This window comes from Ricinus communis, chromosome 1 (genome assembly GCF_019578655.1).
Source record: "Ricinus communis isolate WT05 ecotype wild-type chromosome 1, ASM1957865v1, whole genome shotgun sequence".
NCBI classification, from domain to species: Eukaryota; Viridiplantae; Streptophyta; class Magnoliopsida; order Malpighiales; family Euphorbiaceae; genus Ricinus; species Ricinus communis.
Window position 1 is genome coordinate 9,358,684 of NC_063256.1, and position 69,726 is coordinate 9,428,409.

The following is a 69,726-nucleotide window of genomic DNA, read 5'->3' on the forward strand; positions in this document are numbered from 1 at the left end:
ATTCGGAACAAGGATTATTTGTATTTTGCAAACAGAGTGAGGATCAGCAGCATATGCCAACCAGATTTCACTATCAGTATATTGACAACAAAGAATAGTAATAATATTATATATAAAGAATAATTTATCTCTGAATTGTGGCAAGTTTCCCATAGTTCCTAGAGAATAGAATCCGAATCCAATGCACTTGCCTGAGAATTTGTTGTCCCTGCTCCTTACCATGCATGATTACTCCTATACGATTTACTTATTCTTTTGAAAAAAAGACAATTATAAGAACATTTGAACTTTAATTGGGATATTAATCATCTCCAACTGATTTAATTGCCATAGTTGAAATGTAAACAATTTTTTTTTATATCTACTCAACCTCATATGTTATTTTTAATAGAAAGATATATATAATATTATCACCAATAGGAGCGAGAAAAAATTAAATTATCAATAACAAGGAGGTAAACTATTATAAATGAAGTGTCTAGCAGAGAGTGTCATTAACAATCCTCATTAAGCCAATATGGTGCACCATCTAATCACATTGTTAAGCACCATCTAATCTTAAAAGAATTTGTCAAGGGGATAATTAAGCACATTGCTAGTGGACTTGTTGCTAGATAATATACCTATTCTATTCTTATATTCTAATACACCTCTGGTCTCTCCATTGCCCCCACTTATCCCTAATCTAACCAGTATCCTGGATTCCTAGATTCCATCAATTTGATTTATTCTTAGACAATGGGATTCTCACCTCTTCTGTGCCCCAAAAAGCATCATAAGAGCAATGGAGGTGTGCTTGATTTTTGTTATTTATATTCCAAAGGACAGTTTGATTCTAATTTTTATCTTTTATTTTTATTTTTTATACTACGAGAGAATCACATTATAATTAAACTATTAAATCACCTGCTTGATTACAATAACACCATTTTATATTTTTCGTGCTGAATGACATGAATTCATGCAAATAACCAGTGGGCAGCATGCATTGGACCATCATGATTCTTCCAAACTTTATTACTATTGTTTCATATATATATATATATATAATGTGGAACCAGAAACACAATATCGTTAACAAAAATGCTAAAGTGGGTAAGCATCTGGCAAGTCTCATTTCCAGCAACTACAAAAAATCAAAGAAAATGACCGGTAACAGAAAGCAAGAAGAAAAGATAACATACACAAATCAGAATTATACTAAAGGAGAGAAGAAATATGCTCACCACCTCAGCATATATTAAATGTCATCTCATGGCTCATTCTTTCTATATACTAATGCGGTGGGTCATCTTTCAACTTATATAAATAGTCTTAGTGAGCTCCAATTGGACTATGCATTAGAGCTGTTGTACTCATTCTACTATTTGGAGGTATGTGTTTAAATATGGTCTAATAATGTGTTCTCCATACAACACATTAGGACTTATATATTTTAATATTTATGTGGTTAATATCGATGGGTTCGCAATTTATATGTCATACAATCAATTAGACATGCTATTACGTTGAAATTTGGATGCCACTACCTGTAGTACCCATACTAGTATCAGCACAGTCTCGAGCATTTTGGCCTTTGCCCTTCCAATGCAGTTCTTGATGGGTTCATTAGGTCTTGACTATATTTTTTTTGCGTTTATTGGTTCTTCTTCATAGTTTGTTACCATCATAAGTTTTCTGTAAGTTTGGAAAATTTTATTGTCTTATAATACATCCTTGTTGCAGCTACCTATTTGGATATGGAAGCTGAACGGAGGGCCAATGAACTCAAATACGAGTGCTTGCTTTTTGGTATATGTTATAATAGATTTGTTTAAGCTAGTTATTTTGGTTATCTGAAAGATCTTGGAACTATACATAAAAAGAGGCAGCAAATTCTTATGGATTATTGTTTTTGTTTTCTTTTTATGCTTTCCAGATATGGATGATACTTTGTATCCCATGAGCTCAGGTCTCAACTTGGCTTGCCGCAAGAACATTGAAGGTTAGACCATAAACAGCAATCATGCTGGTAATGGCAATACTTACATCCGTATGCAATTTGGATTAGTTTAGTAATGGGATTGAGGTATTTTGATTGCAGAGTTCATGCTGCACCACTTGAATATTGAAGAAAGTGAAGTACCAAGGATGTGCCTGGAATTATACAGGGAGTATGGAACAACAATGGCCGGTCTGAAGGTCAAACATCATTCTGTGATTATTCAATTAAAATTCGTTCTGCTTTTTATTTCGTTTTATTTATTGTTGTTATTCTTATGGAATCTAACCTGTCTCAGTTCTGAAATTCAGGCAATTGGTTATGAATTCGATGACGATGAATTCCATGCTTTTGCTCATGGAAGATTGCCCTATGAAAAACTGAAGCCTGATCCTGTATTAAGAAACCTTCTGCTTTCCATGCCACAGAGAAAAATAGTATGTTACTTTCTAATTCCACGCTTTCAGTTAAAATAAAATGTAAGTGTTTAATCAAAGTATTATAGATAGTAGACAACATTTTTACAGAATCTGAAATAAAATTTTGGTGTTTTCAGATCTTTACTAATGCTGACAAGGCACATGCTGCTGAAGTTCTGCAAAGGCTGGGGTTGGAAGATTGTTTCGAAGGCATCATATGCTTTGAAACTCTTAATCCTCCTCTTGGAACTGCTAATTACATGGATGCATTAGATGATGATGAAGTTCTTGCAAGCGGTGAACCTCAGCACAGTGACCTTGATGATGCTGACACTAACTCCAAGCCTCGAATCCTATGTAAACCTTCTCTGGAGGCCATGGAAGCAGCTATTCGAATTGCAGATGTTGACCCCAAGAGAACAGTAAAGTTTTGAGACTTATTTAAACCCAATTAACGCTAAGCAGCATCTCTCTATTTAGTTTAAGCACTTAGGGAAAGAAATGATAGTGTTATTGTTTCTATTTTTTCCTCGTCAGATCTTCTTTGATGATAGTGTTAGAAACATTGCAAGTGGGAAAGCTGCAGGACTTCACACAGTAATTGTAAGCTACAACTTCTGCTTTCTCTCATAGCCAAAAGTATAAAATACCTAATAAATTCTTGATGCCTTAGAGAACAAAGAGCATGTAGTCAAACACAGGGCCACTTAACAAATAAACATACTAACGAACAAATTTTGGTCCTACATTAACATGGCTAGATGGTGATGGCAGGTTGGGAGCTCAGTCCTAGTACCAGGTGCAGACCATGTCTTGAGTAGCATCCACAATATCAAAGAAGCAATACCTGAAATATGGGAGGGCGAAGGAGAGCATCTGGAACAAGTTATCCCGTCTAGTGCTAGTGCAGTTGAAGCTCTTGTCCTTGCTTAGCTTTCTCCTTATTTCACAAACTTATGCATACAAAACAATCCTGGTACTAAAGGATCTGTAAACTAAAGGCCACAGGTGGAGGGAAAGATGATAGTATATTTAAAGCCATCATATTCAACCCGTAATAAATCTAACCATAAGAGTTAGAGCTCAGTGTAATGTATAAGGTCATGTAAAACCGTCTATAACATAATGCCAACCTTGGAGCTGGTGGTGCTAAAGACAAAGAAGATATTGTAACCATTTATGAATTAAAGAAAGACCTCCTTGAAATGATAGTTTACAAATTTTATGTCTGCATAACAGTAGTACATGCACTTCTATCATGAGTTTACAACGCAATGGTCTAATTTATCTCAGCTAAAATGGATAAAATTTCACATGCATGGTGTCCTACAAGAGGGTCGTAGATCTTTCAAAATTTGGGATGCATGATGTAGAAAAATTGTAGTCCAGTTAAGTGGAATATTTACACGCAGATAGATCAACCATCCAGTGGTAGCTCACCGCAATTGATAATCCTGCATGGTTTCCTAGGGTAATCTGACCTACTTGTCTCTACAGATTCAAGCTTCCGGACAACATCCATTCCATCAATGACCTGCCCAAACACAACATGCCGGTTGTCCAACCAAGGAGTCTACAATAGACAAATTAAGAGCATCAAGAAACTTCACTTAAAAAGCAATCAGCTTGACCTAATGAAGAATTTCATCTAGGTTTCAAATAGCATAATTCAAAATCAATGAAAGCATTAAACAATGATGTTATTTGGCCGTAGATATCCAGTAAAGGACAGGGTGAAATTTGATACATACTAAAACAAAATAACAAAAATGCAGCAGAGACGTCACCTTTACTGTACAAATGAAAAATTGGCTCCCATTGGTATTAGGACCTGCATTAGCCATGCTCAGTACTCCAGGTCCAACGTGCTTCACTGCAGATAATGGCTCCAATATATCAGTACAGTGCTAGGCATGAGAGAGGAAAACAATAACGTAGTGTGAACTCAACTAAAAGAACTTCATTACAGTTATTTAGACTCTAGCAATACTCACAATCAAAGCTCTCATCTTCAAAGCTAGAACCAAATATGCTAACTCCTCCAGTTCCCTGCAGTTAGTTAATACAAAGTTTTCTACTCAGTAAAATCAATCTTTTGCTTACACAGCAGCATGTCTCAGGCCAGAGAAAGAAATAGAGAGCTTACATCTCCTTCTGTGAAGTCTCCTCCCTGGATCATGAAATCTTTAATAATACGGTGGAAGGAGCAGCCTTTGTAACCATATCCTTTGTCACCTGCATGTGATAGATTGCAATTCACAAGATGATATAGCAAATACTAAGTCATGTTTGATAACATGGATAGGCTATTTGTCAGAAGCCTGCCTGTGCACAACGCGCGGAAGTTCTCAGCTGTTTTTGGGACAACATCTCCAAAAAGGCCCATCACAATTCTACCTGCAGGTTCACCTCCAATGTCAACATCAAAAAAGACCTTGGTTGTCACTTTTGCTTGTACCTCAAGGTCCTGATACAATAAGATTATAGAAGACAGTAAGACACAGAAGACGACCATGTGCACCAATACCAAATCGGCAGTATTTTATAGAAATTAGAATATTACCACTATATTCAATTCCAAAAACAGGAGATAGTGGCTGCAATTTCAATAGGTAATCCGAATAAAGAACTTAATTTAAAATCTAAAGAAAAGGGGAAAATAATTATTTGCTTGTTCATGTCAATACTAGATTCATTTGCATCTCTATTGAGGAAGCAAACATAGAACTTAGGATTGAAAGTGAAGTAACAATTAGTTTAAGCCTTTCTAATGTCGGGTCACCTGATAAGACTATGAGTTCCCTCTTAATTGTATGGCAAAATTCCGTTGCTAGTTTTAAAGATTTGAAATCTAGTTCAGTAGTTAACAAAAAGAAATAGCCATTTCCATATTCTACAGCAATATAAACTCTTTCAATTTTAACAACCAATTCAACTTAGCCTAGACATAAATCAAGTAAATTAAAATCTGCTTGTGACAGCACTTAAATATTACAATGAACAAAATGGCAAAAGCAATAAGATTGACAAAAGAAGTTACATTTGCCATAGCCTTGATGCATGCCATCCTCTGGTGCTTAACAGAAGGGGCTTTGGAAAGCTGTGTGATGGGAAAACTTAATGAATAGCGAGATCTTGATGTCAATGCTCTTCCAGCAAAGCTTAAAGTACCAGAAGCAGAACTTCTCATAGCTGATATCATACATGTCCTACTCAGATTTTTAACATCTTGACCATCAGTACCCTGCCATAAGCACACAATTTAATTTGTAAACATGAAATAGAGCATAAATTTTGGTTTGGAACAAATTGAGAAATAGGCGTATTATGTAGCAGGTCATAACAGAGAGAGAAGACTGACCTTGAAGACAAGGCGAGGAGCAGGCACCGTTTGCAGAGAGAATGTGGAGGCCATTTTTGCTGAGAAATTGAAAACTGCCTCCTCAACTATGTATTTGACCAACCTCTGTGTTTTAAAAGTTAAAGATAAGACTGGTGATGAAACCTGAAAGATATCAGGGAAAGAAAATGAGGAGAAATGAAGCAGGAAAAGGGCCTTTTATAGTGGGCATCGTTTTCTCCGATTAAACATCTTAAAATTATCCGCCACTTGGCCAACTCATTTCTTGGGCTCGACGCGTGGGCCTTTGGATAAATGCCCATATCATGCCTGATAGAATAATGGTCAAATTATATAGAGTAATTTTTTAAAAATATTCTAAAATTAATTAATAAAAGATCTTAATTTTACTCTGTGAATTATTTTTATGTGTAAACTTTAAAAAATATTATTTTTAAATTTTTTAAATATATAATGCGGTTATTTTATCTAAAAATAATAGAAGAAAAACAAAATCACAATTTTAAAAAAGTTGAAAAATCATATTTTTTTTATATTTCAACACAATAAAAATGAAAAGAGTTTATCATAAATTTTAAAAAATTAAAAAAAATATATGGATATCTTTTATATTTTTTTAATATAGATGGTATCTCACTTTTTCAAATATGGGGAGATAATAACCATTAGATATGAAATGTAAAATGGACTCTGCCTCGATTTTCTTAAATATTTTTTAGGTTGAAGTTTGATTAAATTGTTGACAGTTGAGGTTTTCTTTTATTTGAAATGAACCATTGGTGAAGCAAATGATAAGGCAAATCTAGGTTGAAAGGGGGTACAGTAAATAGAAAGACACATTTCAGCTTGTACAAGAAGATGGTGAGTTTTTAGATAAAAGAATGTAGATTCAAGTTAGAAAAATTCTTGTATTGACTTTATATATATATCATAACTAATAAAAAAAATGACATACATGTATATTTTATATTTTAATATTGAATAATTAATTTTTATATTAAAATCGAGATGATAATATGAAAAATTTACATAAACTTTCATTATGTCGCATAGGCATATGTCATGTTATAAGTGGCATAAAAGACTTTCTAAAATTTAATTGTTCGGTTAAATTGCATAGACCAAAGATTAAGAAAAAAAATTTAAAAGAAAAAAGAAAAAGAAAGAAGAAAAAGAATGTCTTAGAAAGAAAATAGAGATTTTATGTTAACATATCCAAATATTACCAAAGTCTTCAATGTCTAAGTGTTGTTGATAGTGAATTGTTTCTGTATAATATTACAAAGTATCATGTATACAATAATTAATAAGAGAATGATATGTATAAATAAATATTTTATATTTTGATATTAAATAATTGAAATATATTTTATTATTTAAAACTAATAAATATATGTCAATCATTTATTAGTTTACTGTATAAATGAAAATATATACTAAGTCTTCATAAATAAATCACGAAAGTATTATAAGTAGAAATGCTAAATGTATTGACATTTATCGAAATTATAGATCTTTATTTGAGCTCTGTATTCTCAAACCCAACATCTGTTTAGAGAAGTTTATCAATATCTTGACGAAAAGATTGAAGCTTCATTATTAATAGAAAAAACCCGCAAGCACCTCAATGAAAACATTATTGAATAACCTATCAGACCAGCTAATTATTAACGAAGCCTAGATGTAAGCTTTGTAAGGATGAAATTGTTGATCACAGAGGACCACAATCATACCTGGTATGATATATTGGGTTTCCAAATAAAACAATCATGGCAACAGCAATCGAAACTTTCACAAGCCTTGAGGAATTCTGCAGCAGTGAACCATAAAGATAAGTCTGTGTTGATAGCCATACCAATCTCATCCTCCTTTCTTTCACATAGTCGTCAAATGCTTCTCCAATTTTTTGCGACATTATATGGCTTGAACTTTTTAGCTGACCAACTTCTTGCATCTTTGCCGACAAACATCTAGCTAGTACAACTGCGTCTTCAATGGCTGCCGAGCCCCCTTGTCCAATGAATGGACCCATTATATGCATGGCATCTCCTGCTACCGTCGCAGTTCCTCGCCGGAACTTCCCTAGATATATTTCCCATGGTGTGCGATACCTCAGGTGTGTAAGAGACAGTGAAGTGACTTCACAATTCTTTACCATCTCTAGTCTTTCTGTTGGGAAGTCTTTGGTTGATTCTAATGAGAACTGCCTCATGAGCTCTGGATCTTTGGGGATATTTGTATCTGTTAAATACACAAAATTGAGATGAGTCAATATTGAATTTCTTCTTGTAGATGATGTGATTAAGGTCAAGATTAATGTATGTACCCTTGGGAAAGAAGTTCTGAATTATGAACCAGAAGACCAGATTATCATCAACAGGGACTCTTCCACACAGAACGTTGCCTTTAACCATTCGAATCAATTCAGGAGCCAATCCATGACCATTCGGATAATGTGTAAATCCTCTCACAGCACATAAAGAGAATAACTTTTTCGGCTTTAGCTCAAGAAAATCCGAAACAACTGAGTTTGCTCCATCACATCCGATTAGAGCCTAAATTAACATAAAAAACAAAATGAATAGTAAATTATAAATAATTAACTATTACACTGCACTGTGCAGTAATATACCTTGGCCTTAATCGAACTCCCATTGCTTAGCTGCAGAATTGGAAAAGAAATTTCTGGGTCCAAATTCACAGAAAGTATATCACATCCGAAGCGTATAGTTCCCAATGGAAGATCATCTGCTAGAGCTTCGATTAGATCACTTCGTTTTACACAGCGAGCTTCCCCTATCCTGTCAAAAGTTAAAACAGTAACATGAAAATAGCCATTGGACTAGTTTATTTCCTTTAAAAATAACTTACGAGACCGGTGCTTGTCTTTGCTTGCCCCTGTCAAGGTCTATATCCCATACCCTATTCAAGAACAAGTATATGGAATCACGTTCTCAGGCTTTTACAACAATTTAACTCAATCATGACTATAGGCGCGATAAGAATAGGATGGTACCGCTGAAGAGGAAGTGCAGTTGGTCTGATCTTGGAACCAACACCTAGCTCATCAAGTGCTCGCCAACCATTGGTAAGGACAGCAATACCAGCTCCCGCTGCGCGCAGAGTTTCTGATCTTTCTAACACCACACTTCTTATACCCTTCCTGCTAAAGAAGAACACTAATTTGTCTTAATATTGAAGATCGAAAGATCATGATTTGACAAGAAAGATAGACCTGTGAAGAGCAAGAGCAGTAGCTAGGCCACAAATTCCACCTCCAACTATCACCAGCTCAACCTCTTCATTGGCATCCATATTGTAAATGTTAAAGAGTTGCTGAGGTTTTTGCTTACAATCCTAAGCTATATTAGTGAATGGAATAATTGATTATCTTTCATTGACGGCAGCAAAATTTCGAACTTATCACAGTTAAACATATCTCTTAGCCTGGTCCATGATATAGTTTAGTCAACATTATTTGATTCTGCCTAAAAGAATAAAATAATTTAATGTAATGATGATGCGCAAACAGAATGGCTGAAGAAATGAGATATTAATTAATAAAGCTCAACAGCAGTGAATAGAATATAGTTTAATAGTTAAATTAATAAACTAAATTGAGTCCTTAGACATTTAAATATGTGATAATAAAATCTTTTAAGAAATAATTGCTGGCGATAGGTAATTGCATTTGAATTAATTAGGCACCTAACAGACCAGATCTGCACGAAAAGTTGTCCCTGTTAATAATTTGTCTGCGAGAATTACTATTATAGCCAGCTTTTCCATATTAATCTATGTAAAGAAATAATGTAACGTATGTTTTGCTAGCCTTATATAAGCCTGGTAGCTGGACTCTGTTCAGGCGTACAGCTGACTTGCCATTCTCGCTTACAGTAAAATTATCACTGAACAAATCAAAATAGACAACAAGTAATGACAGACTTTTCTCTTTAAGATTTAAAGAATTTTTTATACCTTCGCGGATCTCCATATAGACTTAGCAGCAACACCAAACAAAGAGAAAATAGAGTTTTCGTAACCAGCAAAACCTGGGATCTTAAAAGGTTTCTGGTACTCATAAGTGCTCATATGTATCATGTCTCCAGGTATTTCAGTAGCCCTTTTCTTTAGTTCCTTCAATATTTTTCATGCCTCTGTTTTACTTTTTGTTTCTTTAGTTACCTTTACGTTGATTGATTACTTTCTTTCTTCTTTCATAGTTGTTGTGTTTTCTGATTAGATTGTTGTCTAAGCAGCTCACAGTAACTACTCGAGGTATTCACAGTGAGTGCTGGATAAACAAGAAATGCCAATATATATATATATAAAATGAAAGATTTTAATTAGTTAATTATATTTATATAAACTATTAAAAACATAATTAGTATATTATCATCGTTTAGTTAGGAAAATCTCTTATTAGTTGACATATTAATTATATGCTATTCTTTTAGAGTAAAAATATTATTTAGTTAAAAAATACTATATTAATCAGTATTTAAATATATTGCAATATCACTAGTATAATAATTCAATAATTTCTAAAAATTAAAAATTGATATTATACATAATATTAAGATTAAAGGTCAAATGCAAAAAGAGTGAATGGACTATACTCAGAGGTCGAAACCAAATACAGGCCCAGCCTATTAATTAACAGAGCAGCCCAATCCGACCGTACCTATGTCTTATCCGGCTGCCAAATTCTGTTGAGCCCCAGAAAGTGGCGGAGCAAAGAAAGAAAGAAATGTGGGGTTGTTATCTGCGATGGGTTATGCGAAATAATGCGCGCCTTTACAGTGTCAGTTAACTGCTATTCTTCTTATCCTTGTTTTCTGCTTCAGCCTTCTTCCACTTGTTTCATCAATCCCTCACTTTTCCCTTGTAAATTAATTAACCTCAGCTCTCATACTTCTCTACAATACCTTCTTTCTCACTCCAGGCCCAGTCCTCACTGTTCCAATTCTGATTCCATTTCATTTGATGATGATGATTTCGAAGACGATGATGGTTACTCTTTTGTAGGCGAGGAGTCTGACTCTTTAGGCGAAAATGGTGTGCTAATTCAGATAAACAAGGCTGGAAGGAATTCTAGGAAAATTCGGTCCAAAATTGCTATAAACGCCAGCCTCGATACTATTTGGAATATATTGACTGATTATGAGAAATTGGCTGATTTTATCCCTGGCCTTGCTGTTAGCAAATTAATTGACAAGAAAGATAATTACGCTCGACTTTACCAGGTAATGCTTCTGTTTCCACTTCAATTTCACTAGAATTTAAATTAATATATGCTATAAGTACAGCTTTTGGAAGATTTCATCTATTTATATCGTTGCTTTCTAAATTTAAACAGATTGGGCAGCAAAATTTGCCCTTGGGGCTGAAATTTAATGCTAAGGCGATTTTGGATTGTTTTGAGAAAGAACTTGAGACTTTTGTCTCTGGGAAAAAGCGTGATATTGAATTTAAGATGACTGAAGGTGACTTCCAGTTTTTTGAAGGAAAATGGTCTATTGAACAGGTGAGTGAGAATAATTTGAAAAATATTTTAAGCTTCTTGGGCTAGTACTCGAAACTATCACATTTGAATTTGCTTCATATTAGGACTTGGATTTGGCTCTTCCAAAATATCTTAGACTTCCGTTATTTATTTGCCTGAATTGGATACCATGTTTTTCTTTAGTTGGAATAACATGGAAGCTCATAATATCAGTTTACTTTCCGAAACTTTGCTGTGATACCTATAGGTGTTGTAAAGATAAGCTTGCAATTTCAGATCTTTTACTAGCTTATCAGGACAAATCTGAAATATATTTGTCCAAAGCTCCATGTTGTAAGGAAACAGGAAAAGGGTGGAATATATATGCATTTATATTTACACCTGAAATGACTGATCTAAGATCTATTGTCCTACTGCAGATATACTGACATTTATATTTGCAACCATAGCGTTCTAGCCAGTATTGATGATGCGTTGCAGACGGAGAGAGCAATTAACAAATTTTTTAAGAGATGAAGAGAACAATTGCTAGACACATTATCATGTTATAGAGACACATCCTAGTTAGATGCAGTATCAATTTCTTAAGTTGCAAGTAGACATGAACTTTGGATCCTAAGTTCATAGATTTCTTATCTCATGCTCAACTCAATTAAATGGCTCTTAGTTCCCTGATTTACTTAAATTTTCTTTTAGATTCACATTTATGGGTGTACATCTGCTGTCAACTGTCAACAATTTGTGGCTTGGGCATTGCTCATTATTCTTCTTGGTCTTCCTTGTCTGTATTTGTGTTTGCTCTCCATGTACATACATGCATTTTACTATTCTCTGTTGTTATTGGCTGAGACATGTGATATGGCTCCTCATCATAATATTCTCAATATTGAACAATTATCTTGTTTATTTATCTTCCGTCTCACATAAATGCATTCAAATCTTGTTTTAACTTTTCTATGGCATAATCTTGTATTGGCTTCATTTATATATGTACAATGCTTCTTTTGAACAATTTTACAATAATATTCTGCTCTTTGGTTATTCAACACATGGGTGGATCTCTATGACCTTCAACAATTTTCACCACTTTAAAATGTTTTAAATATTTTATATGCCATAATTGTGTTAGGTGAATGTGCCGTTGCTTGTGAAAACTTCCCAGAACACCCTATGCATACATAAACTGTTGCAGTCTATGTATATAAGCTGTTGATATTGCGTTGCTCTTTTAGCGTACTGTGTTATGATGAAAATTTAAAGAGAAATGTCTTGAGTGATGATGCAGGTTATTAAACCAAGATCTGAAGAAAGTGATATCTCACTTGGTCAACAATTTGAAACAACTCTTTCATATTTTGTTGATGTAAAACCTAAGCTCTGGCTGCCTGTTCACCTAGTTGAAGGTAGACTCTGCAAAGAGATTCAAACAAACCTCTTGTGTATCCGAGAAGAAGCACAAAAGATGATTCCTGATACCGAGGAGGCTTAACAGAGACTTGGCCAAATAATTCAATCATACGGCTTGCTTTAGATTTATTTCGTCGTCCATATTGTCATATAACTCATTATATGACAAATAATGCATGTTTTTCATCACTTCCCGTAGTATCGGGCTCAAATACCTATTGTCGTTAGCATAGATAGAAGAAAGAAAAATACGAGGAAATGATGCTGATTCCCTCTTTATGATCCATTGTTTGTCTATTGAGCAGAATTATGATGCAGATGTTGTTTGGGTAAACTTTAGTACCAACAGGATAATTTAGCCAAAGTGAAGCATTACGTGAATAGTGAGTAGAATCGTGATGCAGAGTTCTGCTAAAAAAATTGATGTATTTTTAAAAATCATTATCTATAATGGAAATTAAAGTTCTAGTATTAAAATATAAAAATTGATACTAATTAGAAATATAAATTAAAATTTTAGTACCAATGGAGCTATTCCTCCAAATTTTCTCCAGAGTCATAATTGTTACCAAACTAATTTTAATACTATAATGGTTATAAGATGTGGTCTTTGAAATTCTTATTTTAATTTAATTATTTTTATTTGTAAAAATAATAAAGTGTATACTATTTTAATATAATTAATTAATGAAACATATAAAAAAATAATTTAATTTCAAAAAATTATTACATATTAAGAGACAGGCATAAGTTCAAAAAATTTTACACTTCAACAAAGGGTTATTTGTATTAGCAAGTTCAGAGATGTAGTAACAAATAATAAATTTAGTTTATTAAATTACTTTATAAGTATGCATATATTATTACTATGTAGATATACGAATATTTTAAGACGGTTATTATGAAATTATAAAAAAATTTAAAATTACATGACTCTTTCTAAAAAAATTTAAACCGTATTTAAATGGATTTTAATGTATCTATATTTATAAAAATAAAAATAATAAAATATTCTGGGATCCAAAAATAAAAATAAAAATAAAGTGATGAGATTCAAAATGCAAAATTGAGAAGAAATTGTAAGAGCCATCGAAGATGGTACAACTGCGGTGGCAATAAATTGGGTAGTTTCTGATACATGATCCTAGGAATATTAATCAATTTGGCCACTAATTTCATTGCTGGGATTCAATTTAGTTACTTTCTAAATTTTTAGATAAATTTTTATATATTTAGCTCAAATTAATCCTAATTTTTACAAAACTAAGAGAGTGAGTTACACACTCCATAGAAAGAGAATGGACAGAATAAAAATAAAAAAATATTCATTTTTTATATTAAATTATTTAAATTAAAAAATATATATTGATATTTAAATAAAATACAATAAAAAGATAAATATTGATACAATGTTCTTACTGTTTTTTTCTTAATAATGACAGTGAAAAGAGACAATTACAATTGTAACACTCGTATCTAAAGAATAATAATAATAATAATCTCAAACTAGAGGTTTAAAAATAATAATAATAAATTAGTTAATTTTTGTGTGAAATTAAAGTGAAGTAACAAATTGTATTTTAGAAACTTTGGATGGACTATAAGAGATCATTATCGAATCTTAAATTTAAAGAGAATCTTAATATTGGATTAAAATAAAAATATTTATTAATCTTTATTAAATTAGTTTGATTAAATAGAAAATTAGATAAGTAATTTATAAAGGATAAATTATTTCTTTATCAATGTCACACTCAAAATTTTCTCAGTATGAATATATAAATTTAAATATTATAATTGAAAGCTATAAAAATATTTTCTTGAAAAAATTATTTAGAAAAAGATAAATTTTAATTAGCAAGATGGTATTGGATTTAATTGAAAATAGTAAACAAATTGATTAATTAAGTTAATTTAGTATTATGATTAAATTGAAATTTATATTTGAGATAATGGCTAAAAGTATAATAGAATTAGTAATAGAGTTAAAATGAAAATTTTTATGATTGGTATTTTTGTAAATAATTGTGTAATAGGGGTATTTTAGTAGTTTCATCATTAAAGGCAAGAGTAAATAAATAACTTTATATTTTTAGTAATTTTAATTTGATCGAAAAGTAGTGATTAAGGATTTAATTGAGATAACTTATATAAGCTTAAGGACTAAACAAAAATTAACCCAGACCAAATATATTAAGAAGATTAAAAGAGGGTAAATAAGTAACTTTACATTTTTAGTAATTTTAATTTGGCCAAAAAATAGTGATTAAGAATTTAATTGAAATAATTTATATAAGCTTAAGGACTAAATAACAATTAACCAAGACCAAATATATTAAAACGATAAAAAGGGGGATTAAATATAGATATGGGTCGAAGAAGAAGGAAAAAAAGAAAAAAGGAGGAGAGAGAGAGCTAGGCTGCTTTTAATGGCAGATGGTGGAGGAGTTGGTTTGAGAGGCGGGGAAGCTGGTTGGAGGAAGAGGAGGCGACGGCGAGCTTGAAGGTGGCGACAGCAGCGGTGGACGGCAGAAAATAGCGAGAAAGGATAACAATTTCTTGACGTTATTTCTAGCATTTTCGGCAACTACAACCACCGATTTTAGTGGTGATCATCTTGTCTGAGATTGGGCTTTCATATAGGGGTAGCAGCCATGATAATGGTGGCCGGAGAAGAGATTTCTGGCAAAGAAAAGTTTGTATAGGCAATTGGATTTTTGGACTTTTCTGGCCATCTCCGGCGAAGTTATGGCTGCTCTGAATTCATGGATGAACTCCCTTCATCACCAGCTTTCAGATGACATCGACTCCGTCCGAAAATCGACAATTGAGACTACTCGGGAATTTTTCAGAATGACCGAGGACTAAATTGAACAATTTATGTTAGAATCATTGTCTACGCATTATTTTTAAGTCTGTTGACGTGCTCATATTTTAATAAATAAAAATTTATATGTGGTTTTATATAATTATAAATTATAATATATATGGCTTTTATGTAATTGCCAATTATAATATATACGGCTTTTATATAATTATATAATAGTTTATTATAATATTAAATATTAATCAAGTAAAATAATAATATTAAATGTATTTCAATATTAGATATTAATTAAATAAAATGATATAATTAAATATTTATTAAAATAAAATAATAACTAAATATAATTAAAAATTAGTGATTATATAATGTCACTAATTTATTATATATATCTACTTTTTTTTTATGACCATTTTAAATTTTAAAATTATCAAAGTAAAATGGTAATATTAAGTACTTATAAAACTAAAATATAACTAAATACAATTATTTTCTTATAATATAATATATTTATAATTAAAATAACTTATCTTAAATTTAAAAATTTAATTTGCAAAATTATCAATAATTACATATTAGCATAAATAAATAAGATGATATTATTAAATATTTATTAAAATTTAATGGTAACTAAATAAAATAAAAAATTAATGATTACATAATGACACTAATTTATAATAAATCTATTATGACCTTTCTAGTTATTTTTTTTATAACTATTAAATTTTAAAGTTATATGAGTAAAATGATAATATTAAGTGCTATTAAAATAAATTAATAACTATATATAAGATTATTTTTTATAATGTAATAATTTTATTAGAATAAGATATTTTAAACTAAAAACTTATATAATAAACTAATCAATAATTGTACAAGTATATTTCTAATTAACATAATAGTTTAGAACATTTTTAAAAGTACATTTTACTTTGATGATGTAGAGTCGCAGAGAGAGCGTTATCTACTTGATTTGCTGCTGTTATCTGGACTTGTACTTTAAGTGCAGTGGATAGATAGAGATCGTTGAGGGAAGTGTGAATGAGATTGTGGACAGAACTGAAGGAATTAATATTTAAATATAAAAAATTAGTTAAATTCAATGAACACTTTTTTATATTTTTTTGTGAATATTAGTAATTTTTACTTCAATAATAAGAATACAAAACTAGAAATATTAATTAATAAAATACATAAATATTAATTAAAATCAAAACAAAAAAGAAAGTTTGACTCTCTAAATACAAAAAATCAGATTTTATACTTAAAAATCAATTATTATACCCTTATATAACTATTTGTAAAAGAAAATTAACATATAGATGGAATCTCTTAGAGATGTTGTTAGTATATGACCACTGATAAAGAATATGTATATATATATATATAGGCTATAAAATAGCTAAATACTAAATTAAATTGCTTATAATATAATAAACTCTCTAAACGTGTTTGACTTATTAAGCCACCTAACAGAACCAGAAATGCACGAAAAAGTTGTTTCCAATTATTGCCATCTTTTTGTAGATAAACCTGGGAAGTCAGTAATGCTTGTATTGTTTAAATCTTTTAGAAAGATTTGCAATCTTTGCAGGGGCCTGGTAGCTTGACTGAGTGAAGCCATTACATTGGAAGTGCCGTGCACTTAGGGTTGGCAGTGGGTAGGCATTACAATAGACGTGCCATGCACAAGATGCTATCGCAATAATTTAAGGATTAAACAAAAATGAATAAATCAGTAGACAACTAATAACTCCTAGCATAGTAGCTGGTGTCCATAATGAAGACTTTCTCTTCCATGATTAAGAACTTTAATACCTGTTTAGAGCTCTATAAATTAAGAAAGAGTATAATAAGAAGTTGGTATATATGTAGGAAGAACTGGGATCTTGAAGGTTTCTTATACTGCATTTAACTAGCTATCATGGCTCAAGGTATTAACATACTCTATATATTATTTATCTGAGTATTTGTTTCCTTTTACAGAAAATAAGTTTTACTGTCTTGATGGTGATACTGATGGTTGCTTGTTTTGTAGGTGATACGGCCAATTATGTTAGTGAGGACGGTGTATTTATTGAGGTAAAAAAGCTCGGAAGTAATTCAAGGAGCGTTCAATCCAGAATTGTGATAAATGCCAGTTTTGAAACTGTTTGGAACCTAATGACTGATTATGAGAAATTTGCGGATGTCGTTCCTGGGCTTACCGTTTGCAAAATAATCGACAAGAAAGACAACTTCACTCGTGTTTATCAGGTATTCTTTTTAAATTTTAGTTTCTTCTTATTAAGTTAATATTGAAATATATTTTTTAAGTAAACAGATGGCAGAACAAGATTTACCATTGGGGATGAAATTTAAATCAAAAATGGTATTGGATTGTTTTGAGAAAGACATTGAGGCTCAAGCTGCTGGAAGAAAACGTGATATTGAGTTTAAAATGACTGAAGGCGATTTCAAATCTTTCCAAGGAAAATGGTCTATTGAAGAGGTGAGAGTCAAGAATCTATTGGTAATGGGTTTTTCAGTTTCTGCATTTTGCAAAATTAATAGTTCGATTTTATTTCAAACATTTTTAAGACTTACTGCGATTGAAATCTAAATTATTATGATTATAGTTTCTCTAATCTGATGTTAATAAGCTACTGATTCCGTGTTACTCTTTATGGAACTTTCCTCCCAGTTTTCAAGTATCATATATTTGTTCCGTTGAACTAAAAATAAAATAAATGAACAAGCAAATGACTTGGAGAGATGGTGCAGGTGACTAAACAAAGATCTACAGGAAGTGATACCTCGGTTGGTCAAGAATATGAAACAATACTTTCATATTTGGTTGATGTAAAGCCTAAGCCCTGGCTTCCTGTTCACCTAGTCGAAGGCCGACTCTGCGAGGAGATGCAGACAAATCTCTTGTGTATCCGAGAAGAAGCACAAAAGATGATTCACAAAACTGTGCCTGCTTTATAGGGTATTGGTCAAACATATCACACACATATATTACTCACTTGCCTGGGGTTTATTTCATCGACCCTATTGTCATGTAAATCATGTTGGAGAAAATCATTCAAACTTCCTATCATTTCCCATGGTATTTGGCTCGACCCGTTTGTTTTTGAAATAAAGAGGAGAAGAAATAAAAATATTATGATAATAGGTAGTCCGTTAAGCAGGAACGATGCTGCTGTAGACAGATGCTGTGCTGAGGCATGTGATTTACTGATATTTATATCTCAATCTAAAAAAGTGAATGAAAATTGAAAAATTTAAATATATTAAAATTTTATATATACAAGACTGAAAAAAATTAGAAAACCCTCGTATATACACATGTTCAATATACAGATGACAGTGATAGTTGTCACGGCCCGCTAGAGAAGTAGCTGGCCCTTCATAATGTATCAACGGAAAGAAGCAGTTCCAAACGTACCTGCGTATCCGGGGAAAAAGCACAAAAAATGATTCCCGATACCGTCCATGCTCTATAGTGACTTGGCCAAATAATTCGTTTGTAGGACTTGCTTTAGGTTTAATAGAACAAATTATGCAAATTCTCTATCACTTCCATTGGTACTGGATTCAAATACCCATTATATTGAAATAGATAGAAGGAAGGAAAGTAAGAGGAAATGACTCACATTTCCAATTTATGATCTAGAGTTTGTCCATTAAGTAGGAATAGTTACGTATATATATATATATATATATATATATATATATACATGTTGAGCTGAGGCATCTGTGTGTTCTGGACTCCAGGATCTTCATTTCTAGAATTCTGGTGTGAAAGCAATTTTCAATCGCAGTGCTCCCTCCTTGATGAGACCTTTGCATGATTTAAAAGCACGACTATTTTGATGTATATTCCGGAAAACAAACTCTCTTAAATTTTCATGTAGAATGAAGCAAACAACCAGATTGCTAATCAACGGTAGCTGGGAGTTGTATGTAGGCAACTGTCGGCTGCAAATATTGGAAAATGTAAGAGCTGATTGGGTTGCAAATTATGTCCTTACGAATATCCGTGTAAACTGGGTGCAGAATAGGTTCTCTTCTATAGCGAGGTCTCTTTTGGCTTGTTGAAAACGTGTCTTTGGAATCTGTCAAAGTTTGTTTTAGTTCCTTTAAGTCTTAAGTTATCTGCAATAAAAATCGCTCGGCTGCTCATATTCCTTCCGTTTTTCTGTTTTCTATTATTTTTCTCTGTTCTAATTTTTTAAGAACAACAGGGCTCCTTTCAGTGATAAAATCCAAGTTCAGAAGAAAATAAAAATTGGACAGGAATAAAGGGTGCAACCAAGGATTGTAGTGATTGCAGTTTGTATGGATAGAATAGCTTAACCACAACTAGCTAATATGGGTAGGCCATCACTAAATAATATGTATAGACTGTATAAATAGTTGAACAAATAAATTTAACTGCTGTTTAAAGTCTTAATGTAGAACTGTAAATACTTTTAATATTTAAAAAAAAAAAATGAAATCAAATGGGGAATGGATAATTGCATGTGACTTAATGAGCCACCTATCAAAACCAGAAATGTAGGAGAAGTTGTTCCCAAATTCTTGTCAATCATTAAGTCATCTGTTCTTGAATATTTCTCAGATTTGTATTATAAAACTGCAAAATACTGTAAATTGGGTTACTTTTGTAAGATTTACTTGAGCATGGCAGCTTCACTTGGTCAAGTCGTTACACTAGACATGCCGTAGACTCACTCGAGGACAACTGCTCCCCACGTTGATCTGCCCCACGAATTCAGTGTTGGAAAGCGATATCATATACTTACAAGAACAATATACTGATGACTTCAGTGACAAATGGTTGTAGATAGTTTGGGAGTTATTATCAGCGTGATGGCCATATCTGATAAAACATTTTTTGATTCCACAGATATTGAGATATGCGAGGCAGGAGCAATTTTTTTATGTCTTGCAATTTGCTTGGAAATGCTGCTTTCGATAGGTCCATGTTGAGTCGGATTGCATTAATGTGATCGTACCTTGAAATTCAAGAAAAACTGGTCTGGCCCCAAATCAGTTGATTTGTTGCTACTAATTCTGATGTTGCTGTTTTTTCTTATGTCAGTAGACAATATAATAAGGTTGCACAATCACTTGCCCAATGAGCATTGAGTTTAGATGGAGGAACACCTCAAGTTTGGCAATGTATTTTCGGATTCAGCCTCAATTTCTCTTAAATGGAATTCCCAGCTTTATATAACAAAAAAAAAAAAAAAAAAGTTTCAAAAGAAAAAAATAAAATAGTAAAAGCTGGACATTGAACATGGTGCCACTGGGATGGCAATAAATCGGGTACTTTCAGATTCATGATCCCATCAGGATGTATATAAATAATTTATATAATTGAGTTTCCATGGGTTTAAGTTTAATATTGATACTCATCAATATGGAATTAAATTAGGGGATGCTAGGTTCTCCTTTTTATTATCTATTTAATATATATATATATATATATATATATATATACCGAGTTTAGATAAATTCAAATAATATATCGATAGCACAAATTCAATTTGGAATTGACATTTAGGCATTTATATTTTAGACAGATTTGGCTTCTCATTACTCTTAATGGGTAGGTACCTAACCCATTTTTAGAGTTGAAAATGATTTAAATATGTCGTGAGTTACTCAGAGCTTGACTCGATAAAAAATTCGTTTGAGATTATTTATTAAGTTAATTGAATCAAACTTAAATTTAATTTTGAGCTTGATAATTTTATCGAATCAATTTCGAACTTGATAAAATTTGTTCTGTTAACTCACGAGTCCCTTGTATATTAGCTCGTGAGCCTGCACAGGAGCTCAAATTTGAGTTCAATTTCTTTAGAAATCTCGCGAATAGGCTCACGAGTTAGCTCGTGAATAAATTTGTTTATGAGCTCCTCACTCATTTAATGACTCAAGCTCCACTTGAGTTAATTGTATTCTTAAATTTAAATTATATATATATATATATATATATATATATATATATATATATATATATATATTATAAATATATTTATTTATATTAACTAATATAATGTACATATATAATAATAATTAATATTAAAAAATATTCAATAAGCTCAATTTTTTTTATTATTTAACTATTTAACGAGTCAAATTCAAACTTAGCTAGTTTAATATAATAAACAAGCTATTTACATATTGAGCTTGAATTACTCGTGAGTTCAATAATTTTGAAACGAGTCAAACTCAAGCTTGAAAATATCAGCTCCAATTAAACTCGAGCTCTTTTGCCAAATTAAGTTAAATTGAGCTTGATTCCATCAAAATTCCATTCCATTCGTTTTGCTTCCAATTTTATTGTCATTCCTTAAGTATTTTTTATTTTATATTTTAAAATATTAAATTTAACTCCTTATAAAAGATTAATATATATTAAAAAAAATTGGATTTGCTGCTAGTATATAGATCCAGTAATAAAAAACATAAATATAATAACAAACAAATTGCTTGTATAAAATAGTTGAACACTAAATCAAAGTGCCTGTTTCAAAACAAGACATGCAATGAGAGACCGACTGTATTTTCGAGTCACGTTTTTTTTTTTTTTTACTTCTTTTTATGTCTGTAATACTTATAATTAAAATTATATTTTATTTTATTTCTTATTATTCAATATTCGAAAAATAATTACAATTAGAGAATTATATTACTAATTGAGTTTTTGTACTTGTTTAATCCTTCCAACAATAATTTTTATATTTATGGGTAATATCTTTTTGCATAAAATAATTTTTATTTATAAGTTTTTATATTTATGGGCAACTCTTTAAATGTTTTTTAAATATAATTTTATTTTTTATAAAATATTATATTTATCTTTTGTATGATATTAGATGTATATTATCACATATATTCATATATAACAAGTTGTAAGTTTATTATATATAAATTGGAGGTTTATTTGCAATACAATATAGATTTATTAGAAATTCTTTGTTGAATATAATTATAAACAACATGTATGGCCATTAAATATTGTCTCATGAAATCTAAAATGTAGATTCATTTAAAATAAAGATGCATAATATATGAATATATTTTTTTAATTTATGAATTTATGAATTATGATTTATGAATTTTAGATATATGAGTGATAAATTTATAGTTATAATTAATAAAAATGTTACTTTTAATGTACAAATTTGTATTTTCGAGACTGTAAAATATATTACAAAAAAAAAAAATTCAATGTTGTAATAAAAATATAAAATATACTAAAAATATAAAATAAAATTAAAAAGTATATTAATAAATTGTATAATAGAAAATAAAAAAGGGTATTAAAATTAATAAGAGAAGGGGACAAAAGAAGAAAAAAATTATACGTGGAAGGACCGAAAAAAGCAAAATTAAAAAGTTAAAAATTAAAGACAATAAATACATGGAATTTATTTTCTTTAAAAAGAATTATTTTAAATGCCCAGGTCCACAATGAGTTATCAACCTGGCACAGGATATGACAACTCGTTATGGTCGGCAGTGCAATAAATTAAGGATTAAACGAAAAGGAACAACTGAGGAGACAACCAAGGACTCCTAGAACAGTAGCTAGCTTCCACAATGAAAGCTTGTCTCTTCCATAATTAAGAACTTTTAGTCTATAAATTCACAAAAGGTAATAGAGGCGGTATATCTGCATAGAAACCAGCAGGAACTGGGATCTTGAAGGTTTCTGATACTGCATGTCATAGCTTGCTATCATGGCTCAAGGTTTTAAGAAACTCTAACATCTGATTATTTTTCTTCTGTTATAGAAAATAAGTTGTATTATTTTGCTGGTGATACTATACTGATGGTTACTTATTTTGAAGGTGATGCTTCCGATTATGGCAGTGAAGGTGGTGTATTTATTGAGGTGAAGAAGCTTGGGAGTAATTCAAGGAGTGTTCGGTCCAGAATTGCTATAAATGCCAGTCTGGAAACTGTTTGGAATTTAATAACTGATTATGAGCAATTAGCAGATATCGTTCCTAGCCTTCTCTCTAGCAAAATAATTGACAAGAAAGACAACTTCACTCGTATTTATCAGGCATTCTTCTGTTTTAGACTGTAGTTTCATTTTGTTAAGTTCAAGACTTTTGAAGTTAAATTTACCTGTAATGTTGATAATTCTTTTTTGTCTTCTAATTAAACAGATGGCGCAACAAAATTTGCTGCTGGGAATGAAGTTTAAGTCAAAAATTATATTAGATTGTTTTGAGAAAGATATTGAGAGTTTTGCGTCCGGGAAAAAGCGTGATGTAGAATTTAAAATGATTGAAGGCGACTTTCAATCTTTTGAAGGAAAGTGGTCCGTTGAACAGGTAAGAAGTGAGGTTTCATAACTAATGTTTGTCCAGTTTCTGCAGTTTGAAATGTGAAATTTATAGTTGGGTTTTGTTTCAAGTAATTTTAATTAAGGATTTCTTGGACTAATTCTTGAAATCTAATTTATTATGATTACAGTTTCTCTACTTTATGTGATGTTAATATTGATACGTATCGTGTTGCTGTTTGTGGAACTGTTCTTCAAGTACCATATATTGTTAAAAAAGATATATATAAATATATATTGTTGGTCCTTTTTACTAAAGAAAAGAAAATATTAAATAAACAAACAAACAAACAACTGACTTGAGAGATGGATGATGCAGGTTATTAAACAGAGATCTAAAGAAAGTGATATCTCGCAGCTTGGTCAAGAATTTGAAACGACTCTTTCATATTTTCTTGATGTAAAGCCTAAGCTCTGGCTGCCTGTTCACCTAATTGAACTTAGACTACGCAAAGAGATACAAACAAACCTCTCCTGTCTCCGGGAAGAAGCACAAAAGGTTGATTCCTGATGCCGCGGATGCTCGATTGTGCCTTGGCCAAATAATTCGTTCATACCACTTGCTAGCTTTAGGTTTATTTCATCGATGATATTGTCATATCTATAAAATTATGACAGAACCAATTATGCAAATCTTTTATCACTTCTCCTGGTTCTGGATTCAAATACCCATTATATTTGGAATGACGTAATAACCTAAACAATATAAACTTTAGCAAAATTTTACTATTTTGATCAATTCTTTAAAAATTATTAATTTAGTCACGTTTTAACAAATTGAATGTAGTTTTAGCCTAACGAAGTTGTTTGTCAAAAATTAAGCAACAGTGACATAGACGCTAATTAGAAAATAAAAAATCCAAATTGATGGATTCTAATTTCACATTATTTATAGATGTTACTTAGTTTTGAATTCTTATTTCCTAAATTGCCATATTACTATTTACGTTGCTTAATTTTGATCAGCAATTCTATTTGTCTAAAATTACAGTATGACTAAATTAATAATTTTTAAAGAATTAACTAAAATATCAAACTATTGCAAAAATTTGAAATTTTTAGACTATTAAACCTATTTGAAATAGACACAAGGAAGAGAAATAAGAGAAAATGACTAGGATTTCCTTTTTTATGATCTAGTGTTTGTCCATTAACCATGAACAATGTACATAGAAATATACATGTTGAGCTGAGTATCTGTGTGGTTTTCGGTTCCAAGATATCCATTTCTAGGATTCTAGTGTGAAAGCAATCTGCAATCACAGTGCTTCCTCCTTGATGAGACCTTTGCATGATTGACAAGCTCGACTGTTTTGATGTATATTTCAGGAAACAAACTCTACTAAATCTTCATGCAGAATGAAGCAAGCAAACCAGCGCAAAAGTATTATATAGATAAGTGAAACCATGATACATGCAATATTGGGACGTGTAGGATATGGATGAGTTGCAAAATCTGTCCTTAGAAAAATTTCTTCTGTAAACTGTGTCCAGAACCCTCCGGCCTATGTTAGGGCTCCTTTCAGTATATGAAATCCAAAGTTCGAAAGGGGAAAGGTAATATATTGTCACAGCTGGACACTGGAAGCGTGGTAGCGATAGAATAGCTTAATATTTATAATGAAAAATTATTGGTATAATAAGTTTCCGGTAAATACAGTTCTAATGATTAATTAATTACTACAAAGTCTATTTATGCAATGTGGATAATTATATCTATAAATGGTCAATATAAACTTAAGTATTTATAAATCAGAAACAGAAATAAGTGACTGAAATGATAATATATGGCACAAAAGATTAATGATTTATCGTTAGCCATACAATAATTTATGTGTTTCATATAATATTTACTAAAGACCATCAGTATAGAATATGTAGGGACTACATAAAATAGTTGAACAATAAATAGAATTGCTGCTAAATATCTTATTAACAATAGATAATTGCGTTTGACTTAATGAGCCACCTACCAAAACCAGAAATATAGGAAAAGTTGTTCCCAAATCCTTGTCAATCATTAAGTCGTCTGTTTTTGAATTTTTCTCAAATTTGTATATAATATACAGAACTGCAAAATAATGTAAGTTGGGTTACTTTGGTAAGATTTGTGTGAGCTGAGCATGGTAGCTTGACTTAGTCAAGCCATTACACTAGACATGCCATTTACTTGCAAAAGATTGAGGATAAAAAGAATAAAACCAATAACTCTTAGCGCTCCATGATGAAGACCCATTCTTCTATAATAAAAAAACCTTTAATACCCAAGAAAGATGTCTATAAATTGATAGTATAATAGAATTGGAGTATAAGCATAGAAAGTAGAAACCAGCAAGAACTGGGATCTTGAAGATTTCTGATACTGCATATAAACTAGCGATAAACCGTCTCATGGCTCAAGGTTATCTCAGTATTTGTTTGCCTCAATTATAGAAAAATAAGTAATTATTATTTTGATGTTCATACTCATACTGATGGTTACTTGTTTTGTAGGTAATGCTTTGGATTATGTCAGTGAGGATGGAGTATCTATTGCAGTAAAGAAGCTTGGAAATAATTCAAGGAGCATTCAGTCCAAAATTGCTATAAAAGCCAGTCTAGAAACCGTTTGGAATTTAATGACAGATTATGAAAAATATGCTGATATAGTTCCTGGCCTTACCGCTTGCAAAATAATCGACAAGAAAAACAACTTCACTCGTGTTTATCAGGCATTCTTCTATTTTAGACTATAATTTCATTTTGTTAATTTTCAAACTTTTTGCGATTAAGTTTTGATTATAACATTGGTATGTATATATTTTTGTATTAAATAGATGGCGCAGCAAAATTTGCCTTTGGGAATGAAATTCAAATCGAAAATGGTATTGGATTGTTTCGAAAAAGATATTGAAACTTTTGCTTACGGGAAAAAACGAGATATTGAGTTTAAGATGACCGAAGGCGACTTCCAGTCTTACGAAGGAAAGTGGTGCATTGAACAGGTGAGAACTGAAAATTGGTTGCTACAAGTTTCTGCATTTTAATTTGACTTTGTTGCGAAACTTTTTAAGCTTCTTGGAATGTTCTTGAAATATAATTTATTTTGATTATAGTTTTTCGAGGAGTAATGACATGCGAAGTCAGTAAGCTATTGATACTGTGTTGCTGTTCATTCGAGTACAATTAACTTGAGAGATGATGCAGGTTATTAAACGAAGACCTAAAGAAAGTGGTAACTCGCATGGTCAAGAATTTGAAACAACACTTACATATTTGGTTGATGTAAAGCCTAAGGCATGGATGCCTGTAAACCTGGTGGAAGGCAAACTCTGCAAGGAGATACAAGCCAACCTGTCGAGTATCCGGGAAGAAGCAGAAAAGATGGTTCACAATACCGTGCATGCTCAATATTGAAGTGGTCAAACAATTCATACATAAAACTCGGCTTGTCATGCAAATCATGATAGCACAAATAATGTAGATTTTCAAATCATTTGCTGTAGTATTGGGCTCAACCCATTTGTCTTTGAAATAAATAAATATGAGGAGTCACATTTCCTGTTTATGATCCATGGATAGTATTGAGCAGAATAATGTAGATAGATTTTTAGTTCTAGGATGATCTGCAGTTCTATTTGTGAAAGCAAACTGAATTTACAGTGCCACCTCCTTGATGGAACCTTGCACGATTATCTCATCATGGCATGCATGAAAATTTTGATTGGGTTTAGGCACATATATTATAAGGTACTTAAAGTTGCATTAGTATATAATGTCCCAATAGATAGTAGGTTACTCATTGCAAAGTCATGCTATGCTAACCAAACGGGACCAATGTAATAAAATTTGTGAGATCTTCCCTACTTTTCCAAGGGCTAATTAATATGTCCCAAGGCATCTTGGTTAGTAATATGCCTAATGTCCACTTAAAAGAGTCGTATAATTGAAGAAAAACAGAAGGAAAGAAAAACTTCTATATAGATGTTTTCAACAAAAAAAAAAAAAAGTAGTCTCCGTACCATCTCTTGAAATGTCAGCTGCACGCTACATATATATATATATTTTTAAAGCTTTTTGTCCATTTGACGTGATATTTAATATTTTTATAAATTTATCATTTAATATTTAAAATTAAGATATAATTTTGTAAGAGTATTAGATGCTTAATGTGGTGAGCAAGGAGTGGAATAAAAAAGTGAGATATTTAACATTTCTTATATAATTAACAAAGCTAAAAAACCAGTTAAGTTTCATTACAAGAAACTTAAAGAATGCCAAGATAAAAAAGATAAGCAATATGTGTAATGAAGCTAATAACAAAAACCTAATGATGTATGAACACTTGCCTACAAGGAACTTAAACCTAAATAAAGATTAGCAATGTATGTGCTAAAGATACAAAGGAAAGTTAGAAAACGAAATGAAATCTGCCTCCAAGAAACTTAAAGAATGCCAAGTCTGGTCGTTCTTCCTCTCTTGAGTTAAATACAGACCTAGAAGCAATAATGGATTTTTGATCGGGCACCCATAATGAGACCCGATCGATAATCCATGACCCATGCTAGAGCAAGTTACCAAATAACATGTAATATGATAAAAGGAGTAAAACTCTTCTGATTTTGAAATAAAAATTACTCCAGAAAACTAAAAGAAAAATTTCTCTTTTGTAAATTCTAAAAGTGGTAAGTCATTTAATTTGTGATACTTAAATACTAGTTCATTATAACATTGTTATTACTATAGAGATTATGCATGTTTATGATCTTGGGTTGTTATTTTTTTTTTTTTTTTTTTTTTGTGTGATTTTCCTTCAAGCAAAGTAGCAAATTATACTAGTTATAATAAGGGTAATGGCTGACAAAACTCATATGAGGGACAGAAAACAATTTGAGAATGCAAACAGTCACTAGGAACTTTCTTGTACATATTTTGATAAGATATGTGAGTGCCCCTACAGCAAAATCATTAAGCCAGTCACTATTTGGAGAATAGTTTCGATGGAGAAACATCGCACATAAGCCGCATACCAAGAATGATGCACAAGTAGCACAATATACAACTTTTCCTAAGAGCCACCCTTAACTTTTCAATCAATATGCATCATTCTCAAGAAAGAAAAGAGCAAAGTATAAAGAAATCAATGCCACCATTTTAGAGCGAGAAAGTTTAGTGGTTAAGTTTAGGCAAAATGAGTAATTGGACTCTTGAACTTATCATGTTTTTGTAATTAGTTTTCTAAATTCAACTTTGATTTAATTGAGTATATGAACCTTACGAGTTGTAGTAGTTAAACTCTTTACAAGCAGAAATTAAGCGCATTATATTAACCTCTTGTCAAAAGTATATTCTATTAGTTGTAATGTATTGTGTTATTATACATTAAAATTATTTTATTAATTTTATAAAATAAAATGAAATATATATTTTCAAAGTATTAACATAAATGTGTTGTAAATTTTCAGTATTTCAGTCATTGAGAACTTCCTTTTACGCTCACAGGTGATGCCAACACTAATAACCATAGCAAAAACATATTTAACAGATGATCAGAAAATGATGAATTTTGTTTAAGGATTAAAACTCGTTGTTTTACTCTTTTTTTTTTCATTTTATATTATTTTTTTATTTTATATTTTAAATATATTATTATTTTATTCAAATTTATGTGTTTTTAGATGGCATGAAACAAACGCGTATAATGGTTGTAATTGAAAGGGTTTAAACTAACAACCCGTAAAGTTGAAAAATCCAATTAAATCAAAGTTGAATTTAAAGAGCCAATTGCAGAAACTTTCAAGGGCTATTTATGTATTTAGCCTTAAATTTATCTTTTCAACTTTCTCGTGGGTACTTTGACTCTCATTCGAATATTTATTGTCAAGTATAAGCTTGCAATCAGAATTGATACAATCATCATTGGATTTATCTTTTTGATTAGATACCCAAGTTTCTTGATACTGATAGAGCTTCCAAGGAGAAAGAGAGGGATTTTGTATCCTTTCTCTTGATCATTCTTACGAAGGCAGAAATTGCACTTAGAAAAGAAGTGATTGCTAGTAAAATAAAGAGTGGGGGATGAGAGAAGTAGAGTTGACTTAAAATAGTCATCTTCTTTTTTTCACAATTTTTGAATTTTTCTTGAGCAAATTCAGCGTTTTTTATTTTCTTTGTTTTGTAAACTTTTAGATTCTATTGGGATTGATTTACTGTTTGGCTCTATATTATAACGAGATGAGACCAAGATTTATATTTGATAATATAGCAAGAGTGTATTCAATTGTTAGGAGATTATACTGAATCAATCGGTTCAACTGGAAGCTAGTGGTCACTTCGGTCCAATTATTCTAAAAATTGAATTTGTGGTTGAATAGGATTAGATCAAAATGGACCGGATTAAACCGGCTAAATCAGAAAAGAAAATAGTTCGATTAGTCTCTTTTTATATATATATTTTAAAAAAATTATTAAGAAATAAAGAAAAAGAGATTATAAGACTAAAATAAAATAAACTTTTATTTAAAGTCATTAAAATTTGTAATTAAAAGAAAAGTAATAGTTGTTATTTAAATTTAATGTTTATATTTATTTTCTTACAATTTATATATTTTATTTTTATTATTTTACTTATAGAGAATGGTTTTATTAATATGCATCTATTCAGATTTATTATTTAATTATTAGCATTTGAACTTTTTATTAGATACTATTAAAAGTTGATAATTTATTGTAATTACTATTCCAAAGTATGGATAAATACTATTTACCCCTTGAATTTTAGCATATTATATTAGTCCCCCTAATGTTCTAAATATATTAAAACTCCTATCTAATTTACTATATAATATTGGCTCTCTCTTTCATCAAAATTTTCAGTTAGTCAAATGTTAATTTAAGAAATTGATAGAGTTACCCTCCATCTCCACCGTCATCGATCCACTCTATTAAATCTTAACATCATTTTTGACACAACAAAAACTAATAAAAATAACAATAAAAAGTTGTCAAGAACTTCATGCTTTATTTATATTTGTGTCGAACTCTAATTTCATGGTTAATAAGAACGATTGTAAGTGATTTGGAATGTATATCCATTAAGCATTCTTGATAAAGAAGTTGACAAAATTAAGTGCCTTGATTGAGGTATGCATGAGGATCTTAATCTGTAAAGGGATCATATGAATTTTAAACTTACTTAAGCGATTAAATTTTAATTTTATTTCAATATAAGAAGCGATTTTTATAATGATAAAAATATTTTTTTTTTGTTTAAATTTTTTTGAAAAATTCTATTAGCAAATAAAATAAATAAATAAATGAGTGTAGAGCGCAAAAATAAATACATGTCGAATATTCTTATCCAATGCCTCCTCGTTAGCGACAACATTGTTTTGGGATCTGACGACAACAATGAAGAAGATAAGGACGACCAGGGGTAAAAACTAAACCTTGATAAAGAAACCAATGGTGGTGGGTGAAAAGGAGCCATCCCTCTTATCAGTAAAAACCCCAGTATGATTGAGATCAGACTTCTCCAGAGGCTTTCTATAATTAAGTTGACACTCAAAGTAAGGGTATACTTTTGGTCTTTAGCAACAATATTATTTATTCTAATCGAGTGATTTTGAGGAATTCGTAATAACTTTAACAAGTTTGGGAGGAAAAAATAGATTATTGCATGAGGTTTGGCGGTGTGAGGATGCGGATGAGAGAAATAAGCTACATTTCCAATTCAAAATAGACGGATTCATCTGCACCAGTGATGTAGTTTTCATCATTTCGATTTGCTTTTTGAAGTTTGAATTTGAGAAAAAAAAAAAAAAAAAAGAGCAGAATCTAAATACACATACTATTACGTCTGTTTTATTTTATTGATGTATATGAATTAAGGGGTAAATTGTATACACGATCCCACAATTTTGCACCTAATATCATCAAAATCCTTAAAGTTCAATTTATATCACAAAACTCCTTAAATTCTAATTAGGGTATCACTAAACTCTTTTCATCATACTCTATTTAAAAGCCTAACAAAAAAGTTCATATATTAATTTTTAAAAAAAATTACATATCATTCCCACACACTACGTCATCAACTCACTTATAATACAAATCAATGAACTATGACATTTGACACTCAATTTAAACAATAAAAATACTAAGCAATTAATTACATCAAATAACAAAAACCAAAAGAAATTATAATCAACATAACTACTACTTTCCCTTTCACTTTTCTTTAACTTTCTCGCAATCCAAACACCCCAAATATTAAGATTTATTTACAATGCCATCTTCCTTATTTTGCTGAATGGGTTGCATCCATCTTTTACTTTTGAGCAAATTGAAACTCATCCCCAAATTTTTTCATCACCTTTTTGCATTGTTGAACAATGCTCCCATTCCATAAAAGGATAGTGCTTTCGTACAAGATTATCTTGCCAGCATGGGAGCAGATTAAACCCATAACTCTCTGCTTTACTACCATCGCGTGCAAATCACTTCCAATACCATAACTTCAGTATCCATCACCATGACACCACCACTATATCCATTTTCTCTTCGCCAACGTTTGATGTCGTGCCTGTTAATGGCTGCTGCAGCCCATGGTGCATCTAGAAATCTAGAAATCATGGCACTGAGATTAATGGCCAATTTGATTAACTTCGTGAAAGATCTCATTCTCATGTCAGATCTGAATCCTAACAGAGCCCTTGTAGTTGTTGTTGTAATGATCAATCGTTGATGAACTGATGATGGTGGTAAAGGAAGAGGAATTACTAGTTCGAGTCTCGTTGTGGGAGAGGTACGATTAGGTCTAATTTTGATTTTAATATTTTTTAAATATTATTATTTGATTTAATTTGTTTAGTTCAATGTATTTCTTTTATTTTTAAATAAGTGTCAAATGTCTTAATTTTATTGGCATGTAAGGAAGACATGTAGATTTTTAAGAAAAAATTTAATCAAATGGACTGCTATATTAAATTTATGTTTATCTCTTAAACGAAGACTAGCGAAAAGGAGTTTAGTGATATCTTAATTAAAAATTAAAAAGTTTAATGATAGAAAAAAAAAAGTAGATATTATTGTGATACTTAGAGCAAACTTGAGAGATCGCCCATGTAATTTACCCAACCAAACTCTTATAGTAGAGAGACCAAAATATGAAATTTGCCTTAAGATTATACATATAAATATTTTTTTAAAAGATAAAATGTCTAAATTGAAAGTATTTATAATTAAAATCGCACACCCAGTGAAAGCGTTGAATTATAACCTGCAATGGAAATAGGGAGTATGTTAGCAGCGGAAGGGCTGATGGAAAAGGTGGTGAGGATAGGGCAATGTCGTGGTTTCGGAAGAGAAAGGGCGGGTTTTGTTGGGATATATGATGGATTTGGTGGGAACAAATGCACCAGATTTACAAGTGGAAGGACTACTATGGGATAACGAAGATAACTCCGTCAATGATCCAATGAAGGAAAATGCTAAACTTTCATAAAATTGTAAATGTCGGAGGCTGGTTCGGAAGAAGATCACCTCATTTAACTGGTAGTTCAGAAGAATTCAGGACTTATCAAGCTGTCAACAGCAATCATCTAATTTCGAAGAAAAGCCCAGTATATCAGCAGGCTCTGCTTCTGCTGCCAACTTGACTGGCCAAGGAAAGGAAAAGTATTGAGCTTCTGCAATTGGAATCAAGCAATGGGATGGTTCTTATTTACATCATCTGGATTGGGTTTGAATCTAGTAATCAATCTGGCAATTCTAATATCATGACAAACACACTTTGTAAGGAAAAGAATCATATCTTTTGATCACTCAAGCGGGAAATGCCAATATCCAACAACACCAAAGCTTACTTGCAATTCCTCAGAATTGATGAAGTTGCTCTTAGTTATATTGTAATATTAATAACACTGGAACGTCTTCCAAGGAAAGGAAGATAAGGGCTCTTGCATTATTTTCCTTGGAGATTAGAGCGTAAGCAAAGATTTAATTATAAATCCAATCATAGTTTTAGTATGTAATATCATTTTTCATATAATTAGTCTATCCCCTCGGATTGTTTCTATTATTTTGATTATAAATACATTTTAATACACAAAACTGAGATTAGACTTTTTTATTTTAAAAGATTCAAGTGTATCACCATTTAAATAATGGTAAATTAATTACATATAACAATTTAATAAGTAACTAAAATAAAATTTCAAATACTTTTTATATTTACAAATAATTATTTAAAATATAATTAATATACTAGTTTCTAAAATTAAAATTATTATTAAATTAAAAAAGGAAATTATTAATTAATATAAGAAAAAGAAAATCTAACCCGCAAACCAACGTGCTTATACTCGGTAAGAGAAGAGTGGTCCCAACTCCTAACATGACCAGAATGACATGGGATCCTATTTAAGTTGAATATGATAAATTATATTTAAATAATCTTGACTATTGAATTAAAACCAATAATTAATATTCACTATCCAATAAAGTCTACTTATTTTCTAAATTTTAAATTCAAATTTTTGATAAAAATCTCGATCGTTCAATTTCAAATCAATAGGGTACTGCAAATAAAACCTATCATGTTCAACTTGAATATGAAAGGATCCGAGGCAGACAACTTTCTGAGTAGCAACTCAGCATCTCAAGAAGAAGAAGAAAAATGAAGGATTTAAATGATGAATGAGGCATACAAAAATAATTGGATGCTTAAATAGCAACCTGGAGCGATCATCCCACTTTGTATAAGCTAATCTTTCAACAGGAAAAAAAAAAAAAAAAAAAAGGAATTGGATTGACAAAAGAAAAATTTTATATTCCAAAGAATGTCAAGACTGATTCTAAAATTGGAAGATAGAGATGATTACCCTTAGCTTGAAAATGGTTACATTATGAAGCCAATATGCACATGTGAAAACTATTATCCTGATGATCTCCATATCCTTCCCTCTAGCGAAACCACCATAACAGAGACATCATCATGATATTTACGCCTATCTCCATGAGGAATGTCGAGCAATTCATGAAAATCCATTCCTGCAATGACCAACAAGAAAGCCATCAAAATTGTTGAAGAGTTCAAGTTGTGGAAGCATTAGTATTAATTCTAGAATTACAAACAAGACAACCATAAAGATACAACTGCCTGTTAAAAATGGTTACTTGGCCACTGGCCACAATTTGCTCAAGAATTTGAGTATGGATCTTGAATTTGAGCAAGTCAAGAATTTGAGCAGTAGTAGAGCATACTCCAATTCTTAAGATATCACAGTTCTGTGATATCTTAAGAATTGGAGTATGCTCTACTACTGTCACCTGATGAGTCCATAAAACTCTGTTGGAGGGGCCAAATACAAAATGAAGTTTTAAAGATAAACAACAATTTATATCATTTCTTTTCCTCATCGAGGATGGCAACAACATTTTGATTACCAAAAGAAATGTTTTAGGTTTATATTTTACATAATACATGAAGGAATTTATTACAAATGAAATACTTTTAGTAATTTACTAGTGCTTATCTTTTTATTTTGGTTAAATTTTCTTATTCTTATAGGTATTGAAAAGATATCTTTTAAGAATTTTGGGGGTCATATTCCCACCCCCCAAAATTCACCCCTGTTGTCACCTCATCAATGACATTTAAGAGACTGGGAAGTATACACAACTGACCATTCTTTTTGGCAGCACGGAAGAGAAGCTCTGCAATTAGATACTGTGCAGGATCACCTTCAGGGACATTTTCCATGAACCAAGTGACATGGGCAACGACCTCTTCATTGCTAAAGTACTGGTAAAGCCCGTCAGAGGAAAGAACCAAGAATTGATCACTTGAAGAAAGTCGATGGTGAACAACAGAAGGAATGCAACTAACATAGGGATTAGTGCCTACGTAATTGATCTGAAAAATCTCTAAAAGAGCTTCATTGCAGATTGGCTGCAATCAACATGTATACACAAAATGTTCAATCAAATAAACTTCAATGTAATAAGAAAATTAAATAAATAAATAACTTAATTTGGTGAATGCACAAAATTTTTAACAAAAATTGTCCTAATTCTCACACCCAATCAACCAAATTAAAGTTAATAAGTACATAATTTTTAACTCAAGACTAGCCAAGGACAGCCTGCTTACCAAGATAGAACCATAGTTAGGGCCATAACTAGATTGTATATAAAATACCTTTATCAGAAAAGAGAATATTAATGACATGTGAATAACACAGCAAGCGATATAGGCCCTAAACATAGGGCTAAGTTCTTAAAACTGCATATCATATTGCACTATGGTGAAAAGAATATGACGTAGTACATAAATCAATTTTCAGCCAATGACATTGTAATTATCTTCTCATAGATATTCATTTCATATTCATTGTCTCACTCATCCATTTGTATTAACAGCACTTGATCTGTTAATATATAACTCCCTTATCCAATATTTATGTTTAAAAGTCCATTCATCGGCAACTACAGACAAAGCTACATACTAAAAATCATGGGCAGCCATCTATAGAGATGAATATCGACACAAAAAGAGCTCTTCTTCCTTTCACATTCATAACTTAAAACTACCAACACTTGGAATTGCATCTAAATATAACCTGGCAACTGCAGAAGCTTCATAAAAACAACACCTAGGTTTCATATCCTGAAACTCATCCACCAATTCCAGTTACAATTTTTGCCAGTCAAGCCCAAGGAGTGTGTCATATTGCATTAACATTTAAATTTCCTTGAAAGCCTTGCAGAAAATAGAGAAGGGCGAGATTTTCTTTCAATAGTCATTCTCATACAAGTGAAATTGAAAACAAAATTTCTGCCTCCTTGAAGGGTCATAAACACTGTTTCTCAATTGATTAGAATTCATCAAACTACTCCTACATATACTCTAAAAGCCATTATGTTCCACTGACCCGAAAATAGAAATACATTGGGTTCAAATCCTGAATCAGAATGGAAATAGCCAATATAAAAACACAAAAGTTATAAAGATGATTGAGCAGATTCTATTGACAGAAAGCTCAATCATAACTCAGAATAGATGCATAATGCATGGTAGATGCCACACACAGTAACCTCACCATTCACCAAGTCATATTACTGTGTGAAAATGTGATGGATTGATATTTGAGAAAACAGGGAATATACTCAATATAGGAATGATCTTTTGAGAGATACAGAATGAACTCAGAAGGACATAGACGGTAATTGCACAATTGAAAAACAGAGTCTCTAGAAAGCATCAAAAAGAATATAGAGTGGGCAGAACAGGAGTTGCATGAACATTTTATAATGGCTTCCACATTTCCCCTCATCAGACATAATTCAGCATCTTTCATTCTGAACAACCCAATATCCTATTTCGTTAGTAGCAACCCAATATCCTATTTTGCTCGGAACAATCCAACATCTTAAATACATATTATCATGAGCATTCATAACAAAAATATCATGTTAACAAAGATACTTTGAACTGAAGAGTTGTTAATTAAAAGACTATGAATATAACGAAATAGCAACCTCATTGCTAAGATGTTTTAATAACTCAAATTACATAGAGAACTATAAAGAAGAAATAGATCAAATTTTAAATATTACTGACCTTCTTCAGAAACCCAGCACCAAAAGCTCTGGTTACTTTCAACTGTCCCTTCACTCTATCATTCAGAATGGCTTGGTTGTCATCAGGATGTTCTGCCTTTATTCTAAACACTTCCTGCAGCAAGCAAGAATATAATATTATTGGTCAATTATAGCAACACGCAATGCAATTCCGCATTAAACTTTGCAAATCTGGGCAATCTTCAAATCAAAATAACCAAAAACATTCAAAGGTAACTTAAATTTTTTTACAGTAGCATTACCATCTATATCATTCAAACCAAGGAGTATAACTCACTGTTTATGCAAATGACTAAGCATTGCAACGGTGTATAGACAGTATCCAGATAATAAAACAATAATAATTAAAAAAGAGAAAAAAGGAAGCACACAACTTTTCAGGTCCATTCTAACTTGATGCAATTATAGGATCTAAAGTAAGTTGCATATCAATAGAAAAAGAAAATTCAAGTTATTAAGAAACTAGAAAACAAAAGTATATTTGACTATATCTGTAATACCGAGCTCATATTAATATTAAATTAAATTCACATACACACAAGATGGATATTAAGCACAAGCAGAGAGACAATAGTTCAAGGAAAGTTCTTTGCTTTATTTAATGACTGAACTGTGAGTTGTTATCAATCTGCACTCCAGTCTTTGTTTAAAATTAAGTTGTAAATCACTTATTTATAGTAAAAAAGACAATGTATGCTGATTAATAGTGTTAAAAATAACCATGGTGAATTCAAAGTATGGAATAACCAATCATGGAAATTTTGTGATAATATCTAGATTGAACTCAAGAAGTAAAACCTGCTCAATACTTGTACTATGATCGGTAGAAAGCTGCACTGCTCTCATCTTCAATCTGCAAATGGAGATCTCTCTATTCTTGTTGATCATATTTACCTGACTGTTTTGATTATGCATTGGCGACTCCTCTGAAATCCTGTCTAGCTCCATTCGTACTAATGATTCTCTGGATCTGTTCCTGTGCCTCATGTCATCCTTTGCAGAACTTGGATTAGGATGGCGATCATTAGGTCTCTCTTGTGCCAAGATCGCGCGGCTGTCCCCAAGGTTCATTACATACACATCTTGATCCTTCATCAACATTACTAGAACGCAAGATCCCATCAAAGCAAGCTCTGCATTTTTGTCAAGGGTCTTTTCAACCATTTCCATGTATGCCTCTTCAGTCTGTTCAAGTGCTTCAGACATTGCCCTTAAAACTGCATCATGATCGACAATTCCTGATTTGCATCTTCTGATAGGTCCAGAAGGTTCTACTACTCCTTCATCAGCACAAATCTCCTCTCTGTGCCAATCATAACTCCAAGGAAAAAGCTTCTTACGCAAAGACTTCTGCTTCCGGTACATTTTTCTGATTTTTGAACTGATAATAGACTTTCTGGTACTCTGCCGCTGCACTGAAATGGAAATATCAGTCATGACTTCTTGATTCCTAGATTCAATCCCAATCCCTCCATCCTCTCTAGATGTAGAGGGATCTTCACCTTGTTGATTAGAACCATCCCCATTGCCATTATTAAATGAACAAGATCTCTGATGTTCCCCTTCTAAAGTTGGCCTCGAATCCAAAGTATCTGAATTTGGCTGACAACTCCACATGCCATTCTTTTGGTTTTCACCAAGTGACATTGAGACACAACCTAGCCCATTGCATGATTCCAATTGTAAAAGCTCATACAAACGCATACTTTTCCTTCCTTGGCCAGTCAAGTTGGCAGTTGAAATAGAAGCAGAGGCAGAGCCTGAGATACTGGGCTTTTCACAATTAGATGATTGCTGAATGCTCCTAATATCATCACTTTCCTCTACTATTTCACAATTACAAGATTGATCCATGATAACTCCTGTATTACATGATTCTTCTATACTACAAGTTACTTGGCTCAAGTTAGGTTGATCTACCTTCTCACATTCCAAAGTAGCCCCGACGCTTACGCTCTTAGAAAGTTCATGTTTCATTGGATCATTTACTAACTTATCTTCATAATCCCATAGTATTCCTTCCAATTCCTTGTCTATAGCTCTATAAAGATGGCTCATGAGGAAATCTGGTGCATCTGGGCCACTAAATCCATCATATATCCCAATAAACAACCATCCTTGCTCTTCAGAGAGCACGACATGAACCCTATCCTCACCAGCTTTCCCATGAGCCCATTGCAAGTTACGACTGTTAACATACTCCCCTTCCGATGATGCTCCTTCCAGATTCCGTGAAGCTTCTGGTCGAAACTTTGGCTCCCTAACATGCCAGGCCAATTGGGTCACTGGATGCAAGAAAAGCCTTTGCATCCAACCTGTCCCAATTGAATGTTTTGAGAATGTTCGAGACAGAGTGCTTTTCATTGGTCCACTCACGCTCCTGACTAGGTGTTGGAGGCGCGGTCTTCTACAACCACGTGTAAGGGGAGCAGAAAAGTTGGATTTGTCAGTAGCATCAAGAGGACCAGACATTACCCCTTTCTCAATTGGTCCAGACATAAAACCACTTCCCTTCTCTAAGGGACCAGAAGCAAAACTTCTCTCAAGGGGTCCAGACATAAAGCCATTCAAAGGGCCAGAGCAACGAGGCACTGGCTGCAAAGGGATTGCAGCAAATGAGGAGGTGCTCTCAAATGATGCAGCAGGCTCTTGCATGTCACTAGCAAACAATGCACTCTGATTACCAGTCCTAGCAGTCGAAACATTTGCACTAACTGATGCCCCTGAAATGGTTTTAAATGTAGTCTCGGGGAAAGTCTTATTTGACCTGTGAAAACAGGAGGGCTCATCCATTGTGTCATGTCTAAATGACCCACTTAACGTTTCTGAATCTAGAGTGCTAGAATCGACTGTAAACCTCTCAGAGTTTGAAGGGGTAATGGCAGGAGAGTCAAAAATTGAAGGCCTAACATAACAGAATGAATGGCCTAATCCCTCATCCAGTGGCTCTGAAAACTCTAAATCAACACCATTTTTGCCGTTAAATGGCACAAAACAACCCACAACACGAGAAGTGCCGTTACCCATTTTGCATATATAAATATACTTCACCAATAATTCTGATGTGGAGGGCTTATCTCACTTTGCACCATAAGGAAATACAAAAAGAAAAAAAAATTAAACAAAATCTTAAAAACACATTAAACACCCCAACCACCTTGTAGCTTTTCAAGTAACTATACATCATCAAATTTTCATGCTCCGAAGCATTAAACCCAGAAAGACCCCCAGATGCAATTAAAGCAGCGAAAGAGCAACTGAACTGATTCCACTATCAATTAGAATTGAGAAACAGAAATATGCAATAGTAATATGGCATAAAATGTGATGATCTGACCTTGAGAATGAGTGTTAAAGCAGGAATAAAGCAGTGGATCGAGCACAGCAGCAAACAGATCTAAGATACAGTCTCAAGGGGACAGTTAAATCAGATACGAACAAACACATAATAAAACCCATTTACACTTTTTTCTTTGTATGTGGAATCTGACAAAGTCTCCAATTAAAAAAAATCCGAACCCAGATTGATTCACCCCATACGATTGATCATGCACAACTATACAAACTGTTCAAAACCAAAAAAATAAAAAAATAAAAAAAAATAAAAAGAGGGGCAAAAGCCCAGGAGATTTATCTATTTAATACTTTAAGCTAGAGACAGTGGAGAAGCAAGATACAGAGCGAAAACCGGGAAAGCGAAGAAGAAGGGAAATGTGGGTATTTGTTTTAGAAATTATAAATTAAGTTTCTTTTTTCTTTAAAAAAAAAATTTGGGATTTGGTGTGATGATGAGGAATCAAAATTGAGTTCATCAAGGAGAGAGAGAGAGAGGTCTCTCTTTCTTGGGGTTTTCAAATGGTTTGGGAGGGTAAAAACTTAATTAGAAAAATGACAATTGAAGAAAAAAAACCAAATAAAGAGAAAGATAAATCAAACTGACACTAACACTGTGAGTGAATAAAATAATGTAATTAAAGTTGAAAAAGTTGACACTGTAATTTAATTACAAATTGGTTTGGTTTGGTTTGGTTTAGTAATAAGTAATTTAATTTTGAGTTTTCTTTTTTGCAAATGATTGGTGGTGTGTTTGGTGCTGTAGGAGTCGATAAATCTGCACTCATCATCATCATCGTCATCATCATCATCATCATCATCATCATACTCGTCAACAATCAATCAAAAAAATTGGATGGGTGGGGAGTGAAGTGGGGCCACACCATTTATAAATATTTCTTGACCCTTATTTTACCTTAATTATAATAATAACCAGTTGTGATTTGTCTATTGAGCTCCAGAAAATAATAATAATGATAATTTGTCTTTAGTTTAGATAATATGTATTTAACAAAGATTGTGTGATCCATTTGTATAGTATTGTTTTTGCATATATTACAAGATATCATTAAGATTCCCGTTTCAGACTCCATACAATGTCAATCTTATATTATATATCTATTTATTGTGCTCCAAAAATTAAATAATTAAACATGACGTGTTGGTTTTTAAATGGTTAAGAAAACTGAGTTGCAATTACATTAACCAGTAACTAGTAACTACAAGTGCAAAATCTACCACATCCAAACACAAACACATTTGTGGGTCTAATTTAGTCAGTTGCTTAAAGGGCAACAAATTAGGAGGGAGAGGGAGCAAAAGAATCTTGTCATGTTTATGCCAGTTTGAATTTGATTGATGAAAAGGACTGAAAGCTGCAATCACAGTTGACAATCCATATTTTCGCGTTGAGAATCCTTAAAGACTTATCATTTGCCACAGGTGCTGTTGATTTTTATGTTTGATACAATTCTCTCCTTTATCTTTGTAATTGTTTTGATATTTAATATTTTTATATTAAAATATTATAATATATTATTTTATTTAATAATAATTTATATTCAACTGATAAACAATTAAAATTTCATTAGATAATAAAGTATTTTAAGGTTTTTGCTTATAAATTTTTTGATATTTTAATTTTTTATTTAATATTATTAATTAATATATCAATTATTATGAGTTAATAATAAAATATAATTAATATTGCTGTTCTTTAAATTAGAATTATGCTGTTTGTTAGAAAAATAATTTGTTAATTATATTTATATAAATTAATGTTAAATATATAATTAACATACTATCTTTTAAGATTAAAAGTCATTTTTTAATCAAGGAAGTAATTTATTACTTGACATATTAATTATATTTCAAGATTTTAGAATTAATTAGAAAAAGTATTTATTAGTTTATTTATCAATTATATTGTAATATTAATTATAAAAATTATATATCAATATTATCTATGTATTAAAAATAAGTGTATATAATATATATATATATATATATATATATATATATATATATATATATATTATAATAATAATAAATGTGCAACTTTTTAATTAATTTTAAAAGCTTTTAAATTTGTTTCATATATTTTATATGTAAGGGCATATATAATGAATATAAATTCACCCATTATATAATATGTGTCAACTTAATTTAGAGGAGTGGTTCGTGAGTTGGAATGGTAAGCGTCTATTGTAAAAGAGTGTACAAATGAACTAAATTGTACACAAGATTGATATCATGAATAACTGATTGGATATGTAAAGAGTTTAAACAAATTACATAAAACGTCTTTGTTACTCTAGTTATAGTATTGAAGAAATGTCAACATTAAACACACCGACTCTTAAAGTGTTTTGAGATAAATCATCTTCTATAAAACTTTTAAATTTATCTACAACTCAAGTCTCTACAGAGACTAAAATATACAATTTCTTAAGTGATTTGATTTTAGATCATTCTAATAAAAGTCAAAACAGATTATTTTTCAAATAATATAATTCATGTCATTACAAATAATGGACTTATAGAATGACAATCTTCTACTTTGAATTAAAAATTAAAATAGAGCAAACAATGGTTGTATATGTAATCACTTTTTTTTTTTTTTGAAAGTTTAGCTAAAGTGTAAAGAAGTCAAAAATTAAATGTACTGAATAAAATAATTTCAAGATGAGCAATAATTTTAGAAACTTTCGGACCCATTAAAAGGATAAAACCAGATATCCAGCAAAGGTCAAAGAGAATAATTCATCAGGTGATCTGTTTCCATATGGTTACATGATACATTGGGTATATGGCTTCATTCGTAATAGGGCACATCAATGGGTGAGTCATTGATTAGATGGACAGAATTTGACTACCACTTCATATAAGTTTTTGGTAACTAAAATGGCAAACCATCAATGTGGTGGAGCATTGTTGTATTCTCTAACTTTAATCCTTATTATAGTTTTTTTTCATATATATCAAATTGTTTAGGTTAAAGAGATATATAATAAATAACATTTTAATACTTATTATAATATTATATATATATATATATATATATATATATATATTAAATTATTTATTTTAAAAAATTATATAATAAAATATTTAACGCATTCTTTATTTTTTAAATATAAAGTAAACATTGATTAGGTCTTTATATATGAAAAATTAAATTTTACTATCTACTTTATATTTAATAAATACACTATAAATTTTTATATATTTAATTAATTAATATTTATAAAATTTGTTTTTCTAATAGTAAAATAAAAAAATTAAAAAATTAAAACTATTAATATCTTTAAACATAAAAATATAATATAAAATACGATATAAAAAGTACATTAAATTTAAATAAAATATGAACTAAATATTCATAAATGAGCTTAAATTAGACTGCTAGTACTGAGACTCAGATAACGATATGTGGACTGCTAATTGTCAGGCTAAGCCGAATATATGAAGGCCCATAGAGGGAAATTAATTAATTAATATATAATTATGGATAACTATTTTTAAGTTGTTTATTTTATTTAGAATAGTTAATAAGATACCTATAGATGTGTTGTACTTAGAGAATGACTTTGTAAAAAAAATATTACAAGTAGTGAAAATCAATTAAACAAGATGAGAGTCTGCACCTGTTTATTATTCTTTTCTCTACAATTCTCTACTGGTCATCTTTTACAAACACTTTAGTTAGTCTTTGCATTACTATTTAGAGATCTAAATTTTTTTTCGAGAAGTTGAGAGTGAAGTTTAATCATCTTTATATCTTGAAAAATTTCTGAATTTTGAAAGAGTTTTTATTTTTTATATTATTTTTATGTCTTTTTATTTAATTATAATGACCATTAGATTAAATATGTCAGGCTATTATGAACCTTATTTATTTATGAGTTTAACGAATAATTTCTTTACCTTCATCCCTCTATTAGTTTCATCTATTATTGTTAGTTAAACATCATATCAATTTAATAATAATATTTATTATAAAATCTTTGGGTTAAATGTATTAAAGACACCATTTTTATTTTAATCTATGTTGGTATAAGAAACTTAGATTACATTATTAGGTTGGGTGACCTAGGAAAAATACATATCACCATCTCATTCACTAGATTTGGACTTAAGGAAAAATACGAGGATTATTAAGTATTTGCTAGACTAAATGCTATTTTATCATATAGTTTTCATTAATCATTCTATTTGCATATTTACTTTATAATTTATTTAATTTCTTAACTATTAAACTACTATTAAAATATTGACTTAGAGTGTTTAGATTTATTTTGCAGTATTCTTTGTGTGATAGTTAGTCTTTATAATACATGTTCTACAGTTTTTTGTGAGATCAATCTTGTGGTGAACTTGCCTGTATTATCATTCGGTTCGTACACTTGCGAGTACTAAGTTTGAAACATCAATTTACAGACTAATACAATTAGGTTTGCTCTTTATTTGAGTAATTAGAGTTTTCAATCACGAGACTATATTATAAGAGAGGTATTTTTTCAATTTGTGATTTTTTGTTGGGATAATTATAAAAACAGTTTGTAATTTTTTAAAAGTTACAATTTGGTGCATAAATCTAATAAATATTTATAATTGAGTACATATAGTAAGTCAACAACAAATTATATGTTATATATTAGCTTTTTTTACAGATAATCACAAAAATGGTATGTGAACTTATTAAAATCTAATAATTAAGTGTTTAAATTTTTAAAAGTTACAATTTAGTATACAAAATTAAAAATTATTAATATTTGAGTGTATGGAACCGGTCACTATATACAAAAAGATGATATAGATAAATTAAATATTATTTTATTTTTATAGTGAAAGATGACATATATATATATAATGATAAATCTTTCATTTAAATACTAGAAATTATAAATATAAATAAAAAATATAAATAGATACTACACGTATTATAAACAAAAGGACCAACAATTAGCGTTATAATCAAGTTCGTCATCCTTGATAATGACTAATTTTGTTTAGATGGTTGTAGTAATATTATATATATAAATATTATAAATAAAAGTACTAGCAATCGGCATTATAATCAAATTCGTTATCTTTAATAATAACCAATTGTATTTAGATATTTGTGATGATAGATTGAAGAAGATGAAGTGTTGTTTTAGGTTGGATAGAAATTTTCTTAGAAAAGCGATGAAAATTCAATGATGATAGCATAATAATAGCGGTAATGGAGTAGTTTACTTGATTAGAAATAGATATTTCTAAGATTTTTTTTTATCATTTTTTTTAATTTACTAAGTTGTTAATATTTTTTCTAAGATTTTAGCTCCACAGCTGCTATTGATTAGTTATGTACACTCAATTCTAGATATTTACTAGGTTGGTCATACATCGAATTACAACTTTAAAATTTTAAATACTCAATTGTCAAATTTTTTAAGAAATTCATATATATTATTTTTATAATTATCAAAAAAAAATTTATATAGGTGACCGGCTTCATAAACTTAAATATTAATAATTTTCAATTTTATACACTAAATTATAATTTTAAAAAATTTAAAAACTTAATTATCAAAGTTAGCATTTTTTATTTTTTCCTTTGAATATCATTTAAATCATGTTGCATCATATGAAGAGAAATCAATATTATAATAGGAGCCAAAAGTCATATGCTAAATGTACATTAGTAAATGTATGATAGCCATGGACAGGTTATAGATAGTCTAAGCATACATGCACATGAGATTGAATAGGTTATAGATGATCTCTAAATGACAATCCTGCATATAACTCCAAAACAAAAAGAGAGAACAAAAAAAGAAAAAAGAGTTTTGTGTAGTCATACTCATGCCTAACTCCCCATCAAGCACAGGGATGCCAACTTCTCTCCATTGTCACAACCACCCTTTTTTATTGACTTAAACCAAATCCACTACATCATGATGAATGCCAAGAATAGCTTATTACCTCACCCTGCTCTTTCCAATGCCTAATTTAATTTTTTTGTTCTATTTAAAAATATGTTTATCACTGTCACTGACCATGAGAGAATTTATAACAATAATTAACATCTATTATTAAATAATGAGTTCTTTTACTTGTCAAAAAAGGGTGCAAGTGGGCATCTCCAACCAAAGTCTTATAAGCCAACAAAACCATATATTGTTATTTTGGGGGTAGCACCCAGGCAATTATTCTAATCAATTTCTTCTAATGAAAACAAAACCTTAAGTCAGGAATGGCCATTAAGAAAAAAAGAAAAAAAAGAGAGTACAATATAGAAAAGAAAACTATAAAATTCTTCTTTGATTCTCACATACTTCCAAATCACTCATTAGAATATTTATTGCTATGACTTTCCTTTTCTTTTTTTAACATAAAGTTAGTTCTTAGTACAGTAGGCAGATGTGGGTATTGAAAAATGTTTATATTCTATAGGGTAATTAATAAAATTTCCTTTCTCCAAACCCACTAAATGCAGTGCTAGTTGATTATTACTTGCATAAAGCTCATAGGTTTTGACAATTATGTGCTTAGAGATCATGATTAACTGCCATCATGTCTAAATTTATGGTCTGTTTAAGGTTAGTGGGTTTGCTCAAGTCAAAATGTCTCTACCCTCTATTGTGGAAGACTGGGAGGGAAAAAGAATTAAAAAGAAAAGAACAGATGAAGTCCCTCTTCCAAGAAACCTTTCCATTCCAATCTCACATGCCAGCCAGTTCCCCTATGAAAGGATAATGGGTCACAGACCATGCACATGAACATTTTTGTCTGCCTAAAGATCTTGGAGTAGTTTATCTACTACACTTCATATATAATAAACATTATGGAGGATTTCAATGAAGGGTGGGACTCTCTAAGATCATATGAAATATTAAAGTTTGACAAAATATTGAATCTCAATTAATCTAATTAATTTGATTTGAATCTAAATAATGAATTAAGATGAATTTAATAATACAAGACTAAAAGTACTCCTTAATAATAAGTGCATATCTCAACTTGAGGTCGAATTTCCGTTTTTTTATTTGTAACTCAAAAAATAATACAAGGGGCATAACAAATATTCCCTAATTTGACCCTAATAATAATAATAATAATAAAATAGTTTCATTACATTTTTTTTTAATTTAATTGATCAATGAATTAAATATTTCATTTGAATAGTTTCAAATTCAAAAGTTTTGCTAAACTAAAATTTAAAAATGAAATAATTTAAGCCCCCACATATTACAAGTGAGCAAATTGGAGTAAATTGTGACACTGCTCCACCTCGACTTGCTTTTAGCAAATCATATCATTTAAGGCTGAAACAATAACATAGTGTAGCAGCGATGGCCGGCGCAACTGCTGCCGTCTTATTTTAGACAAGAGAAATGCGAATAGCGAGAAGTTACAAATATATGATCGGCACAGTATGCAGTTAGTGACCGCTGACGAGCAACGCTGCAGCAGCCATCGGCCACCGGCCACGGCTGATAAACCCTACTACTATTTCTATAATTCGTTAGTCAAAATGCGTGGCACTACATTCAATTCTTCTTCAACTTAATTACTTAAACTAAATTTACGATAAAATAATATGAGATTTCACAAATTAATCTTATACATCACTTTGGATAATTTCATTCAACCTTAATTTCTTAAATAAATTTATAATAGAGTAACATAAGATTCACAAATTAATTGAAATAATTTGGTTAAGATGGAAATTGAGTAAATGAAAGAGTATTAAAGCCCAATTAATAAATTTGAACTTAAGTCCAACCAATAGTTAAAATAATTAGAATTGATTTATTCTTTAGTGAGATCTCCGATTCATAGAAGTACAAATTTGTGCATGTCTAAGACCAAAGCGGATTTATATAGAGAGGTTTTTGAGTTACAATTTGAAAGCACTCAATTGCTCAAGTTACTTTCTAAGCCTATAAATGCTTATATCTAAAACTAAGTTCATGACACAATTCCATTTTTTCAAAAATAATTTTTCTTTATATATTTAGTTTAATGTTCGGGAATTGAGAAAGTATACATAAACTGGAGAAGAAAACGACCTTTATTTTTTTGGTTCAAAGAGTGTTTTTGAAAATATAAATTGCTAAATCAATAAATTTTTATTTTTATTTAATATTTTATTAGTTTCGGTGCCACATCAGTATTTTAGCTGGTGTTATTGAAAAGTGATTCTAAAAAGAAAAATCTTAAATTAGTTAAAAAAAAAATATATCTGAAACATTTTTTCTCAATTATTTCAGTCATGAAATCTCATCCAAGTATAAATTGAAACCAATCTCATGAGACTATGTATCAGCCATTAATTTTTTAAATCCCTCAAATTCTACAAATTTAGAAGGAAGATCATCCATAATTATCATGTCAGTGCTTCTTTAATTGAATCTTGATCAAATTTCCAAGTAGCAAGTGATTCTAATGGTATCAGCATCACTGTTTTGAGAAATTAAATCCGGTTGCAAAGACAACAATGGTTATCGTGTGTCTAAACTATTTAGGTTTTTCATAAATGAAAGCCATATGATTCATGTATTCTATTTCAATTACAACAAAATTCGTTCTATTCTTTCTGAATCCACAATGAAATTTCTCTATCAACATAAACACAATTTTTTTACAAACCATTTCTCATCCTCCATTTTTTTAAAAGTGAGCTGAGCCCACACCTTAGATGTTGATTTCATTAGCTTTCTCTTCAATGTTAATCTAGCATCACTTGTATTTGAAGGCTAGACATTAGAATTTGAACCCTGAATATTGGGACGAAACATAGACTTTGTAAACCCCCCAAATAATCAACATAAATTCTATATATATACACATTCAAATTAACTTATTAATAAAAACTCACAGTTGTTCTTGGTTGCCATTATAAACAAATCAACTTTTTATGCATGAAAAAAATATTGCTTAGATTTGGTGTATGTCCCTATTTATACATCAAAACGATAGATAATTGATTAATATATTTATTAGTTTTAAATGATGAAGTATGCATCAATCATCAAATACAAACGTGTAATACATATATGTCACTCTCCTATTAGTTATAGTGTATACACAAAGTCTAAGTAAGAATCTCTCTATATGCATATACCTCATTTAATAGTTTTTAGTTGCTACTGAGACGAATATGCCTTAGCATAACATTTTCTACGGAACTATCATGCCTTTTGATAGCCTTAGAGTTGTAAACTTTTAAGTATTATGTCACTTAGATGAACAGAAATTATGATAAATCAAAATGAGATGTTTAGCGGCTTAAAATAGAAAAAATTGAAAAATTAAGATACTAAATTTATAATTATTTTTTAAAATGATTAATTTCAAAAATGAAGATGAAGATGGGTTTATAATGGATCCACTGGTTATTTGCAAAATTGAGTTTCTTTATCTGGTATATTATTTGTGAATTTTAGTAATTGAGGTTTTTATTTCTAATAATAAGTCCAAATTGTATTACGTATCTCCCCCTACGGCGGGAGGTTTTGGTATTTTTAGACTGCTTTTGGATGACATTTCACTCCCTGTAAGAAAAAAAGGAAAAAGAAAAGAAAGAGCCAAATAAAGATATTCTTTTTGATCTAAAATTATTTAAGAAGTTTAGGGCTATAAAGAATTGAATGTGACTTGGATGACCAATCTACTAGACTTGCTATTATAAACTGTGAGCTACGAAATGAAACCGTAATAAATTCTTTTTGAAAAATAAAATTGTATTAGTGCCAGATTCACACGTTTGGAATGATTCGATATTTATGATTTTTCGTTTTGGTTTTTCCAAGATGTAAATACATTTCAGGTGATTGAACTCAATATATTTGTTGTTCATCTCTTTAACCATGAGCATATTAGTTTCGGGTGAAGTGCTGGTGGATTGAAACAAGATCAAAAACGGGTCAAAGGTACTGGACCCACCCTGTTAGTCTTTTGTGTCGTTGTTCAGAGTTCATCTCCACTGTTCTTCCGTTTTACTACTGAATTATATTACTGGGTAGCATCATCATCAACTTTGAATAAAAGGATTCCTATTTGGCACATACATAGCTAGCTACCCTCTTGTATTTTTTTGACCCTTGTTCAGTGAATTTCTCTTCTGATAAAAGAAAAAAATTACATTATTACTTCATTTGGTGTACTATGTTTCCAAGTGGGCATTTTAAATTTGATCTGATATGGTTTAAATTTGGAAAACTCTGGTCTGCTCGCTTAAGAAAAACCTCCTACTCAATCACCATAGATTGCGGCCTGTTTTATATCCTTTCTATGAAGTTGTAGCCCCATCCTCCACTTTGATGTCTGCCCAAAAGGCGCCTTTTGTTCCTTTTTCTGATCTTTCATCTTTATATTTTTCTATGGAACGATGCTTTGAGGTTGTTTTTTCTTCTTTTCCCAATAATTTTGGTACCTAGTACCTATTTAACAACCTAGAGTTTAGCTGAGTGTGTGTGTGTTTAGTTTTGTTTCCATTAACAACCTACAGTCCCATCTTATACACCGGTCTAGGTTCAGTCTCTTCATTTTCATTTGTTTACTTTCTTGGACTAGGCTTAGCGTCTCCGTATATTATTGCCGATTTTTTCAAGAGTCTAGACCTCCCTAACCCTAAGTTCCTCCCTAACCCTAAGTTTACTACTGTTGCAATAAAACTAGTCACTGTCCTTGCAGTCACTGGCCTAAGTAGCATCAATGAAAATGCTTATTGCAAGGTAGATGACAGATTTGTCTAATCCAAATAAATCTTCCGTGATATGCCATGGTCGCATGGTTTTGAACAGATGAAAAACTGTAATTGCAGATTGCTTTCACACGAGATCTTGGAACCAAATATGCAATAAGCCCCATTCCAATCATGTTTTCATGTCAGTCCTGTATAGATCGATAACTATATTCGACTTTAGAGGTCTTTTGGGTACCTGTAACAAGACAAGTTAAAATAGCTGATCAGGTGTCGAAAATCAGTCTGATACTTACAGTAAGAGTTAAGTAAGGTCTTCAAAAAATTATTTTAGCATTGCTTGATAATTGAAGCATACTTTGGTTTCAGTAATAGAGAAGTGAGACACGTTGTTTTCTTATATATTTTAGGAATGCAGGTTTTGATTTGGATATGGCGATCTTATCTTCCATATTGTCAAGTTAGCGAGCATGTATCATCGTGTATGGTGTCGAGTTGAGACTCTGCATGCTCGACATCTAGCTTACCTGGATTATTATTCATTACATTCAGGTCACACTGCTTCACAACGGGTCTTCGATCTCCCCTCGTAGATGAAATTATGGGCTTAGCGAAGTATTCTGTTGAATTTAGCAGGGGCGATGGCTTACCTATCTGCAATAAACCCACACAGTAGTAAGATATTGGGCCAATACACAGTAATTAAAAAGAAGAGTCCTAACTTTCTGAACTCGACGTTAAATGTCCATTTTCTTGATATATAACTAAGTGATAATACATGGCTTTGTTCGTATGGTGGTTCTACGAAAGACTTCCCCTGCCTAGAAATTTTATGGGCAAGGCAACATGCATTTGCATCTTAATTTTTCCTATAACCATTTGTTTTTCCTTCATCAAGACATAGAGCATGATGCAGCTTCCTTCATTAACGAATAGGAGCAATCCGCAAGCTCTAGAATTTAGAACAGAGAGCATCATGCAGTAAAAGGTAGCCCATTGAATAGACATAAAAGAGGGGAAAAAGGGACAGAAAAAAAGAGGACCATTCAACCACCGCTGCGGTGTTTGTTGGTTAACCAACCCAACCCTTTCTCTTTTTAAATTTAATAAAGCCGTAAGAGAAAAGAGTATTGGGCTAAAGTGCGGTGGTAGAGATGTCCTATCTTGAGGGCCCATTTACTTGTTTTTTGCTTCGGTTTCAAATCTTTTTCTGGACTCTTTATTATACCAATGTTAGGACTTTCCTTTTCTTTGATTTTAGCCATCTGTCACCTAACTCTTGATTGCAAAAGTTCTTGCTTAGTTTATCTCATATAAAAATTAAATTAATATATATTTATTAATTTTCAATAAAAAAAAGCTAAATTAATCAAGACGCTAGTTTAGGTTGATCACAATTATCACAGAAACTTTCAAGTCCATTTATTTAATATATGAAATTGCATTTCAATTGCTTTGTGTATAAGTTGAAGAAATATGCCTGTTTTTTCCCTGCTTAGATTTCACATCTGTCTCTCTTTCTAAGCCAACCATTTGTTTAATTATTTCAAATTTTCTACTATATAAAAAGCAACAGCTAGTCATTCCCCATCCGGACAAACAACTTTTTCTTCTTTTGGCCTTTATGTCATTGTTTTCGTCTTCTTGATATCCGTACTTTGTCATTTCCAACTCCAAGCAGCAAAAATGGCATTGGCAGCAGCTATTCTCCCATTTCTAGTCTTCTTTACTCTCATCTTCGCCTCTCTTGCTTACGATCCTGACATGCTTCAGGATCTCTGCGTGGCCGAAAAATCTTCAGGTATTTTATCTCTTTACTGATAGGATTGTTATCCTTTTCTAATATTCACTCTATTGGTAAATGTAAAGAAAATATACTATGCTTGCAGGAACTAAATTGAATGGATTTCCCTGCAAGGATGAGGCAAATGTTACTGCAAATGATTTTTTCTTTGACGGTCTGGCTAAGCCTGGAATCGTGAACAATTCAGTAGGATCACTTGTTACAGGCGCCAACGTTGAAAAAATTCCAGGCCTGAACACTCTAGGTGTGTCTCTCTCCCGCATTGATTATGCTCCTGATGGCCTTAACCCGCCGCACACGCACCCCCGCGCCACAGAAATGATCTTTGTGCTGGAAGGAGAACTTGACGTAGGATTCATCACGACCGCTAACAAAGTAATCTCGAAAACAGTGAAGAAAGGCGAAATCTTTGTGTTCCCTAGAGGACTAGTTCACTTCCAGAAGAACAACGGTGATAAAGCAGCTTCTGTAATTTCAGCATTCAACAGTCAATTGCCTGGTACTCAATCCATTGCCGTGACATTGTTTACAGCAAATCCCCCAGTACCTGACAATGTCTTGACTAAAGCTTTCCAAGTTGGTACCAAGGAGATTGAGAAGATCAAATCCAAGCTTGCCCCTAAGAAGTCCTGATCCTTTCTTTCTCCTTTCTTCTAAAATTTTCCTACCTAATGATATTGTTAATTATAGCGGATATTGGTATTTGTATTGAAATTCAATAAACCCCAATATAGTGGATATTTGTATTTATCTTTTACCTTGTAATTAAATTGAAGATTAAATTTTCGTTGAATAATTACAGTCCTTGTTATATTGACATATATCTAGTTTAGGTACTTGACACTGTATTTTTGCTTACAAGTTAAGAGCATTCTTATATACTTTCTCTTGCAATCATTGCTGCAAAAGAGACCAGCTATTTAGAACTCAGCTCCATAAAGATTTGTTTGAGTTTGTTTATTTAGCTAAACGAACTAAATTTCAGCTTGATTTACGAGTTGGGCTCATTTATTAGTGCTAGCTCATTTGAACTTGCAAATTATCTTATAAATGAACATGTGAGTTGACTCACTAACTAGCTTATTTAAAAGTTTGAGATGAGCAGGGTTATTCATGAGCTCGACAATATTTTTTTTATAATTTAATAATATATTTTATTTATTTTTAATTATTTTTAGAATTTCATTTTTGTCTATTCAAAGAACTATCTTCAATATAAATATGTATAATCTAACAAGTAAAACATAATAAAATAAAAATTTGCTAAAACATATACATGTACAACTATTATTAATATGAATGGTTTAGTTTAATACAAATCAATATATAATAAATAAATTGATGAGACTTTTTATTATTAGAGACAATTGAATCCTATATTATGCTAATCATATTAAGACTGTTACAAAATTGTTGTATTCTAATATGTGATTGTTATTGTAGTTTTATAATTGTTTATTTTATGTATTTTTAATTTATGTTTACTTCAAGAGTTCTTTTATTGTTATTGTCTTTTACTATTAGGTTGAAATATATATTTTACTTTTATATATAAATTATTTTTATTAAAAAGATTTACAACTTTATAGTTAATAAGTACAAATTTGAATTCAAGCGGAGTTTGAGTTAAAATATAAGTTAAATTTGATTTTAAAGTAAGTTTGAGTTCAGACTTTTAACCAATATAATTATAAGCTGATCTCAAATGGAGCTTGAATTTATAAAAAAAAAAAACAGGCTGAGTTCATATTTAAAATATAATAATTTATCATGAAGTGAGTTGAACCGAATATTCAAAAGTTAGACTTGTTTGGATTGCACCCCTACCTCAACTGTTGGGTGTGCTATGTCATTCTTTTCACTTAAATGACTTATTTTGTTAATCTGAAGCCAAAAAATCTTTAATGCAAAACGTTCCTAATAATTATAACTTTGTTCCTACTCCGCCTTAAAGATTCGAAAGATATAAAAAGCTATAGTAATTTAAAGCTGATAAAAACTGATCGCATGTTGCAAAATTTCTCTTCCAAAAGAGTGAAGGGATTCTGTATGAATTACAAAAGCATAGTCACCACGAATGATTTCTTGAATAAGTACAACCATGCGTAAATTATCATGGTTCAAGTTAGCTGCCCTACAACTAACATATGCTCTTTCGTTCCACTTTGAATATTAGATCAAACCTTGAGATACTAAACGAACTATATAGATATAAAGTTCACTAATATCAACAAAGAAAAAGGCACTAACATGACAATAAATTTAGTCTCATGGTATTAGAATAGTGATATAATAAGTGTTGAAGAAATAAACCACAAGAGATAATTTTGAAATTGTATCAGGGTATGAAACATATAATCGATGAGATAAACCTCCAGGGTGATACCTTTTTTATTGCTTTCCAAGCATGGTTCCATCTTTCCTCACTCTTTATCACCAGGCCAAGATAGTCTCAAGCTTCTCATTTTGCTCTCGAGGTCACAAGTCTACCCAAAGGTTCGCAAATGACATACACAGTAAAGATTAGCAAGTACAATAGATTTCTGCATAACACGCTAATGTAAGATAAGCACATGCATTTCGTTCATTGGAAGAATTTGCAATAATGTTTATGAGGGAAATTTTATGATCTTGTTTCTTGGAGATGGTAAATGATGTCCTGTTAAAACAGGATGAAACTGCAGTCTATCATCTGACTAGAAGTTACTTAGATAATTGCTTTATAAGGCATCAAAAGCACCAAGAAGCAAGAAAGCCCTAGTCTTCCAGATATCATGGGAAGCAAAAAGTGACAAGGATTTCGTCTTTATATAAATTAACTCATGGCTTATATAGCTAAATATTTTTCAAAGCATGCTTTGTTGAATTACAAAGATGACAAATAAGTTTACAAATTGATAAGATGACACCATTGAAGAAATAACATGATGAGCATGTGACTATTCAATAAGAGAAGTTATCACTAAGGATACAAGGTGCACTCATTTGTTGAATAGCACTTTGTATTGCATGAAGTTTGTAAAGTCCTTGCTCAATACAGATTTGTAAAAGCCAGAAATCTGGTTCGCCATACTCTAAAAAGAAATATGGTATCACATGTCAATTAATAATACATAGAATCTTTCATTCGTCTGAAAAATCTAATGAAATAAAAGGTTACACAAATTAGAATTGGAAAATACTCAATATCACTGGAGAAAGGATGACAACAATTTGAATTAGCATGTAAAAGCCTAAAATTAGATGTGTTATAGACATGTTACACAAAAAAGAAACCGGCTTTAAGTTCTCCAAGCATGTCAAATCACATATATATCAATGTAGAATTTTATTTTGATAAACAGATTCTTGTACTTTCTCATATTCTTAAATCGGCACTGATGCATGGATAAGTTACAAATAATTATATTTATCGTGTTGAATTTCCTTGCAATTTGGTTGAATAATGTACTTAATTATGAAAATTATGTTTATTCTGACTTAGGTGATGCAATATCAAGGATGGAGCAAAATCCAGCCTAAAGACATGTTTTAAGTCATCATTTATCAGAAACCAAGTCTTTTGAAGGAAGTGCAGAAATCTGCACAGAAGATCACTGTCGACAAGGCGTGACCACGCCTTACAACCCATAAGCTCCGCGAAATCATGCGAAGACTCATCGCCGCCAGGCGTGACCACGCCTTGCACCCCATGAAAATGCTAAAAGATGCTAAGGAGAGCTTCAAATTTCGGAGTTTTCATTGTGGTGGATCTATCCCTAGTTAATCTCCTCTATTTTTGGAAGTGTTGGATTAATAGAACTTTCTTCCATGTATTTAGGGTTTTAATTTATTTAGATCACTTTTAATCTTATCCTTTCTTGTAGGGATAAGATTAAATAGGAAGCTTATTTCTTTTTTATAAGGATTCTATTAGGGTTTAGGGTTTTACTTCCTATATAAGGACGGCTAGATACTTTGAGCAGAGGCATTCAGATTCAAATTCAGATTCAAATTGATATTCATATTCTTATTTCTTCTTCTACAATTCTTGTGAATTCTTACTCCACCATGAGTGGCTAAGTTTTTAGTTTATAATTCAAGAGTGAATAAATTCCAATTGTGATTTTGTGAGGCTTTGAGCTTAACAGAATTCTTCTTTAATTCAAGTATTCTTTATTTCTTGTTCTTATTATTTATGAATTATTGATATTGATTGAACTGACGACTCAACTTTGATATTGATTTTTCTATTGCTAAACTTTGAGTTTGTGATCCGTAATTGTCATGAACGATTGACACAAGTAGCAAGGAGCTGGCTCATGTGTGTGTGATTACGGCTTATTCGAATTACATAGCTTGCATGATAGGCTCTAGGGAAATAAAGGAACAAGGTTATTTCAATTGCAGTTATCTCAATTAAATTAATGTTGGTTTAGTCATTCTCATTATTCTTAATGCTATCATTAAGTTGATATGGAACGCTATCGTGCCCAGTTGACTAATGGTAAGTTTTGATTTGGATGTTAGGTTCGAGTCAATTATATTAGGAGAATTACACTTGTTGCGGCTTTTTCGAATAAGTAGACTAAGTACTTGAATAGAAGAATTAATATTTTAGCCTATGATCATGATTACAATTGGATGGAATTAACACTCTTGAATTGGAAATTTGTTAAGATTGATTTTTATTTACTTTAATATTCAGCCTTCATTATTTTCTCTATTTATAATTTTGATTCAAACATTCAAACCCCCCCACCCCCCCCCCCCCCCCGCCCCCCCTCCCTTTTATTTTACTTTGAGAAGCTATTCACATTGGTTCTCTTGGGATTCGACCTGGTTTCACTTTTTCTATAAATTAGTTTAAGAAAATCAGTAATTTATTTTGAAGGACTTCGACAACCCGTTCAAATTTGGCGTCATTGCCGGGGAACCTATTTTAGTTTCTCATTAATTAATTTATTTGTTTATGACTCGTTCTTCTCAAGATATTGATTTGCAGTTTAATCCTGAAATTGAGAAGATAGCGCGCCAATTAAGAAAGGAGACTAAGCAAAGAAAAAATTATCTCATAGAGGAAATAGATATAGCTATTGGCGACACATCTATTTTTCAAGAAGTTACAGAAAACATGGTGAACAGAACTCTCAAAGAGCTAGCTGCACCGGATTTAAATCAACAACCTTTATGCATTACATTTCCTAATATTGCAGTTAATTTTGAATTAAAATCTGGTTTAATTCACTTACTCCCTTCTTTTCACGGATGTGCAGGTGAAGATCCTCATAAACACTTGAAAGAATTCCATATTGTATGCTCCGGAATGAAACCACATGGTGTGACCGAAGAGCAAATAAATCTTAGAGCTTTTCCCTTTTCTTTGAAGGATAAAGCAAAGGATTAACTCTATTATCTACCTTCCGGTTCAATAACAACATGGAACGAGATGAAAAGATTGTTCCTCGACAAGTTTTTCCCTGCAACAAGAGCTGCCAACATCAGAAAAGAAATTTGTGGCATAACACAGTTCACTGGAGAACGTTGTATGAATATTGGGAAAGGTTCAAGCAACTGTGTGCTAAATGCCCACATCATCAAATCTCTCTGCAACTCCTAATCCAATATTTCTATGAAGGATTATTGCCAATGGATAGGAGTACGATTGATGCAACAAGTGGTGGAGCTTTGGTAGATAAAACGCCTGAAGAAGCCAAGCAATTAATTTCAAACATGGCCGAAAATTCTCAGCAATTTGGTACAAGGGCTGATGGAGCTACAAGGCGAGTTAATGAGGTAAGTACTAAAAATCTTGAAAATCAAATTTCTGATTTAACTGCTTTGGTTCGTCAAATAGCTGTAGGGCAATTACAAATGGCAAAAGTCTGTGGAATATGTTCGTTGCAAGGACATCCCACCAATATGTGTCCAACATTGCAACAAGACTCCATGCAAGAAGCTAACGCTCTAGGCGGATTTATTGGTCAATTTCAAAGGAAGTATGACCCCTTTTCTAATCATTACAATCCTAGATGGTGAGATCACCTGAATTTGAGCTATGGGAACCAAGGAGGACAACAAAAGTATCCTTCTGAGAATTTCAATAGACAACCTCAAGCTTCTAATTCAGGTATGTCCTTGGAAGATATTGTTCAAAATCTTGCTAACAATGCTCTTCAATTTCAACAGGAAACAAGGTCAAGCATTCAGAGTTTAGGCAATCAAATTACTCAACTGGCTACGTCGGTTAGTAAATTGGAGGCTCAAAATTCTGGAAAACTACCTTCACAACCAGAGATAAATCCAAAGGAGAATGTTAGTATAATTTTTCTTAGAAGTGGAAAGGAGATTCCTTCAGGATCGATTCCACTTAAGAAAAGTGAACCGAGCAAGGAAAAGGAAGAAGAAGAAGCTTCCTCTAAAGCATCACGTGGGGTAAAATTCGATCCTCCTCTATCTCTTTCATCTCACACTCCATTACCTTCTTTTCCTAGCAGATTAGCTAAGCCAAAAGAAGATGAGCAAGAAAAGGAGATCCTGGATACATTTAGGAAGGTGGAGATAAATATCCCATTATTGGATGCTATCAAAAAAATTTCTAAATATGCAAAGTTCTTGAAGGAATTATGCACAAACAAAAGAATGATGAAGGAAAAGGAGAAAGTGGTGGTAAGTAAGAATGTGTCGGCCATCTTGCAAAAGAATATGCCCGAAAAATGCAAGGATCCAGGTATGTTTTCATTACCTTATGTTATTGGTAATACAAAAATTGAGCGTGCCATGTTAGATTTAGGAGCTTCCATTAATGTCATGCCATTTTTTATCTATCAAGAATTGAAACTAAATAACTTGCAAAAGACTGGTGTAATGATTCAATTAGCTGATCACTCTTATATTCATCCCCTTGGAATTGTTGAAAATGTTTTGGTGCAGGTTAATGGGATCATATTTCCTGTCGACTTTTACATTTTGGAAATGGATGGTAATTCCTCATTAAAATCAGCTTCGATTTTATTAGGACGACCATTCATCAAAACTGCTAAGACAAAAATTAATGTAGATGAGGGTACTCTCTCCGTAGAGTTTGATGGAGAGATTGTTAAATTTAATATTTCGATACAATGAAATATCCTAATAATTTACATTCTCTTTGCCATATTGATGTAATTAATCCAATTGTATAGGAAGTATTTGCAAAAAAAAATATTAGTAATGAGCAAGAATTAGATGCACAATCTAATTTAGAAGTGGAAATTAGAAGCTTGGATTCGGATAAAATTTTCAAACTGAATGGTCATAGATTAAAGATCTTCCATGAGGGTGAAATTGCTTTATGTTCCATTAGTTTTCCTTTGGGTCACTTCACTTATTTGGATGACTCAAATATTTTATCATTCCGTCGAGCATAACGACGTTAAACAATTGCGCTATTGGGAGGCAACCCAAATACTTGCTTTATTTTTATTATTATTATTATTATTATTATTATTTTTCTTTCACTTAGTTTATTTTGTTTTTAGTTTTTAGTTTTTAATTTCTTTTTTTAAAAAAAAAAAATATTACAGAAGCTCGCTTCTTACAAGGCGTGACCACGCCTTGTTCCAAGTTGTCTTCTGTTTTGTTTTGCAAAACTGCACCAAAAAAAAATTCAAAAAATTACAGAAGCTCGCTTTTTACAAGGCGTGACCACGCCTTGTTCCAAGTTGTCTTCTGTTTTGTCTTGAAAAACTACACCAAAAAATTACAGAAGCTCGCTTCTTACAAGGCGTGACCACGCCTTGTTCCAAGCTGTCTTCTGTTTTGTTTTGAAAAACTGCACCAAAAAATTACAGAAGCTCACTTCTTATAAGGCGTGACCACGCCTTACTTCAAACCACTTTTTTTTTTATTTTTTTTGTTCTTTTTGTTTTTTATTATTATTATTATTATTTTGTTTTTGTTTTTTTTATTATTTTTATTTAATTTATTTAATTTTTTATTATTTAATTTAATTTAATTTAATTTATTTTTAATTTTTAATTTTTATTATTATTATTTATTTTTGTGCTTAAAAAAAAAAAAGAAAAGAAAAGAGAACGTTTTATTTTGCCATAGCCACCAACGTTTTATTTTCTTTTGCAGCAGCCATCACCAAAACTTTCTGTTTTTACTAGGCGGTTCTACTTCCTTTCCCACCATCACCACTCACTATTCAGTATGAATTGCTCGCAAATCAGGGGAGTTTCATATTTCTTTTCATTTCTTTTGTGAGCCATTTTCTTTTTGATACATTGAGGACAATGTATAGTTTAGGTGTGGGGGAGGAATATGATAATTACATGATTTTCTTTTCTTTTTCAAAATATTTTTTTTATGCTTATAATTAGGTATGCTTTAATTCATATGTTCTAATTCTTCTTTTGCAACCTTGAGTTTTATTTTGATAATCTGGAATACCATGTAAGTTAGAAATACATTTTTGGTTTGAATTTCAATGCATGAAAGGGGATAAGCATGATTAGTATTTCTTTAAAACTATCCGAAGGTATCTCATTAGTTTATTGATTGAAAAACGCACAAGACTTGATACAAATGTAAACATTCAAGTGAGCTTTTGAGCCAAAGAGCAGTTCATTATGTTTTGCTCTAATTATTTTTGATATTGAGTGTTATCAAACTAGTATGATTATTCTAGAACTTGCTTCTGAATTCATATTGAGACCACATTTTTTGGATTGATGCTTTAATATGATAAGGGCAATTAGGAATAACCTATTCTTAGACTCTTAAAATACCTACCGTGTTGATTTCCTTTTTAGTTAACCACCTTGAGCCTATTTTCTATTTTCTTTGTTATTTTTAACACATGTTGTTTAACCCAAGACCTTTCGTTTGCTACCTCTATTTTTCTACCCTTGTCAAGGCAAAAAGGGAAGTGTTGCATGGTACAAATGAAACAACAACAACAACAAAAAAAAAAGAGAAAGAAAAGAAAAAAATAGGAAAAGGAAGTTGATATTTATTCCTTTCATGAAAGAGGATAATTGGAGAAGTATTCATCAAATATATTGAATTGAATTATTACATGTTATTTCTCCAAGATTTTTAGTGCTAATATAAAATGTGGGAATAAATCTCAAAGTTTTTGTAATATGTTTCATGGATGTGGCATAAGTTACCATGCAAGAATCTAATCTTTTTGTCTTAATTATGAAACATCTCAGCTCTTCCTTTATCACACCCTTTCCTAAGCCCCATTACAACCTTTGTAAAGTCCCTTTGATTTTTGCATCTAATTCATGTGTAGTGGTGGAGACTTGATTCATTAGCAAGCTTATGGTAATAACATGCTTTGTTTTGATTCCGAGAGTAAATGTACCCTAAAGACTTTGAGAGTATTGAGTGAAACCATGTAAGGGTGTTAAGTCTCGTTGCTTTGATTTTGATGAATTATTGAGATACTTGTTCTTTTTACAAAATTTATCCTATGAATGCTAATCTTTTGATTGTCATTATTATTCAGCTCATTAATATATGTTTAATTTATTTGGTATTTGAGGAGATTGAAAGAGATGAAAGGAAGGTTAAAAGGAGAATTGGTATGTTGAATTGAGGTATTCTTGAGGACAAGCATAAATTAAGTGTGGGGGAATTTGATAAGTCACAAATAGTTATATTTATCGTGTTGAATTTTCTTGCAATTTGGTTGAATAATGTACTTAATTATAGAAATTATGTTTATTCTGACTTAGGTGATGCAATATCAAGGATGGAGCAAAATCCAGCCTAAAGACATGTTTTAAGTCATCATTTATCAGAAACCAAGTCTTTTGAAGGAAGTGCAGAAATCTGCACAGAAGATCACTGTCGACAAGGCGTGACCACGCCTTACAGCCCATAAGCTCCGTAGAAATCTGTGCAGAAGACTACTGTCAGCAAGGCGTGACCACGCCTTGTACCCCATGAGCTGCTAAAAGATGCTAAGGAGGGCTTTGAAATTTTCAGAGTTTTCATTGTGGTGGACCTATCCCTAGTTAATCTCCTCTATTTTTTGAAGTGTTGGATTAATAGAACTTTCTTCCATGTATTTAGGGTTTTAATTTATTTAGATCACTTTTAATCTTATCCTTTCTTGTAGGGATAAGATTAAATAGGAAGCTTATTTCTTTTTTATAAGGATTCTATTAGGGTTTAGGGTTTTACTTCCTATATAAGGACGGCTAGATACTTTGAGCAGAGGCATTCAGATTCAGATTCAGATTCAAATTGATATTCATATTCTTATATCTTCTTCTACGATTCTTGTGAATTCTTACTCCACCATGAGTGGCTAAGTTTTTAGTTTCTAATTCAAGAGTGAATAAATTCCAATTGTGATTTTGTGAGGCTTTGAGCTTAACAGAATTCTTCTTTAATTCAAGTATTCTTTATTTCTTATTCTTATTATTTATGAATTATTGATATTGATTGAACTGACGACTTAACTTTGATATTGATTTTTCTATTGCTAAACTTTGAGTTTGTGATCCGTAATTGTCATGAACGATTGACACAAGTAGCAAGGAGCTGGCTCATGTGTGTGTGATTACGGCTTATTCGAATTACATAGCTTGCATGATAGGCTCTAGGGAAATAAAGGAACAAGGTTATTTCAATTGCAGTTATCTCAATTAAATTAATGTTGGTTTAGTCATTCTCATTATTCTTAATGCTATCATTAAGTTGATATGGAACGCTATCATGCCCAGTTGACTAATGGTAAGTTTTGATTTGGATGTTAGGTTCGAGTCAATTATATTAGGAGAATTACACTTGTTGCGGCTTTTTCGAATAAGTAGACTAAGTACTTGAATAGAAGAATTAATATTTTAGCCTATGATCATGATTACAATTGGATGGAATTAGCACTCTTGAATTGGAAATTTGTTAAGATTGATTTTTATTTACTTTAATATTCAGCCTTCATTATTTTCTGCCTATTTATAATTTTGATTCAAACATTCAAAACCCCCCCTTTTATTTTACTTTAAGAAGCTATTCACATTGGTTCTCCTGGGATTCGACCTGATTTCACTTTTTCTATAAATTGGTTTAAGAAAATCAGTAATTTATTTTGAAGGGCTTCGACAACCCGTTCATGCATACTCATCCTATTCAGATCACCTTATGCGAGCCTAAGCTTGCCCTATCCGAGCCTAGTGCTAGGGACCGTAGATCGGAAACATGTCCCATGCTTACTCTCGAGTAGTAGAGATGTGTTCATTCACGACCTCTATCACTTTCTAAAAGATAGGTAACCTCCAACTTAGCATCGTATCTTATCTCATCTTATCAAACAACCTATTTTTTAGATACTTATCCTTTAAGGAAAACACTATAAATTGTGTTGAGAACTGCCAAACACAAGGTAATAGTTTCATCTATTTAAGTGCTTATAGCTTTAGACATTCCTTAATTATTAAATTGACTGTCATAATGGTTTTTTAGTCATAATATCTGGCACCATAACTTATTCTTTGCAGGTTTCATCAAGAACAGTTTGCCCACGGTAGATCACAATTTCCTAGATCACATCATTTGGTGTGGTTGATCGTGGAACACTTTTCTTTTTGTGATTTAGTCTGCTATCCCATTATCCCCATGAATCCTTCATCCAATGTTGGAGGCTTAGACTTCAATTTATTCCCACCAAACACTGAAAACAAAGAAATCCCTTTGATCTTACACAAAACACCTTTGATCCTTAAAACAATGTAACACTTCCCAAAGATGACCCAGTACCACCCTTGATCTCAATCAATTTGCCACCACCCAAGCATTGCTTTATGCATTTGTTGAATTTAAGGTAAAATTGAAAAAGTAGAGATAAGCTATGAGTTAGTGCTGCACGCCCTAAATTGTGATCACTCAGCATTCAAATCCCAGATCGGTGGAAAAAGGCAATAAAACTATAAATGCAAGCAGTACTAACGACTTTCCTGGTTAGGGAGTTCCTCTGGGGTGGAGAAGGTGGTTTCGGATAACCAGGGGGGTCCCTAGTCTGATAGAGAATAAGAAGAGCGATATGATCCTATTGATCTTGAGAAAAAGGTCCAAGAAGTCATGTCAAAGATGGGAGTTCTGATTAATGAGATGGATTTCTCTATAAGATCGAACTCACCTCTCTGCGATAGCATTCTAACAGCTTACTATCCCCCGTAGTTCAAAATCTCTACACATATGGAGTCATATGACAAAAATATATATCCAAAAAGTCATATCCACAAGTATAGAACTGTGATAAATGCCTAGATAACACATATGGACTATATCGTGTGCAGCTTGTTTTCCACTACCTTGAAAGGCTTGACACAAGATTAGTATTATTCCTTGCCACTAAAATTCATAACCTCATTTTCCCAATTATCTAGCTTGTTCCAAGCCAAATTCATAGTCTCCATAGCCTCCAAGAAAATATCTACCAATTTGTTAACCATAGTCCTAAATAAGGGGGAAAGTTTGAAAAAATTTATGGAAAGGTTCAATAAGGAAGCTATTCATAAGGATATCGCCTATATGGCAATGATGAATGGAACAAACAACCATGATATCAAAAAAGGGCTACTCTTTAATCCGTCACAATTGATCTCTTCCTTGATGGTAATAGCTCAGATGCATATTCAAATTGATAATGGAATGCGTGATCTCAATTAGAGAGAAAAATTGCGAATGATAATTCACTGAGGAATCAAGTAGATTGCATGTATCCAATCTGAGTGTCTAGTGATAGCAAGAATAGAAGGAGCCACGAACCAGAGGCAAGGGGCAAATCTTTCACTCCATTATTTGTAGCTTAGACTCATGTTTTGATGTGGATCAAAGATTCAAGACAAACAGTTCAGTTGCTTAAGAAGATGAGCTACTAATCTGCATGCATTAGATATAATGATAAGTCTTGCCAATTCCACAAGGATAAAGGGCATGATACGGAGGATTGCTGGCACTTAAAGGAAAAGATAGAGAAACTCATCCAGAAAGGGGCGCTAGGAATTGGGAGGTTTGTTAGGAGGGATAAAGATTAGCCTAACAGCGTTGTACCTGAACGACTAATTCAAAAAGATCTAAGAAAGGAAGGTTCTTCATTAGGATGATGTTTGGAGGAAGTTTAGGTGGAGATAACTCCTCCAAGAGAAACTTGGCAGTTCAGGATGTAATGGTGGGAAATCACAGACCTACAGCCCGATATTATGGATCAGTTACCTTTTCAAAAGAATATAAGGGTGATATAATAGTGCCCTATAACAAGAGTATGGTTATTTTTAGGTATCTGAGAACTGCCAGATCCAACGTATGTTGTTGATGATAAGAGTTTTATCAACATAGTCATTCTAGATGTATTCAAGATGGATCAAGTGAGAAGCAACTAAAGTAAGTGTCCACACCCCTTGTTGGCCTAGGGGAAAATCAGTTCCTCTAGAAGGGTCAAATTTGAATTTATTGTAGCATATCTCCTTTTGCATTCAACGCAATTATTAGAAGATTGATCCTCATGGAAATTTGTGTTTCAGTATGCATCACATATCTGACAATGAAGATTGCTACCTCTAAAGGGGTGACAGTGATCAAAGGTAGCTAAAAGCGACAAGGAAGACCTACTGCAATGCCTTGAATGGTGTCTTCCCAACACTTTAGTTGGACATGCACGATAATTCAGAGAATATAAGGCTAAACCTGTAGGGAGAATGGCTGAAGTGAAGATAAGAAGAGATAGCAAGACCAAGATCGATGCAGGTCTTGTGAAAGATCTTTGCGAAGAGATCATCTAAATTTTGAGAAAGCATTCTGATTCATTTGCTTAGGATATAGAGAATCTAGGAATAAATTTTAAATAGGCTCCTGAACTTTATAGGCAGGATCAAATAGACCCCTAGACCCCTTTGACTTTTTTAGGTCATTTTAATCCAATATTTATAATTTTTGGATCAATTTAGCCCCTTTTTGGGTTGTGTGTTTTTCTCACTAGAGTAAGTGTGTGAATCCATCTATCATTCTTTTCCATTTTTTTAAAGTATTAAATAAGAGTTAAGAATTCAAAAGAAAATATTTATCAGCTGATTATTATTTTTTTCTTAATTAAATTCTAAAACTACTAAGAATACATTACAATTAACAAATATTGCCATTGTTAACAACACTAATACCACTGCTGCAATTCTCAGCAACAACAACAAAGTAAACCATCACCGTTAACAACAACAATCCAAGCAACTAAGACATTTTACCAAACACCTTACTTGCATTAGTAATGGCAGCGCTCAAACTCATTTTCTTTCATTTCAAATCCATTCTCTCTCACATAAATAAACCCATCATGCTCCTTAATCATTCATAAATAAATAATTCGTTTTTTAAATAATTTTTCAAATCCATCGCTGCTGCCCCCCATAACCACTAGTGACCTATAACCACCACCAACCCATTGTCACATAGCCACCTTCAATAACAAATTCAGTATCACTACCAGTGGTAAACCCACGCCACTATTATTAAGAAACTCATCACCTCTGCTCTCCATCAACACCACCGCCATCAACAATGCCCAACCACAACAACAACATCAACCTAGCACCCCCACCACCATAAACAATAACCTAACACCACCATTTAATAGCAGTAGAGAAGGAAAAAGAAATAGAAGAAAGAAAAAAGCCCAAACATTCTGTTTACAGTACTATTTTTTTGTTTTATGCGATGGAGAGGCATTGGGTCAGGAAATTGCTGGTGGTAGTAGTGAATTAGCTTGGTGGTGGTGAATTCAATTAATCTGTGATGGTGGCGGAGTTGAAGGACTAGAGAAGGTGGAATCGCTCGATCAATAGTAGTGGAGGAGGTGGAATTTGTTTTAGGTTTAGTTAAGAAATAGAGAGAGTTTGAGTTTAATTAGGATTATTTTATTAAATAAGAGTATAAATATATTCTTTTTATTTACTTTGTTAATTCTTTAATATTGTGTGCAGCACACGCGCAAAAAGTGGGTTCATTTGGACTGGATTTGCTAAGTATTGGGTTTAAATGCCCAAAAAAAAAGTTAAAAATGCTTATTTGGTCCTTCTATTAGAGTTTAGTGGCCAATTTGAACCTTATACCGAGCATCTAAATAGGGGTGGGTAGTGATGTGGTCACCCACAAGCTAAGCATCGATCCCTTAAATAAACAGGTGGTCTAATAGAAGAGGAAGCATTCCCTCAAAAAACAAATTGCCATCACTGAGGAGGTTCAAAAGTTGTTAAATGCAGGGGTGATTAAGGAAGTGTACTAGCCTGAATGGTTGACGAATATAATGCTTGTGCTAAGAATAACTATTCTTTACCAAGTGTCGACCGACTAATTGATTCTACCGCAGGACATAAGTTATACGCCTTTTTGGATGCTAAGGCCGAGTATCATTAGATTTATATACATAAGGCTGACTAGGAAAAGATTTCCTTCATAATAGATTGGGGTACTTATTGTTACAAAATAATGTTATTTGGCTTGAAGAATGCCAAAGGTATATGAGGATGATATGCTAATCAAGAGTAGGCGAGTTGAAGATCATCCCAAGGATATAAAGATGGTTTTAGAGTTGTTAAAGTCCTTTTATTTAAAGCTGAATCCAGAAAAATATCCGGTTGGTATTCCAATAGAAAGTTCCTAAGGGTAGTAAATGAAGATGACTTCCCCATGAACATCAGGGAGGTTCAGAGGTTAAATGGACAGGTAATAGCTTTAGGGCGCTTCATTTCTTTCTCAGCCAGGAGGTGCCAACCATTCTTTAAAATGTTGAAGAATCTAAAGATATTGAATGGACAGAGGAGTGTCATAAGTCATTCAAAGAGCTAAATGCATTCTTAACATCTTCTCCCTTACTGAGTCTCCCAACTAGTCCTAGCTAAGGAAGAGTTTTTGAAGAGTAGCACCCGATCTACTATGTCAGTAAGATCCTCCATGATGCTGAATTAAGATACATGACCCTTGAAAAACATGCCTAAGCTCTGTTCATGGCTTTTTAAAATTTGAGGAATTATTGTGAGATTCACTAGGTTATTGTTCGAATATATCTCCTTTTAAGGTACATCCTTCACAGAGCAAAAACTTCTAGGCAAATAGTAAAGTGGGCCATTAAGATTGGTAGTCTATAGAGTATGAAGCTCAACGATCTATGAAAGGGAAAGTCTTGGCTGACTTGGATGGACCCTATAGTTTAGTACCTCATGGGGGGCGAATTATCAAGGTCGAAGTCAAAAAACATATAATTAACCAAAAGAGCTTCACATTATAACATGCATGAAGTGGTTTTGTATATGTGATTTGACACTCATCCCTGGCTAAAGTGTATCCCAAATGAAGAAAGAAGCTATATTATGTGGGAAATTCATGAGGATGTATGCAGATATCATGGGGCGAGTGCTAGTATATATTGAAAGATATTGTTGCAGGGAT

At 31.8% G+C, this 69,726-nt stretch overlaps 9 protein-coding genes, 2 long non-coding RNA genes and 1 other non-coding gene across 15 annotated transcripts; 7 read left to right on the forward strand and 5 right to left on the reverse strand.

The window, feature by feature from the left end:
- Positions 1-1,252: 1,252 nt before the first annotated feature.
- LOC8270830 (uncharacterized protein C24B11.05) lies at positions 1,253-3,620 on the forward strand. 2 transcript variants are annotated; one of them, XM_015716888.3, is made up of 8 exons: positions 1,253-1,373; positions 1,726-1,791; positions 1,919-1,984; positions 2,084-2,181; positions 2,293-2,418; positions 2,538-2,822; positions 2,938-3,003; positions 3,175-3,620. In XM_015716888.3, the coding sequence occupies exons 2-8, from the start codon at positions 1,740-1,742 to the stop codon at positions 3,331-3,333; spliced, it is 852 nt and encodes a 283-aa protein (XP_015572374.1). In that variant the 5' UTR covers positions 1,253-1,373; positions 1,726-1,739; the 3' UTR covers positions 3,334-3,620. The 2 variants fall into 2 exon arrangements, with proteins under 2 accessions (XP_015572374.1, XP_002515158.2); XM_002515112.3 differs by lacking the exon at positions 1,253-1,373 and adding an exon at positions 1,417-1,612.
- LOC8270829 (peptidyl-prolyl cis-trans isomerase) lies at positions 3,566-5,934 on the reverse strand. Its single transcript, XM_002515111.4, has 7 exons — positions 5,762-5,934; positions 5,441-5,644; positions 4,726-4,867; positions 4,547-4,635; positions 4,395-4,449; positions 4,188-4,273; positions 3,566-3,973 (listed from the first exon to the last, which is right to left on the reverse strand). The coding sequence occupies exons 1-7, from the start codon at positions 5,813-5,815 to the stop codon at positions 3,818-3,820; spliced, it is 786 nt and encodes a 261-aa protein (XP_002515157.3). The 5' UTR covers positions 5,816-5,934; the 3' UTR covers positions 3,566-3,817.
- Positions 5,935-7,334: 1,400 nt separating this feature from the next.
- On the reverse strand, positions 7,335-9,201 carry LOC8270828 (monooxygenase 1). The gene is made up of 6 exons (XM_048374095.1): positions 8,997-9,201; positions 8,778-8,924; positions 8,633-8,683; positions 8,394-8,562; positions 8,088-8,316; positions 7,335-8,002 (listed from the first exon to the last, which is right to left on the reverse strand). The coding sequence occupies exons 1-6, from the start codon at positions 9,074-9,076 to the stop codon at positions 7,473-7,475; spliced, it is 1,206 nt and encodes a 401-aa protein (XP_048230052.1). The 5' UTR covers positions 9,077-9,201; the 3' UTR covers positions 7,335-7,472.
- A 447-nt stretch (positions 9,202-9,648) lies between these two features.
- On the forward strand, positions 9,649-13,008 carry LOC8270826. 2 transcript variants are annotated; one of them, XM_025156696.2, is made up of 4 exons: positions 9,649-9,870; positions 10,790-11,007; positions 11,121-11,288; positions 12,553-13,008. In XM_025156696.2, exons 1-4 carry the CDS (start codon positions 9,861-9,863, stop codon positions 12,754-12,756), a joined length of 600 nt encoding a protein of 199 aa, XP_025012464.1. In that variant the 5' UTR covers positions 9,649-9,860; the 3' UTR covers positions 12,757-13,008. The 2 variants fall into 2 exon arrangements, with proteins under 2 accessions (XP_025012464.1, XP_002515154.1); XM_002515108.4 differs by lacking the exon at positions 9,649-9,870 and having other exon boundaries at positions 10,465-11,007.
- A 4,246-nt stretch (positions 13,009-17,254) lies between these two features.
- Positions 17,255-18,652, forward strand: LOC8270824. Its single transcript, XM_002515107.4, has 4 exons — positions 17,255-17,432; positions 17,537-17,754; positions 17,822-17,989; positions 18,262-18,652. Exons 1-4 carry the CDS (start codon positions 17,423-17,425, stop codon positions 18,466-18,468), a joined length of 603 nt encoding a protein of 200 aa, XP_002515153.2. The 5' UTR covers positions 17,255-17,422; the 3' UTR covers positions 18,469-18,652.
- Positions 18,653-23,049: 4,397 nt separating this feature from the next.
- On the forward strand, positions 23,050-24,494 carry LOC112533699. Its single transcript, XM_048370477.1, has 4 exons — positions 23,050-23,247; positions 23,349-23,566; positions 23,673-23,840; positions 24,171-24,494. The coding sequence occupies exons 1-4, from the start codon at positions 23,238-23,240 to the stop codon at positions 24,360-24,362; spliced, it is 588 nt and encodes a 195-aa protein (XP_048226434.1). The 5' UTR covers positions 23,050-23,237; the 3' UTR covers positions 24,363-24,494.
- A 1,534-nt stretch (positions 24,495-26,028) lies between these two features.
- LOC107260932 lies at positions 26,029-27,403 on the forward strand. Its single transcript, XM_015716831.3, has 4 exons — positions 26,029-26,252; positions 26,345-26,562; positions 26,668-26,835; positions 27,038-27,403. Exons 1-4 carry the CDS (start codon positions 26,243-26,245, stop codon positions 27,245-27,247), a joined length of 606 nt encoding a protein of 201 aa, XP_015572317.2. The 5' UTR covers positions 26,029-26,242; the 3' UTR covers positions 27,248-27,403.
- Positions 27,404-32,068: 4,665 nt separating this feature from the next.
- Positions 32,069-33,864, forward strand: LOC125369351. Its single transcript, XR_007214893.1, has 2 exons — positions 32,069-32,636; positions 33,126-33,864. It is a non-coding gene; the product is annotated as an uncharacterized LOC125369351 (long non-coding RNA).
- Positions 32,710-33,510, reverse strand: LOC112534110. The gene is made up of 2 exons (XR_003078419.2): positions 33,374-33,510; positions 32,710-33,110 (listed from the first exon to the last, which is right to left on the reverse strand). It is a non-coding gene; the product is annotated as an uncharacterized LOC112534110 (long non-coding RNA).
- Positions 33,865-34,490: 626 nt separating the features above from the next.
- LOC8270823 (protein phosphatase 2C 32) lies at positions 34,491-41,427 on the reverse strand. Of its 2 annotated transcripts, none has more exons than XM_048375748.1 (4): positions 38,273-41,427; positions 37,455-37,568; positions 35,514-35,783; positions 34,491-34,882 (listed from the first exon to the last, which is right to left on the reverse strand). In XM_048375748.1, exons 1-4 carry the CDS (start codon positions 40,499-40,501, stop codon positions 34,796-34,798), a joined length of 2,700 nt encoding a protein of 899 aa, XP_048231705.1. In that variant the 5' UTR covers positions 40,502-41,427; the 3' UTR covers positions 34,491-34,795. The 2 variants fall into 2 exon arrangements, with proteins under 2 accessions (XP_048231705.1, XP_002515151.1); XM_002515105.4 differs by having other exon boundaries at positions 35,519-35,783; positions 38,273-41,423.
- Positions 41,428-52,935: 11,508 nt separating this feature from the next.
- Positions 52,936-54,124, forward strand: LOC8270822 (germin-like protein subfamily 2 member 4). Its single transcript, XM_002515104.4, has 2 exons — positions 52,936-53,304; positions 53,393-54,124. The coding sequence occupies exons 1-2, from the start codon at positions 53,190-53,192 to the stop codon at positions 53,938-53,940; spliced, it is 663 nt and encodes a 220-aa protein (XP_002515150.1). The 5' UTR covers positions 52,936-53,189; the 3' UTR covers positions 53,941-54,124.
- A 4,659-nt stretch (positions 54,125-58,783) lies between these two features.
- On the reverse strand, positions 58,784-58,889 carry LOC112534115. The gene has a single exon (XR_003078427.1). It is a non-coding gene; the product is annotated as a small nucleolar RNA R71 (small nucleolar RNA).
- Between the last annotated feature and the right edge of the window lie 10,837 nt (positions 58,890-69,726).

Coding starts and splice junctions, on each gene's coding strand:
- LOC112533699 (XM_048370477.1), top strand. Junction 23,567..23,672: donor ACTTCACTCGTATTTATCAG/GCATTCTTCTGT, acceptor CTAATTAAACAG/ATGGCGCAACAAAATTTGCT. Junction 23,841..24,170: donor GAAAGTGGTCCGTTGAACAG/GTAAGAAGTGAG, acceptor TGGATGATGCAG/GTTATTAAACAGAGATCTAA.
- LOC8270829 (XM_002515111.4), bottom strand. CDS start 5,815: ATGGCCTCCACATTCTCTCTGCAAACGGTGCCTGCTCCTCGCCTTGTC. Junction 4,636..4,725: donor CTTCCGCGCGTTGTGCACAG/GCAGGCTTCTGA, acceptor TATCACATGCAG/GTGACAAAGGATATGGTTAC. Junction 4,274..4,394: donor TGAAGATGAGAGCTTTGATT/GTGAGTATTGCT, acceptor CATTATCTGCAG/TGAAGCACGTTGGACCTGGA.
- LOC8270823 (XM_002515105.4), bottom strand. CDS start 40,501: ATGGGTAACGGCACTTCTCGTGTTGTGGGTTGTTTTGTGCCATTTAAC. Junction 37,569..38,272: donor ATAGTACAAGTATTGAGCAG/GTTTTACTTCTT, acceptor TGCTTGCTGCAG/GAAGTGTTTAGAATAAAGGC. Junction 35,784..37,454: donor GTGCTGGGTTTCTGAAGAAG/GTCAGTAATATT, acceptor TGTTGATTGCAG/CCAATCTGCAATGAAGCTCT.
- LOC8270828 (XM_048374095.1), bottom strand. CDS start 9,076: ATGGATGCCAATGAAGAGGTTGAGCTGGTGATAGTTGGAGGTGGAATT. Junction 8,925..8,996: donor ACTGCTCTTGCTCTTCACAG/GTCTATCTTTCT, acceptor CTTCTTTAGCAG/GAAGGGTATAAGAAGTGTGG. Junction 8,003..8,087: donor TCAGAACTTCTTTCCCAAGG/GTACATACATTA, acceptor TGTATTTAACAG/ATACAAATATCCCCAAAGAT.
- LOC8270822 (XM_002515104.4), top strand. CDS start 53,190: ATGGCATTGGCAGCAGCTATTCTCCCATTTCTAGTCTTCTTTACTCTC. Junction 53,305..53,392: donor CGTGGCCGAAAAATCTTCAG/GTATTTTATCTC, acceptor CTATGCTTGCAG/GAACTAAATTGAATGGATTT.
- LOC8270824 (XM_002515107.4), top strand. Junction 17,755..17,821: donor ACTTCACTCGTGTTTATCAG/GTATTCTTTTTA, acceptor TTAAGTAAACAG/ATGGCAGAACAAGATTTACC. Junction 17,990..18,261: donor GAAAATGGTCTATTGAAGAG/GTGAGAGTCAAG, acceptor GAGATGGTGCAG/GTGACTAAACAAAGATCTAC.
- LOC107260932 (XM_015716831.3), top strand. Junction 26,563..26,667: donor ACTTCACTCGTGTTTATCAG/GCATTCTTCTAT, acceptor TGTATTAAATAG/ATGGCGCAGCAAAATTTGCC. Junction 26,836..27,037: donor GAAAGTGGTGCATTGAACAG/GTGAGAACTGAA, acceptor GAGATGATGCAG/GTTATTAAACGAAGACCTAA.
- LOC8270826 (XM_002515108.4), top strand. CDS start 10,549: ATGCGCGCCTTTACAGTGTCAGTTAACTGCTATTCTTCTTATCCTTGT. Junction 11,008..11,120: donor ATTACGCTCGACTTTACCAG/GTAATGCTTCTG, acceptor AAATTTAAACAG/ATTGGGCAGCAAAATTTGCC. Junction 11,289..12,552: donor GAAAATGGTCTATTGAACAG/GTGAGTGAGAAT, acceptor GTGATGATGCAG/GTTATTAAACCAAGATCTGA.
- LOC8270830 (XM_002515112.3), top strand. CDS start 1,588: ATGCAGTTCTTGATGGGTTCATTAG. Junction 2,419..2,537: donor CCATGCCACAGAGAAAAATA/GTATGTTACTTT, acceptor TGGTGTTTTCAG/ATCTTTACTAATGCTGACAA. Junction 2,823..2,937: donor ATGTTGACCCCAAGAGAACA/GTAAAGTTTTGA, acceptor TTTCCTCGTCAG/ATCTTCTTTGATGATAGTGT.